Source organism: Pan troglodytes, chromosome 7 (assembly GCF_028858775.2).
Source record: "Pan troglodytes isolate AG18354 chromosome 7, NHGRI_mPanTro3-v2.0_pri, whole genome shotgun sequence".
Lineage (NCBI taxonomy): Eukaryota > Metazoa > Chordata > Mammalia > Primates > Hominidae > Pan > Pan troglodytes.
In genome coordinates this window covers 49,314,673-49,386,761 of record NC_072405.2, presented here as the reverse complement: position 1 = coordinate 49,386,761, position 72,089 = coordinate 49,314,673, and the positions used below count along the sequence as shown (strand labels likewise).

At 40.9% G+C, this 72,089-nt stretch overlaps 1 long non-coding RNA gene and 1 other non-coding gene across 3 annotated transcripts; one reads left to right on the top strand and one right to left on the bottom strand.

Annotated features, from left to right (window-relative positions):
- The first annotated feature begins 23,028 nt into the window (after positions 1-23,028).
- On the top strand, positions 23,029-70,275 carry LOC134810674 (uncharacterized). 2 transcript variants are annotated; one of them, XR_010159239.1, is made up of 3 exons: positions 23,029-23,070; positions 62,091-62,214; positions 68,000-70,275. It is a non-coding gene; the product is annotated as an uncharacterized LOC134810674 (long non-coding RNA). The 2 variants fall into 2 exon arrangements; XR_010159238.1 differs by lacking the exon at positions 23,029-23,070 and adding an exon at positions 58,512-58,718.
- On the bottom strand, positions 51,138-51,244 carry LOC112204221 (U6 spliceosomal RNA). Its single transcript, XR_002937800.1, has one exon. It is a non-coding gene; the product is annotated as a U6 spliceosomal RNA (small nuclear RNA).
- Positions 70,276-72,089: the final 1,814 nt, after the last annotated feature.

Below are 72,089 nucleotides of genomic sequence, written 5' to 3'. Positions count from 1 at the left end.
TCATGCCTGGCTAATTTTTATTTAGTTTTTGCAGAGATGGAATCTCGCTATGTTGCCCAGTCTGGTCTCCAACTCCTGGGCTTAAGGGATCCTCCCACCTTGACCTCCCAAAGTGCAAAGTGCTGGGATTACAGACATGAGCCACTGTTCCAGGCCTCTTTGCTTTTTTTTTTTTTTTTTTTTTTTTTTGAGACGGAGTCTCACTCTGTTGCCAAGGCTGGGGTACAGTGGTGTGATCTCGGCTCACTGCAATCTCCACCTCCCAGGTTCAAGTGATTATCTTGCTTCAGCATCCCAGGTAGCTGGGATTACAGGCATGTGCCACTGCGCCCAGCTGATTTTTGTATTTTTAGTAGAAACAGGGTTATACCATGTTGGTCAGGCTGGTCTCAAACTCCTGACCTCAGGTGATCCACCCACCTCAGCCTCCCAAAGGGCTAGGATTACAGGCGTGAGCCACCGTGCCTGGCTTCTCTTTGCTTTTTGATCAAAGTGATGTTAAAAAAATAAAAAGGATTGGCTTCTTGGGCAATACAAGGAGAATGCCCCTCTCTAACCTGGTCAACTTGCCTCTGAGTATCCTTGGTCAGTTTGTCTACATCTCTTTCTTTATGAAAGAAGATCTTCAAAGGAATGGTTTATTACGAATCTTTTATGGACTATTTAAACATTGTTGTAAAATATTTCTCCTCTTTGTTGATTCATGGATTTGCACAAATCATCACTTTCCAATGCTTGCATTCTGAGTTTCTTTGGTCTGGAAAGTTTGTCAGAAGAAAGAGCTCAGGTTTGAGCATTAGACTCTCGCCCCCAAACCATGACATTATGGGTAGGCTACTAGTTCTTAAGCACATCAACCTCAGTTTCCTCATCTAGAAACCAGGAAAATGCTCATCTGGTGGGGAATGTGGGGAAATGTGGAATCAAGAGCCTGTGGTGAGCCACAGGGATTTAATGCTGTTCCCCACCTTTTCTTTTCCTTACTTACTGTCTCAGCAAATGTAGTTCTTGATGACATTTTATCTTTTTAAATCCCACTGCTCTGCTTACGCAGGAAGCCAAATTAAATGAAGACTGTGTCTCTTGACCTGTTCATGTTGTCCTTCCAGTTGGTTCCAATGACTTCCAAATAAGGGAAACAATGATTACAATGTCACAAGTGTATTTTACAGCAAGTAAGATAAATGTTTTCAGAAAACAGAGATTGGTGGTGAAAATTCTTTTTTGTTCCTAGAATTAAAGCATATTCCACACATTGAGTTTTGTAAAACCTACACAGTGGTTAAGCTAACACAGGCTGTTGACAGTTGGCCAACCAGTTTTTCATGAGCTGAATTATGCTGGCAGAGTGACTCAGGTCCTCTGAGCCTCAGTTTCCTTATCTGTAAAATGAGGAAAAGCATCAACATTGTAAGGCTGCAGAGCAGAATAAGGCGATAAAATGCTTGGCAGGATGCCTAGCACATGGCAAAATGATTTGAAGCTGTCATCATTATTTCTGAAGAATACTGGACAGCAGTTGTCTTTCCATATTTCTTCAAGAAATCACTTGCATTATCGTAGGCAAAGTATTTTTTTAAATCACCCAAATGCAGTCCAAGTGGCCAGATCCCTAGACTTGAAGGCGAGAATCTGGGCTTGCCTTATGCTCACTAGCAACTTGACCTTGACTCCGACCCTGCTCAACCTCCTTTTCCTCACTTGGAATTTGGATATAATATTTTTCCTACACACTTTGCAGTTTTGTAACTCTCAAAGGAGAAATAATTGATTTAAAGCACTTTTCAGGTTGGGCACAGTGGCTCACGCCTGTAATCCCAGCATTCTGAGAGGCCGAGGCAGGTGGATCATCTGAGGTCAGGAGTTCCAGACCAGCCTGGCCAACACAGTGAAACCCCATCTCTACTAAAAATACAATAATTAGCTGGGGGTGGTGGCGCACGCCTGTAATCCCTGCTACTTGGGAGGCTGGGGCAGGAGCATGGCTTGAACCTGGGAGGTGGAAATTACAGTGAGCTGAGATCGCCCCATTGCACTCCAGCCTGGGCAACAAGAGTGAACTCAGTCTCAATAAATAAATAAATAATAAAGCACTTTGTAAATTATTAAGGACTGAATTAAATATTTAGAGAAAAATCTTCTCAGGGTCTGTTTTCCATTTGAAGAAGAACTTGGGCTTTGGGGCCAGATGGGCTGGAGTTTGATGCCTGTTCCTCCACTTGCTGGTTGTGTGTTTCTGGGCAAATATTTTAGGCTTTTTGTGTCTTAGTTTACTCGTATGTAAAATAAGAACAATTATAGCATTTCATGAGGTTGCAATGTGAATTAATGAGTTAATGTAGTGAGGACTAAACTCTGATTTTTTATCTGGCCCAAATTCCTATCTAAGTGGTCTGGGGAGTCATGCCCTACCAATCATAAATTTCTCATCCGATGGGTTTTATTTAGCCCTGTATACCATGACTCACTTTCCAACCTGACTCTGGCATAACATTATGAGACAAGGAAGAAAATCAAAATATTTTATCCCACAACATGTTTCTTTGCCATATTTTGAGATGGCCCTGCAAAGCTGTTCTTTGTGGGGGAAAATTTGCATCTGTAAAGAATCTCTATTAACAAAGCTAGATCTTTTTCTTCTGGACCCTCCCAATCCTAAAGAGATTAACTAAGATCTGAATAGGAAACATTTGTCATCTATTTTCTCCAAGGGCAGCCACTATAAGACTTCAAAGAACTTTGGTCTCCACAATCTTTATCTTAACCTGAACATTCCCTTTCTACCAACCTCAGGTCTTTAGACATATTCAACTAATTGTCAACCAGAAAATTTTAAATTCACCTGTAACCTGGAACACCCCACCCCGACCAACTTGGTTTGAGTTGTCCCACCTTTCTGGATCAAACCAATGTATTTCTTAAATGTATTTGATTGATGTCTCATGCCTCTCTAAAATGTGTAAGACCAAGCTGCGCCCCAACCACCTTGGGCACAGGTACTCAGGACCTCCTGAGGGCTGTGTCACAGGCCATGGTCACTCGTATTTGGCTCAGAATAAACCTCTTCAAATATTTTATAGAGTTCACTTGTTTTCATTGACAGTAGTAAAGTACTTAGAATAGTGACCGATGTATATAAGAGCTAAACAATGTTAGTTATTCTTGTTTTAAAATTTTCTTTTGCCTGTAATCCCAGCACTTGGGAGGCCAAGCTGGGTGGATCACTTGAGGCCAGGAGCTCAAGACTAGCCTGGCCAGCATGGTAAAACTTTGTCTCTACTAAAAATACAAAAATTAGCCAGGCACGGTGGTGCACACCTTAGTCCCAGCTACTAGGGGGCCTGAGGCATGAGAATGGCTTGAACCTGGGAGGCAGAGGTTGCAGTGAGCCAAGATTGTGCCACTGCACTCTTACCTGGACAACAGAGTGAGACCCTGTCTCAAAAAAAAAAAACTACTTTTTTTTTTCCCATCTATCTAACCAGTTGAATTTTTTAAAATTGTCTTTCTTTCTTTTGTTGGTTTTTGTTTTTGAGGAGATAGGGTCTTGCTTTGTTGCTCAGGCTGGTCTCGCACTGGGATTACAGCTGTGAACCATCTCCTGGCCCTCTATTTTTTTTTTTGTTTGTTTGTTTTTTTCTGAGACGGAGTCTTGCTCTGTTGCCCAGGCTGGAGTGCAGTGGCATGATCTTGGCTCACTGCAATTGCCGTCTCCCAGGTTCACGCCATTCTCCTGCCTCAGCCTCCCAAGTAGCTGGGACTACAGGTGCCCACCACCACACCCGGCTAATTTTTTGTATTTTAGTAGAGACGGGGTTTCACCATGTTAGCCAGGATGGTCTCACTCTCCTGACCTCGTGATCCGCCTGCCTCGGCCTCCCAAACTGCTGGGACTACAGGTGTGAGATACCGTGCCTGGCTGGGCCCTCTATTTTTAAATGGAGGAGTTGAGCTATCTTTTCTCTGTCTTGCCTCCTAGTTTATATGTTCTTTGATATTTACATATGCATTATTTTCTAGAGCAAGAAGTACTTTATTTTTTATTTTTTTTTATTTTTTGAGATGGAGTCTCACTTTGCTGCTTAGGCTAGAATGCAGTGGCACGATCTCGGCTCACTGCAACCTCTGCCTTCTGGATTCAAGTGATTCTCCTGCCTCAGCCTCCCAAGTAGCTAGATTACAGACATGCACCACCATCTCAGGCTAATGTTTGTATTTTTAGTAGAGACAGGGTTTCACCATGTTGGCCAGGCTGGACTGAAACTCCTGATCTCAGGTGATCTGCCCTCCTCGGCCTCCCAAAGTGCTGGGATTACAGGCATGAGCCACTGCGCCTGGCCGCAATAAGTATTTTAAATCCAGGAGTTTTTGCTGTAACAGTCTTCTACTGATAACATTAAAATTTAGATGTATAGATTTCTGGAAATTCCTGATTACTTGGTATTAAGATGAAGTCCCCAAATTCCCATCATCTGCCACTTGATACGATCTATTTAATTTTCCAAAAACCTAAGTATGACCACAGAGTAGCTCTGTGCCAACCTGAAAGAAAGAAGCTGAGGCAAAAAGGAATGTAAGTAGAGGGTTTATTGGGCCAAGCTTGAGGATTGCAACCAGGGATCACAGATTCCAGTTGCTCTGGATATGCACTCTGTTCAGCAGCAGTTACAAATGGATTGTTAAAGGGAAAGATGAAGCAGTTCCTGAGTTGTTTACCAATAATTTACATTAAAATAATGCAAGTTACTCATTGGCTATATATTGTTAAGCTCTAGAATGTGTGTTATAGAGTTCAGTATGGCATTATTAGGTTAATTTATAATAGCCTGATAATGCTATTGTGATAATATCAAGCAATTTCAGTAGATGAACACACAGCTTCAAAAAGGGGGAAGGTAGGATGTGATTGCTGTCTCATTTTAATGCCTCTCTGGGCCTGATAATTTAAAAGGATTCGAATGCCTTAGATAAAAGTTCTTTCCTTATGAACTTACGGTTATAAGATTAAAAGAAAAAAGTTCTTCCTAAACAATGTGCCCACCCATCTCAGGCATCACAATGAATTGGTAGGAGTGAAGTAGGTTAGATAGGGTGATCACAGCCTCCCTTAAAGGGGAACAAACTTGCCAAATAGATGGAGAGAACAAACTGCCCATCAGTGCACAACGCATCCTGGGCTCCTGGTTAGAAGATCCTGCAGCAGGGAGGTAAAGAAAAAGAAGTGAAAATCCCCAAACTTGTACAAACGCAGAAACCCATGATTAGTTTCTTTGGACTGACCGACACTCATTATAATAGTAAAAAACACATCCTTGGGTGGAGAATTAAAATGCTAATGAGACATGTGATGTATGGGCTAGCATATACAGCCACTGTGCATGTAAGCCTAAGAAACCACCCATGACATGCTTAATCACAACAGCCCTTCCTGTCCTTTTATGAATAATCATGTAAATCTCTCACAAACGCAAGTTCCTCAGAGCCAGCCAGTGCAGGCCCATGCTCGAGCAGCCTGCTGTGATCCAGCTATCAAACTGTACTTGCGCTTTGCAATAAACTTCTTTACCTATTTTCACTTCGGACTCACTCTCAAATTCTTCTATGTGGTGAAGTCAAGAACCTTAACTGGCCCACCAGCAACAGGAGCACTGTGAGAAATTGTGAAATTTGGGAGAAACTTGACATCTGTCAGATACATCGAGTTACCAGCTTGAGTACACGAATTCATTTTGGTGGTATCATATCATTGAAAGGTTGTGTTTTCTGTTGCTACAGTAAAAAAGGACTATGTGAAAAATCAATGGGAAACAGGAAATGAGGGTGAAGGTGTCCCATCTGATTCCAAGGTCTGAAAGCTGGGCAGTGTCAGCCACACAGCCCAGGAGTACATAGCTATGGTTAAGAATGAAATATTATCTTTCTTTCAACTTATGAGTATTATTTTTGCAAATTGTGATTAAGTTATTAGAACATAAAGATGTACTGAGTGGTTTGGGAACCAACTACTTAAATAACCAAATTGTTAGGTACTTCTTTTGGTCTAAGATGCTGTAAAAAAAAATTACTGAGATACTAAGGGTACTGAGAACTAGAATATTTGTAAACTTCTGGGGATAGAGCCTTAAGTTTCTGGATTTTCTTTTAAAAAAGCCCAAGTGTATGAAATTGGGCAGTGCCCACAGTTCAACAAAGCCACAGAGGCTAACACAGCCCTGGGAAATTTGTGTGGAGGTGAAGCTTTGCAAGCCCAGGTTTATCTTGTACACAAATCCTTCAATAGTCCAAAGAAAGGCATACATGAGGAGGAGGTGGGGAATTGCATTTTTCATAATTAACTAGAAGCTGCTTCTTCACTTTGAAGTATGTTCCCTTTTGGCTCCTTGAAAGTTTCTCTGCATTAACAATTTGTACAGATTTTAGTTACTGATGAATAACATTGTTTTGGTGAGTTCTGATTAGCACATGAATACCACACTAGTGCCTGAGGGAATGCAAAGCAGGCACATTTGCAATTGAATATGCACTTAACATTTGGGCTGGAGTTTGAAATCTTAATCAATTTCCATATCTACCCCATACTCTGTTGGGACACTTGCCCAGATCTGAGTCCCTTGGGATGTAAATATCTTGTGCTTAGAGTTTTATGGAAAGTTCATTGAAGGGCTGGGAATAGTGAGGAGCAAACTGCCAGATGAAATACAGTTATGCATCGCTTAATGGGGTACATCTTGAGAAATGCATCATTAAGCGATTTTATCATTTTGCCTAGATGGTATATAGCCTATTACTCACCTAGGCTATATGATATAACCTATTTCTTCAGGGCTACAAACCTGTATTGCATGTTACTGCATTGAACACTGTGGGCAACTGGAACACAGTCATAAGTATTTGTGTATCTAAACTTACCTACACTTAGAAAAGGTACAGTAAAATGTGGTATAAAAGATTTTTAGATCGGGTGCGGTGGCTCACGCCTGTAATCCAAGCACTTTGGGAGGCTGAGGTGGGCAAATCACATGAGGCCAGGAGTTTGAGACCAGCTTGGGCAACAGGGCGAAGCACTGTCTACTGAAAATACAAAAAATAGCCAGGTGTGGTGATGCACATCTGTAATCTTAGCTACTCAGGAGGCTGAGGCATCAGAATTGCTTGAACTCTGGAGGCAGAAGTTGCAGTGAGCCAAGATTGCACCCCTGCACTCCAGCCTGGGAAACAGAGCAAGACTCTGTCTCAAAAAAAAAAAGATTTTTAAAAAGGTACAGCTATGCAGGGCACTTACCGTGAATGAAGCTTGCAGGAATGGAAGTTGCTCTGAGTGAGTCAGTGAGTGAGGGTTGAGTGAATGTGAGGGCCTAGGATTTTACTGTACACTACTATAGATTTTATAAACACTGTACACTTAGGCTTCACTAAGTTTATAAAAGGTATCTTTCTTCAATAATAAATTAACCTTAGCTTACTGTAAGTTTTTAACAATAAACATTTTATTTTTTAAACATTATGACTTTTTTTGCAATAACACTTAGCATATAACACAAACACATTGTACCACTGTACACAAATATTTTCTTTCTTGATATCCTTATTCTGTAAGCTTTTTTCTATTTATGAATTTTTAAAAACTTTGAAAGATTTTTGGTAAAAACTAAGACAGACACACACATTAGCCTAGGCCTATGCGGGGTCAAGATCATCAAGACATCAGTAGATCGATCACTGCCTGAAATGTCAGGTGACACATGACTGCATATGAAGACATGAACACCTTTTTCATGTACAGCTGCACATTTCCTCTTGTCACCTGAAGAATGACAAGGTTCATACAGTTGGAAAAAAGAGCTTTATTTCTCTTAAAGGGTTGCAACCTGCAGGGTGGCCATTCTGACATGCTGGGAAGCGTAGCCTCCAGTCAGAAGCCAGAAACAGGCATTTCAAGGGAGGAGCAAAGGGAACAGGAATTCATGCTGAGCAGGTTGGCTGAACATACATATTCAATAAGATATGGGAGGAGTCATGAATATTTATGAAAGGAGAAACATGCATAAGCACAATGGAGCTTCACACATCTCCACAGGACTCATGTTCCAAAAATGGTGGTGTTAGCACGACCTCAGGGTGGAATTTTTGGCCCTCTGACATCAAAAGATGAAGCAGAGGACACAAAAACCCTCACTGTGCATTCCCTGTAGACTGGGCAGAACCACTTCATGGTTGGTGGTCTCTTTTCAAAAAGGAGTTCTGGTTGGTTGTTTTGTGGAAACTGCAAAAGGGAGGGGCAGTGTCAGCTGCCTGGTTGGTATCAGTGGTAGGGCAGATCATGAGGTCAGGAGTTTGAGACCAGCCTGGCCAACATGGTGAAACCCATCTCTACTAAAAATACAAAAATTAGCTGGATGTGGTGGCATGCACCTGTAATCCCAGCTACTTGGGAGGCTGAGGCAGGAGAATTGCTTGAACCCAGGAGGCGGAGGTTGCAGTGAGTTGAGATTGCACTACTGTACTCTAGCCTGGGCAACAGAGCAAGACTCCATCTGAAAAAAAAGAAAAAGAAAAAAGAAAAAGAAAGTTAGTGAGGGAGAAGGTGTAACTACTTGTGTCTGACCGACCTTCCATCCTGTCATGGCTGAGAACTCAGTTTTCAAGTTTCCTCTGGGATCCCCTAGGCCAAGAGGCGATTCATCCAGTCAGTTGGGGGGCTTAGAATTTTATTTTTAGTTTATCTTCTGCATTTCACTCCTTTCATTTTCTTTTTATCAAAGTAATATATGCATATCAAGAAATCAGATACTAGGGAAGAGTTTATGATGAAAAACATGTGAACTGTCCCTCCTCTGTCTTCTCAAACCCCATTCCCATTTCCTCAAAAAAATCTCTTAAATATGTTTTTGAGGTCTTCTACTGGTTATCTTTATAACTATAGACAATATGCTTATGATATACCTCCCTATTTCTTGACTAGTCTCTTTTAGACAATAATTATTGATGTTGGGAAAGAGACTTTTCCTCTATCCACTTAGGTCTGACTAGTCAAGACTCACAATAGACAGATTAACAGGAGAAGATGTATTATGCATGTGGGAGTACTCAGTAATGAGTAACTCACTGAATAGCCACAGATAAAAGTTTACATACTGGCTTAAGAAAAAAGAAGAAAGGGGCTAGGGCTTTAGTGAGAAAGCATGAAAGGTTCTATTGGTCTTTTTCATGCTAATGAGCAGCTGAATTCACACTTCCCCCAGTCTTCTCCCAAAAGGGTCAAACTTCTCCCAAACAGGAAACTCCTTTGGGGGTGGGTGGTGGTCAATGGCAGCTGTATTTTCTGGAGGCTCTCTTTAAGTTTAGATAATGTTTTTATCCATGGCTGCTGATTGTTCAAATGTTTTCAGTTTATAGTAATTTTTATGCCACATTGGCAGGCTGATAATCCCTTTATATATAACACTTGAAACTTCCTCAGAAATTTCACAAACAAGAAGCTGGGCTGATTACTGTAGACAGTAAGGCTTGGGCTAGAAGTTGTGAGATAATCAATTGTCAAAGAGAAAGAAGAACATAGAGGGAGAAAACAAAAGAAAAAGATGAATGAATGAAAAAAAAGATGAAATCTCTGAGTCCAGAAATTAAACATTGGGTTTGCAATATTTATAGACAGTGGAATGAGAATGGCAATGTCAATCCAGTGGATTTTCCAGTTTGTAATTTGAATGTCTTTGGTGATGACATCCCATATGTGATCCGCTGTGATGAGTCCTTTGAAGTTTTTATCAAGCCAACCAGCTTCAGCTTGCAGGACTTTTACAGATCCTTTGTGGAAAGGGGCAGCTACAAGACAAGCTAGGGTCCCAAATAAAGATCTGTGTAGTCAAATCCCAGTATTTAGTGATGCCAAGTCAAGAGGGTAGGAGAACATTTGGAAATGTTAATTTGGAGGGCGGTGACCAGAAATTGAAGGAAGATAGAAGAATGGAGAACTGGTGAGGTCTGACAAAGTATGCAAGGGGCATGGTGCAGTCCAATACACAGTTAGATAATAACACCTTAAAAATAACTAACAGGACTAGAATCTGATAACCCATAAGAATGTGTTACAGTTTTCTATGGCAGCATAAAATCTCTACACAGTCACCTCCTTCTCTGATCAGATAATTAAAGTAGTATTATTCTTGTTTACAAAATAAGTCTTATCTCATTGTGGCCTGATTATTTACCTACGTGCAGCAAGAATAGTAATTGACTACATAGGTCTATTAAAGTTTGTTTTGTAGCAACTGTTATAAGGAATCTCACATTAGATTTTAAAAGCCTATTGGGGCCATGAAGCCAAACCAAGAACTCAACATTAGACTTTACCTGCTGTACCTATAGATTTGGGTGAATTTCTCATTTCTCTTTTGCTTTTATTTGTTTGTTTGTCTGTTTTTTTGAGATGGAATCTCACTCTGTCACCTAGGCTGGAGTGTGATGGCTCGATCTCTGCTCACTACAACACCTGCCTCCCAGGTTCAAGCAATTCTCCTGCCTTCGCCTCCCGAGTAGCTGAGACTACAGGTGCACCCCACCACACGCAGCTAATTTTTGTATTTTTAGTAGAGACAGGGTTTCAACACGTTGACTGGGCTGGTTTCGAACCCCTGACCTCAGGTGATACAATCGCCTTGGCTTCCCTAAGTGCTGGGATAACAGGCATGAGCAATCACGCCCAGCCCCTCCATTTTCAAGATGCACAAAATATCTTAAGCTTCTTTATTTTTATTTTTCCTTTTTCTTTTCTTTTCTTCCTTTTTTTTTTGAGACAGAGTTTCACTCTTGTCACCCAGGCTGGAGCACAATGGCGTGATTTCGGCTCACTGCAACCTCCGCCTCCCTGGTTCAAGCGATTCTCCTGCCTCAGCCTCCTGAGTAGCTGGGATTACAGGTGCCCACCACCATGCCCTGCTAATTTTTATATTTTTAGTAGAGACGGGGTTTCGCCGTGTGGGCCAGGCTGGTCTTGAACTCCTGATCTCAGGTGATCCACCTGCCTTGGCCTCCCAAAGTACGGGGATTATAGGCGTGAGCCACTGTGCCTGGCCTATTTTTATTTTTTCATACACCAAAAACCATGGGGCGGTTTTTGGCCTGCCAGGAAGTGGCTTTCCTTACTCACTTGGAATGCTGGGAATGTGGCAAGCCACATACCATGCTGATATTTGCCAGAGAACTTTATGAATAGTGGCTCCATAAGTCAACCTTAGTTCCATAAAACTGGTCATACCTGATTCTATACACACTGTGAAATGGCTCAGATCTGGATAGGAAACATTTGTCATCTATTGCCTCTAAGGGCAGCCACTATAAGACTTCAAAGGAGCCTTGGTCTCCACAAACTTTTATCTTAACCTGAACATTTCCTTTCTATCAATCCCAGGTCTTTAGACAAATTCAACCAATGGTCAACCAGAAAATGTTTAAATTTACCTGTAGCCTGGAGGCCTCCCCCGACCTCTGCTTCGAGTTGTCCTTCCTTTCTGGACCAAACCAATGTATTTCTTAAATGTATTTGATTGATGTCTCATGCCTCCCTAAAATGTATGAAACCAAGCTGCATCCCAGCCACCTTGGGCACATGTTCTCAGGCCCTCCTGAAGGCTGTGTCATGGACCATGGTCACTCATATTTGGCTCAGAATAAATCTTTTCAAATATTTTACAGAGTTTGACCCTTTTTGTCAACAATTACATCATTATTTTCTACTATCAGCCAAAGCAGCATTAAGAATTATCATGGGTGGCAAAAAATTTAATATATTTCTTGGTATTTTATAACTTTCCTGAGATATTTATATTAATAATGATTTCTCATGCAAATATAACACAAAGAAGATTATCACTTCTATTTAACAAAGATTTTCATGTAATTTGACACATCAAAAAAACTAATGATTTTTGAACATTCCTCTTTTTAGAAGGTAAAAGAACAAATCCTTTGAGATTTTCCAGGAGGCCTCTGAGAAATCTAAGTCAGTTTGAATTACAGATTTCATTTAGGATTTGGTTTTGGGAAGGCAATATATCACAAGTTGTCAAAATGTCAAAAGGTTTAAACACTTGATCATAGGTCACCATGAAATAATATCTAACCAAAGTGACAATAAAATATTTTAAAGGTAACTATAGATGGTAACATGATTTAAAAACAAAAAAACAAAGCTTAGATTTTTATTTTTATTTTTTATCTTTTTGTCACAGATTCTCTGTTGCCGAGGCTGGAGTGAAGTATTGTGATTATGACTCACTGTAACCTCAAACTCCTGGCCTCAAGCAACCCTCCCACCTTGTCCTCCCAAAGTGCTGGGATTACAGATGTGAGCCACTGTACCCAGCCCCAAAGCCTAGCTTTTAAAAGGAAGAAAACTCACTTCTCTTAAATAATTGAGGAGATGATAAAGATAACACAACAAATTATTCTGATAAAACACAGAATCTGTTTCCTAGATGGATTATTTAAAAAGTAAAGAAAAACCTACTATGACCTTTTATTAGAAGCAGACCAATAATTCAAAAATATGCTGTCTTTTTTTTTTTTTTTTTTTTTTTTTGAGACATAGTTTCACTCTTGTTGCCCAGGCTGGGGTGCAGTGGCACGATCTTGGCTCACTGCAACCTCTGCCTCCCAGTTTCAAGTGATTCTCCTCCCTGAGCCTCCTGAGTAGCTGGGATTACAGGCGCCCACCACCATGCCTGGCTAATTTTTTGTATTTTTAGTAGAGACGGGGTTTCATCCCTTTGGCCAGGCTGGTCTCAAACTCCCGACCTCAGGTGATCCACCTGCTTCGGCCTCCCAAAGTGCTGGGATTACAGACATGAGCCACCATGCCTGGCCCATGTTGTCATTTTTTTTTTTTTTTTTTTTTTTTTTTGAGACGGAGTCTCGCTCTGTCCCCCAGGCTGGAGTGCAGTGGCGCCATCTTGGGTCACTGCAAGCTCCGCCTCCCGGGTTCAAGCCATTCTCCTGCCTCAGCCTCCCGAGTAGCTGGGACTACAGGCGCCCGCCACCACACCAGGCTAATTTTTTGTATATTTAGTAGAGAAGAGGTTTCACCGTGTTAGCCGGGATGGTCTTGATCTCCTGACCTCGTGATCCGCCCACCTCAGCCTCCCAAAGTGCTGGGATTACAGGCCTGAGCCACTGCGCCCAGCCCATGTTGTCACTTTTAAGAGAGAGAAAACCAAATTCTAATTTTGCATCAGTGCACTGTTGACATTAAGGCTCATTCTAATACCTTATAAGTAAATCCATTTCATCTTGACAAGTTTGACCACATGAGATAAGATTCTCTTTCTCTTTTCCATGGACATTTTACAGCTTGTTATATCCATTCAATTGTACACTTTTCTCTTTCTCATTCTAGAACAACATTTAAATAACCACTATACAACCGCGTTAGGAAAAAATACTCTTTTTCCCTTAACAAAAAAACCCATCTTACATCCTTTGTATCCTTTGCATAACATACAAAGTTGTTTTGTTTGTTTGTTTTGTCTTTTTGAGATGGAGTTTTGCTCTTGTTGCCCAGGCTGGAGTGCAATGGGGCGATCTTGGCTTACTGCAACCTCCGCCTCCTGGGTTCAAGCAATTCTCCTACCTTATCCTCCCAAGTAGCTAGGATTACAGCTGTGGGTCACCACGCCCAGCTAATTTTGTATTTTTAGTAGAGATGGGGTTTCACCACGTTGGCCAGGCTGGTCTCGAACTCCTGACCTCAGGTGATCTTCCCTCCTCATCCTCCCAAAGTGCTGGGATTACAGGTGTGAGCCACTGAGACGGAGTTTCACCATGGCCACTGAGCCTGGCCTCAAACTTGTTTCTCTTTACCCTTATTTCTAGTAGTTTCATTTACACATTATAATTTTTATCTATTTGTAACCTTTATTTTGCAGAGAAAACTAAGGAGTAGACAGTTATGAATTGTTTGTCATATGCTGGCATTTCGTAGCAGATTAGCACATTTTATGAATATATCATCTCATAATTTCTAGAGGTATATGCTTCTCTATAGTAAAAAGAAAATTTTCCAAGGTGGCGAAATATTAATGACATGTTTATAAAGAGACCCAGGCCAGGCATGGTGGCTCACACCTGTAATCCTGGCACTTTGGGAGGCCAAGGCAGGAGGATCACCTGAGGTCAGGAGTTCAAGGCCAGCCTGGCCAACATGGTGAAACCCCGTCTCTATGAAAAATACAAAAATTAGCCAGGCATGGTGGCATGTGCCTATAGTCCCAGCTACTTGGGAGGCTGAGGCAGCAGAATAGCTTGAACCCTGGAGGGCGGTGTGGAAGTGAGCCAAGATCACAACATTGCACTCCAGCCTGGGCAACAGAGTGAAACTGTCTCAAAAGAAAAAAAAAAAAGAGAGACCCAGACATTTTTAGTCTCTTTGTAAGAATAGGAAGCCAAAAGTATATACACTTAAATTATGTTTACTTACTAATAAATATTTCAGTAGTTTCTTACTTAGAAATTTTTCAATTATTATTATTATTATTATTTTTGTGGGGACGGTGTTTTGTTCTTGTTGCCCAGGCTGGAGTGCAGTGGTGCAGTTTGGATCACTGTGACCTCTGCCTCCCTGGTTCAAGTGACACTCCTGCCTCAGCCTCCCGAGTAGCTGGGATTACAGGCATGCACCACCATGCCCAGCTAATTTTGTATTTTTAGTAGAGATGGGGTTTCTCCATGTTGGTCAGGCTGGTCTCGAACTCCTGACCTCAGGTGATCTGCTTGCCTTGGCCTCCCAAAGTGCTGAGATTACAGGCATGAGCCATGGTGCATGGCCTGAAATTATTTAGATTTTTAATGAATATATACTACCTATCATAACAGTAAGGTTGCAAGTCACCAAAAAGATTTTGGAAACTATCTGTAGGCAGACATAAAACATGATTAAAATTGTTTAAATATAATTTGTTACAATAATGACTCCATTTGTTTAAATTCAAATCTATAAGTTTTATTATGTTAAACATCTACTATATATAATATTAGCATATTTGATTTGCAAATACAGGTAGAAGACAAATATATGACTGCATTATATTTAAGGCTGACAACCCTGAAGATATACCAGTTTTTAGTAAACCTAGAATATCAGGCTATTCTTCGTTGTCAAAATTACATGAACTTGAAAAGCATTTGAATTAGTTTCTATACTTCTGGGTGTTTTAGGAATATTTTATTTATATAAGTGCTTATTTTTCTGTAAGTGAATTAGAATAGAGCTACATCATGGGATTTATAAATCAATTTGCCAATAGCATCTGCAGATAGGAAAATATCACATATACGTAACATGCATATGCACACATATATACATACATAAAGATACAGACAAATGCAAATAGAGAGTGTATGGCTTTCATTCAAAAACTTTCAGCCATGAGGCTGGGCACAGTGGCTCATGCCTATAATTCCAGTGCTTTGGGAGGCCAAGGAGGGAAGACATCTGAGGCCAGGAGCTTGAGGCCAGCCTGGGCAATACAGTGAGATCCTGTTTCTACAAAAAATTTAAAAATTAGTCAGTTGTGGTGATGCACACCTGTAGGAGTCTGAGGTGGGAGGATCACTTGAACCCAGGAGTTTGAGGCAGTAGTGAGCTATGATTGTACCACTGCACTCCAGCCTGGGTGACAGAGCAAGACCTCGTCTCTAATAGAACAAGAAAAAAAGAAAAACTTTTCTTTAGGTCTGGCTGGTTGATGATCTATGAATTAACTGAGAAGAGACAGATTAAAAGGAGAAAAGTCTATTATGCATTGTGGGAGTATTCAGTAGTTAAGAACTCACTGAAAGGCCAGAGGTAGAGCTTTACATACCAACCTAGCAAAGAGGGGATGGTTTAGGGCTTCAGTGGGAGAAGAAGGAAGGTTCCATTGGTCTTTGTGATGCTGGCAGGCAGCTGAATTTGCACTTATCACTGCTGAGGGTCAGTCTTCTCCCAAACAGGAAATTCCTTTGGAGGGGGGTCAACGGCATCTGTATTTTCAGGAGGCTCTGCTTAAGTATGGATCATGTATCTTTTGGGGGCTGCTGAGGGCTTAGATGTTTTCAGTTTGAAGTAACTTTCATGCCACTTTGGTGGGCTGTTAATCTCACTGGGATACACCGGGGGGTTTACCCTCCACCTTTTTTTCTCCAGCCACTTTCTATTGTTCGATATTTGTGCTATTATTTTTAGTTCTTTTACTGATTAGCTTTACAACTTTGAGTAATGTACTTCTTATTTTAGCAACTTTAAATACCGTCTCTTTACTGCCCACTTTCTATAAGGTATCAGGATTTCTACCCTTTCCTTGACTCATTTTGCCTCCCAATGCTGTCGTTTGCGTGTATTTTTACCACCTTCAGGTTGTTCACATTGACTTTCTCTCTTGCTACCACAATTCAAGTTGATTCTAAAAGTTCAAAAGCAATAAGCAGCTCTTAAATTATTATGACTAGGTGAAGGCTACTAAATTTAGGGCAAGTGATGTGTCTCCATTGAATGACAAGTGGATCCTCGGGAAGGAGATATGTTCCTACCCACAGATTCCATTGTCATTCAAAAAAGAATGTTCCTAAAGCCATCCATGGTTTATTTTCCTTACACTTTACTGTTGCTTCATGTTATCTCCTAATTTATTTTGTCTCTTTTTTTGGACTTTGTTTGTATTTAGATTTTCCCCGTAAAGTTTCTAATTTTCTTTTCTTTCTTTCTTTTTTTTCTTCTTTTTTTTTTTGCTACTTCCTAAGTTTTCTCTAAGTTCATGATAATATATTTTATTTTATTGAATCCCCATCCTCACTTTCTTACCCTCCCTTCTTTTCTCCTGGAGACCTCCTAGAAGTTTGTAGTAAGGTGTGCATAGGATATAAACCTCCTGAGTCCTTGCACATCTCAAATCATCTTTATCATCTAATTGCAATTGGTCACTTATTTCTTGGATGATACAATTTTAGAATTGAAATGATTTCCATTAGACATTGGAAGGCGTTGTTCCCATAGTTTCTGGCCACCAACGTTGCTGAAGAGAAAGTCTGATCCTAGTCTGATTTGTGTTTCTCTGTACGTAATTTCTTTTTCCTCAGTAAAAGACCTTAGGATGTTCTTTTTGTCCTTGATGTTCTGTAATTTTAGGAGGATTGGGCTAGGTCTTGTTCATTTATTGAGTTTATCCTCAGTAGGTCTCTTCAATCTGAAGAATCTTCCCCTTCGTCTGGAGAAGACTATTTATTTATTTATTTAGAGACAGAGTCTCGCTCTGTCACCCATGCTGGAGTGCCGTGGCATGATCTCGGCTCACTGCAACCTCTGCCTCCTGGGTTCAAGCGATTCTCCTGCCTTAGCCTCCCGAGTAGCTGGGACTACAGGCGTGTGCCACCATGCCTGGCTAATTTTTTATATTTTTAGTAGAGATGGGGTTTCACCTTATTAGCCAGGATGGTCTCCATCTCCTGACCTTGTGATCCTCCCACCTTGGCCTCCCAAAGTGCTGGGATTACAAGCGTGAGCCACCTCACCAGGCCTATTTTTTTTCTTTGAGATGGAGTCTTGCTCTTTCACCCTGACTGGAGTGCAGTGGCATGGTCTCGGCTCACTGCAACCTCTGCCTCCTGGGTTCAAGTGATTCTCCTGCCTCAGCCTCCCAAGTAGCTGGGATTACAGGCACCTACCATTACGCCCGGCTAATTTTTTTGTATTTTTAGTAAAGACCGGGTTTTACCATGTTGGCCAGTCTGGTCTTGAACTTCTGACCTCAGGTGATCCACCTGCCTCGGCCTCCCAAAGTGCTGGGATTACAGGTGTGAGCCACTGCCCCTGGCCTTGTTTTATTTTTTGATGGTTTCTCAGACTCTGTCTGTACTCTCTTTCTGGGACATTTGTTACATGGCTCTCTTGGATCAATATCTATGTCCCAAGATTCTTATTAAAATTTCTTTTTTTTACTCTATGTTTTAAGAAGTTTATTTAACTTTGGTTTCTGGTACCTGATAGCGTGCTATCAAACATACTTTGAATCTCTAAAGTGTCTTATTATCATATTATTTTTTGGAGATGGGGTCTCACCATGTTGCCTAGGTTAGACTCAAATGCTTGAGTTCAAGCAATTCTTCTGCCTCAGCCTCCCAAGTAGCTGGGATTACAGAAGTGCACTGTATCTGGCTTAAAAAAAAATTATTTATTTATTTTTGTGTGTGGCATGTTCCTATTCTTTAGGGATGTAAAATACCTTTTTGAAGAGGGTACTTTAAAATTTTTCCCTTGCTTCCTAAATTATTTCTATTTCTTATGGTTCTTTTTGCCACCCCCTCTTTTAAAATTTTGTTCGGAATGAAGATATTTGATTCTGTTCATTTTCCTGGTGACCTCTGGTAGTCTGTTCACATTTAAGGTAAAAGGACTGTGTAGCCAGCTGGGTTTCCTTGAGAGCTGGGTAAGTAGCTGTTTTCTGGTGAGGACTCTCCCTTCAGTAAAGATTATGACCTGAAACTGTATGGGGCCAGCAGGGATCTTTAACTGGCAGGATTTGCATGAGCTGAGTGAAAGGGGCATGAACTGTCCAACGGGGGCCCCTCCTCCTCCATGCTTGAATGATGAAGGCCTTATTCTGGGTCACCAATATTCCAACAAAAAACCTCACTTTCCCCTCGAGTTTATCTGATTTATCTAGAGAAGATCTGGATAGCACAGTATTGGTGGTAAAATTTGGGTGATCAATATTTAAGAGACCCAACATGCAACGCAGTAGTACAAAACAAAACAAACAAACAAAAGCAAATCTTAGACAAAAACCCCAGTTTTTATATATATTTAATAAAAAATAGCAATGATATATTTGGATATTTTTACTTTTTCTGTTTCCTTCTCCAATAATCCTTCTTTAGGCCGATTGCAGCTTTTATTTATTTATTTATTTATTTGTTTGTTTGTTTGTTTATTTATATTTTTATTTGTTTGAGACAGAGTCTTGCTCTATCACCCAGGCTGGAGTGCAGTGGTGTGATTTCAGCACACTGCAATCTCTGCCCCCTGTGTTCAAGCAATTCTCCCTCCTCAGCCTCCCTAGTAGCTGTGATTACAGGCTCCCGCCACCACACCCAGCTAATTTTTGTATTTTTAGTAGAGACGGGGTTGCACCATGTTGGCCAGACTGGTCTTGATATCCTGACCTCAAGTGATCTACCCACCTCGGCCTCCCAAAGTGCTGGGATTACAGACGTGGGCCACCGCGCCCAGCCTGATAGCAGCTTTTGGAATAGCATTTTTTTTCTTTCATGTAGTAGTAAAACTGAACACAATCAAAGTAAAATTCACCCACTTGCGGCTCTTCTCTTATCAAGTCCACATTATATTGATTCCTGGTGTCAGGCCAATGTGATAACATCAGGCTAATTATCCTCTCAAAAAAGGCATTTGGCCATATGATGCTTAGGATTTTAATTACTAGAAATAGCAGGTTTTTAGACTTTTAATAATTAGTTTCCATCTCACCAAAACCACCCACTCACTTTGCATCTATAGGATAGTAAACCATCTGTTTGTCAACTGGATCTTTTATAAATTCATAATCTATGTTATCCATGTCTAAAATGTCCACCATTTTTACAGACCCTGAATCACATCTGATGTCATTATAAGTTAAATCTCTATTTCTCAAGGAAAATGGTTTTAAAGCACAGAAGTGATTTTGAACTTGTGAAATTAAAGCTGGATTCCAAATAAGTTGTAGTTTTAGTAAAGAAATGAAAAAGTCTTATTTAACTTGGCTGCTCTCTCCTGGTAACAAATTTTTGAGCACAGAAGTAGTCTTATTTCCAAAACAATGAGTTTTGTGTTTTGTTTTTTGCTATTTGACTTTTTATTGCAACCTACATGTAACTTCAAACATCAGGTACAGTCAGTTCATCCTTTTGACCTCTTCACAGACCGTAACACTATTTTGGAGAAAGAGCATATAAATCTGTTTTACTATAACCCTTTTCTCATTCTCATCTCCAACATATTTCCAAACAGAGAAGGACATTCTTCTTGTCCTATATTTAGAAACGGCAATTTTATGGCAAGCCATCCTTTAACATGTTTCCTATGGCCAGCAACAAGGTAATCATCCTACCAGGCAGTAAGACACCTCTATTTTTATAATGTTAAAAATCTCATTAAGTGCTTCTGTACATTTCAAAGAAACTGAAAAGTAATCAAAGACTTTCATTATGAAAACCTCAGTATCACAGGTAAGCAAATCATATCCTCCCTTTTTTTGGGCAGTGTTAATGTACACGGTATGGTGGACATTTAACAGGTAAGATATTTTCATTCTATTTCTTTCTTTCTTTCTTTCTTTTTTTTTTTTTTTGAGACAGAGTCTCACTCTGTTGACCAGGCTGGAGTGCAGTGGTGTGATCTCAGCTCACTGCAACCTCTGCCTCTCAGGTTTAGGCAATTCTCCGGCCTCAGCCTCCCAAGCAGCTGGGATTATAGGCATGTGCCACCACACCTGGCTAATTTTAATATTTTTAGTAGAGACGGGGTTTCTCCGTGTTGGTCAGGCTGGTCTTGAACTCCTGACCTCAGGTGATCCTCCCCCCTTGGCCTCCCAAAGTGCTGGGATTACATGCATGAGCCACTGTGCCCAGCTCATATTTTCATTTTCCTTCCTTCCTCCTTTCCTCCTTCCCTCCCTCCCTCCCTTCTCTCTTTCTCTTTCTTTCTTTCTTTCTTTCTTTCTTTCTTTCTTTCTTTCTTTCTTTCTTTCTTTCTCTTTCTTTCTTCTTTCTTTCTTTCTTTCTTTCTTTCTTTCTTTCTTTCTTTTTCTTTCTTTCTTTCTTTCTTTCTTTCTTTCTTTCTTTCTTTCTTTCTCTTTCCCTCCCTCCCTCCCTCCCTCCGTTCCTTCCTTCCTTCCTTCCCTCCTTCCTTCCTTCCTTCCTTCCCTCCTTCCTTCCTTCCTTTCCTTCTTCCTTTCTTGTCTCACTCTATTGCCCAGGCTGGAGTGCAATGGTGCGATCTAGCTCACCACAACCTCTGCCTCCCGGGTTCAAGCGACTCTCCAGCTGTAGCCTCCCGACTAGCTGGGACTACAGGCATGTGCTGCCACACCTGGCTAATTTTGTTTTTTTAGTAGAGACGGGGTTTCTCCATGTTGGTCAGGCTGGTCTCAAACTCCCAACTTCAGGTGATCCACCTGCCTCGGCCTCCTAAAGTGCTGGGATTACAGGCATGAGCCACCATGTCCTGCCAGATATTTTCATTTTCTTTGGTAACAAGTTTGTAGACTGAGTAGGATTTGCTAAAATTTAGATTTGTACAGTTTGCCAATTATGCAGATAGATGAGCAAAGTCTAGTTTTATTTGGGCAAGACTGTTGATCAAGATGATTTGACACTGCATTCTTAAATTCAAAGTACCTAAGAGTTAGGGGGAGTATTTTTTGTTGCTGCGATTCAGTGCTTCACTTGATATACCATAAAAAGCATAATCACTGGTCAGATTTATGGAATGAGTGCTATGGCAGTGGTGCCTAACCTTTTTGGCACTAGGTACCGGTTTTGTAGAAGGCAATTTTTCCAGGGACTGGGGGGTGGGGATAGTTTCAGGATGATTCAAGTGTATTACATTTATTGTGCACTTTATTTCTATTATTATTTTATTGTAATATATAATGAAAAAATTATACAACTCATCATAATGTAGAATCAGTAGGAACCCTGAGCTTGTTCTTCTGCAACTAGATGGTCCTATCCGGGGGTGATGGGAAACAGTGACAGATCATCAGGCATTAGATTCTCAAAGGAGCACGAAACCTAGATCCCTTGTGTACACAGTTCACAATAGGGTTTGTGCTCCTATGGGAATCCAATGCTGCTGCTGATCTGACAGGAGGCACAGCTCAGGCAGTGATGTGAGCAATAGGGAGCAGCTGTAAATACAGATGAAGCTTTGTTCGCTTGCTGTCACTCACTACCTGCTGTGCTGCCTGGTTCCTAACAGGCCATGGACTACCACACAATTTATCACAATTTTCTCTTTTGTTCACTCACAGGGCATTTTCGTTGCATTTTCTGAATCAGAAAATGTGACTTTATTACTTTACTCAATTTCATAGAGCAATCAGGGGAAGGATACGATAATGTGTGTTTGCGTGGAATACCCAAGGTAATTCAGCAGCCACTACTTCTAACTGAACATTGCTGTCTTTTTGGGAAACAAAAACTTTTGATTGGCCAGGCATGGTGGTTCACGCCTGTAATCCCAGCACTTTGGGAGGCTGAGTCAGGAGGATTGCTTGAGCCCAGGAGTTCGAGATCAGCCTGGGCAACATGGCAAGACCCTATCTCTACAAAAAAATAATTTAAAATACTTAGCCAGGTGTGATGGTGCATACCTGTGCTCCTAGCTACTCAGGAGGCTGAGGTGGGAGGGTTGCTTGTGTAAGGGAGGCTGAGGCTGCAGTGAGCTGTGTCCATGCCACTGCACTCCAGCCTGGGTGACAGAGGGAGATGCTTTCTCCAAAAAAATCCAAAAACAGAAAACAAGGAAAGTTGGTTGATTGAGAAGTACTTGCCTGTCTCATCCCAGACTTTTGAGATGTGGTGTCCATAGGTGCTTCCACATCCACTTTTCTACTGTGCCCAATCCCAGATTCTTTCTGGCATATTGTGCAGCATGCTTTGTGTTGATTATTTACCTTCCTAATCCAGTTACCTGTGTCCTTCCAACTGTCATTAACATAGCACAGTTGTTTTCCCTTTTTGTCTGATGATATCTGGGTCATGCTGGTGTTAGTGTTGTAGTCATTCTCATTTTGATGATCTGAACTCTTAGAAAACATGTTCACAGTATTCACAATGTAAAAAACTAAAATAGCAGTATTTTAATACAAAGCTCAACAGTTACTACACAGACAAAGAAAAAATTACAACACACTTAACTTGCACTCTGAAGTCACATCACTCAGAGTGAGCTAACAATGGATGATCCAGTACTGTGAACTACAGATTGCTGTTAGCAGCATCAGTGGTCAGGGGAGATGACAGTGATAGTGTCTTTGGAAGGTGAGTAATATGGGCCATATCTATTTGACACTAAAAGCAGTATCACTTGCAGCTCCTATTTTTTGGGCTTCTGTACTTTTCTCCCAATTTCTCCACTTATGATTTAAAAAAAAAAAAAAAGGGACCTTTTACATTCAGGAAAGATTTCTCAGGACATGGGAAATTCAGTGCTGAAACAAGACTGTCCTGGGTGAAGTTAGACAGTTACTTACCCTAGAAAGGTGCACTCCTGTGCTTTGTGGGGAAAGGAGTAGGAGCAGAGACACAATTGTCCCCCATACTGACACACAGATTATCCCAGGCTTTCAGGTCCATTTCTCAGTGTCACCCTTTGTTATCTTAGTGGACTCAGCCTTCAAAGCCTCCAAGGCTGTCAGACAGACTGCATATTTCTCTAAGCATGGCCTAGGCCAGTGGCTCTCAAATGTTTTGGTCTCTGGACACGTTACCTTCCTTTCTTTTATTTTTTTTTTTTTTGAGGCAGTTTCCCTCTTTCCCCAGGCTGGAGTGCAGTGGCGCAATCTTGGCTCACTGCAACCTCCATCTCCCGGGTTCAAGTGATTCTCCTGCCTCAGCCTCCTGAATAGCTGAGATTACAGGTGCGTGCCACCATGCCCGGATAATTTTTGTATTTTTAATAGAGACCGGGTTTTGTCATGTTGGCCAGGCTGGTCTCAAACTCCTGACCTCAGGTGATCCAACTGCCTTGGCCTCCCAAAGTGCTGGGATTACAGGTGTGAGCCACCATGCCTGGCAGCTTTACCTTCTTAAAAATGTTTGAGGACCCCAGTGAGATTTTATTTATCTGGGTTATATCTACCAATATTGACTACATCAGAAATTAAAACTAAGAAATTACAAAAAAGTTATGTATTCATTTAGTTTCAAGTAACAATAATAGAATCATTACATGCTGGTTGGGAAAAAAGTAGTTTTTTTTTTCCCCCTGAAAAATAACTCCAGTTTCCAAAACAAAGCAAAACAAAACAATTTAGTGAGAAGAGTGGCGCTGTTTTACATTTTGCAAATCTCTTTAACATCTAGGTTAATAAAAGGCTTCTGGGTTTTCATGTCTACTTCTGCAGTCACTCTTCAAAGATATGTTGTTTTGGTTGGAGTATAGAGAGAAAATTTGGCTTCACCCAGATACGTAGCTGGGAAAGAGTGGTGTATTTTAATAGCCTTTTTTGTTGTTAATTGTGGATATTCTTCTACACCAAAACATAAAGATTAAATTAATAAAATTATTAATTTTGCTGTTTCAACAAGTTAAAAACTGTTACAAGATTCTTAAGTGAAATTGATTTTTTTCCGGATTGTACATGGGAATGAATAACACAATGCCTACTAGTACAGTCTAGTGCCACTGTCTGGATTCATGGAAAGCACATGAAATTCACCCACCATTGCTTTTGTACCATTAGCGCAAATGTCAACAAAGTGAAAAAGGCTGATGATATATTAGTATTATTATGAAAATATAATAATGACTTATGAATCCTCCAAAAAGATCTAGTGGACCTCTGGGGTTCTAGCCCACACTTTGAGAACTGCTCAACTAGGCCAAATCTTTGCTAGCCTATTTTATCCATCACCTGACTCCCATCCACTTCCTTTCAGAGACTTTTTTTTTTTTTTGAGGTGGAGTTTTGCTCTTGCTGCCTAGGCTGGAGTGCAGCGGCATGATGTCGGCTCACCGCAACCTCTGTCTCCCGCGTTCAAGCGATTCTCCTGCCTCAGTCTCTCGAGTAGCTGGGACTACAGGCATGCGCCACCAGGACTGGCTAATTCTGTATTTTTAGTAGAGACGGGGTTTCTCCACGTAGGTCAGGCTGGTCTCAAATTCCCGACCTGAGGTGATTCGCCCTCCTCAGCCTCCCTAAGTGTTGGGATTATAGGCGTGAGCTACATGCCTGGCCTCAGAGACATTTTATATTCCCTTTTTGACATAGGTGTATTCTATTTTATAGTTCCTTTTTTTTAAAAAAAAAGTTTATATATATATATACATATTCTATTTATTTTTTCAGACAGGGTCTGGCTCTGTCACCCAGGCTTAAGTGCAGTGGTGCAATCTCAGCTCACTGCAATCTCCACCTCCTGGGCTTAATCCATCCTCCTACCTCAGCCTCCCAAGTAGGTAGGACTATAGGTGCATGCTACCACACCCAGCTAATTTTTGTATTTTTTATAGAGACAGGGTTTCACCATGTTGCTCAGGCTGGTCTCAAACTCCTGAACTCAAGCGATCTGCCTGCCTTGGCCTCCCAAAGTGCTGGGATTACAGGCATGAACCACCACACCTGGCCTCATTTTATACTTCCAATCTTTTGTTACAGCAGAGTCCCACTGCTTTTAGAGAAAGCATTAGTGTGTCCACCATATTGAAATATAAGCCCTCATCTCTTTTTAAAGTTTGCCTTAAGGTGAAAGACATCGTTTTGCAGCATATGCTTCATTCTTTTTTCTTTTCTTTTCTTTTCTTTCTCTTTCTTTCTTTTTTAACGGAGTCTCACTCTGTCGCCCAGGCTGAAGTACAGTGGTGTGATCTCAGCTCACTGCAACCTCCGCCTCCCAGGTTCAAGCGATTCTCCCGAGTGGCTGCGATTACAGGCACCCGCCACCATGACTGGATAATTTTTGTATTTTTAGTAGAGATGGGGTTTCACCATCTTGGCCAGACTGGTCTTGAACTCCTCATGATCCACCTGCCTTGGCTTCCCAAAGTGCTGGGATTGCAGGCGTGTGCCACTGCACCCAGCCTGCTTATTTCTTAAATAGAATGTTTTAAAAGTTTAACACTAGCAAATTATCTGTTCCTATTTACATGAATTCCATCCTTAGCCAGAATTGATTCTCACTGAAATTGAGAGATTGGCTAAATTGGCTTAGTACTAGGCAAGACTTCCTTAGAAACCCCTTTGATTGGTAAGCACATGCACCTATGGTGCAGTTTATCTTCCTTTGATCCTGCACAATAAAGGGTTGACACAGCAGGTCTGGGGTGTTCAAACCCTGCACTTAACAAAGAAAGGGCTGGCCCTTGACTGCTCCTGGGAGATCACCTCTAAGCCCTTGGAGTGTCATGCCTGATGAAAGTGTTTCTGTTTACCTGGGACCTTGAGCCACCCAGGTAGTTCATGCTGGCAATGTGATTTATGGTGGGGGACTTGGGTGACACAGTATCTAGTTGACATCTAGAGTGGCTGGAGATTGATAAACTAGGGTGAGCCATGTGGGTGCTCTATGCCCGTGTGACTGACTACCAATAAAAATCCTGGACATTGAGGCTCAAGTGAGCTTCTCAGGTTGGCATCACATCTCATTGCTGGGAGAATGACAGGTGCTGCCTGTATAACCCACGAGAAGAGGAGAGGACATCTAGAATGAGAAGAAGACAGTTGGTCTTTCTTCTCCCAGCCTCTGCCTGATGTGCTTTTTTTTTTTTTTAGAGACAGGGTCTCACTATGTTGCCCAAGCTTTTGAACTCCTGGGCTTAAGCAATCATCCAGCCTCAGCCTCCCAAAGTGGTGGGATTATAGGCGCGAGCCAGCTTGCTCGGCCTGACTAATGTGCTCTTTACCTCTGCTGATTGGTCTCTGTATCTTTTTGCTGTCATGAACTATAACCATGTGTATAATAGCTTTTCTGAATTCTGCAAATTTTTCTGAAGTGTCCCTGAACCTGAGGGTAGTCTTGGGGACCCCCATCACTGGTCCCTCTGCCCACTGTGCTCTACACCCCAATTATCTTAAAGAGAGATATTAGGTCCAGACGCTGTCTACCTTCAGGGAGTTTGTGGTTTAGTGAAGGAAGCCATTAATACTCCCCAATACAATGTGAGGCACACAATAAGACATACATCAGATAGACCTACAGGGTCAGGTGGCTTAGGAAAGAAAGCGAGTAATCTAGCTAGGTTATTTTTGGCCGGACGCAGTGGCTCACGCCTGTAATCCCAGCATTTTGGGAGGCTGAAGCAGGCAGATCACAAGGTCAGGAGATTGAGGCCATACTGGCCAACGTGGTGAAACCCCGTCTGTACTAAAAATGCAAAAATTAGCTGGGCATGGTGGCGTGTGCCTGTAGTCCCAGCTACTCGGAAGGCTGAGGCAGGAGAATCACTTGAAACCAGGAGGCGGAGGTTGAAATGAATTGAGATCGCGCGCCATTGCACTGCAGCCTGGTGACAGAGCTAGACTCCTCTAAAAAAAAAAAAAAAAAAAAAAAGCAAACTCATAGAAAAATACAATACACGTTGCAGCTGGAAATAGGATCAATCATCAGGAAAAGCCCGGATCAGAACAGTCCTATGTCTGTACTTCCCTCTGCACAACTTATTCTTTCTTTTTCTTTTGCTCTTGCCTAAATTATTTGCCATCTGGCTGATTCTCTGTCCAAACAGAAAAATACCTGATCTTTTTTACACATTGACAGAAACTCATTCACATCAATAAATTCTGCCTTCTAGGTATTTGCCCATAAAAGACTTCTATGTGTCACTGGGGTCTGGGAGTGCTCTGTCTCTGGTTAGAGCAACATCTGGCAATAGCAAGTTAGTATTTTTAGGGAGGTGGAGATAGATTTCTCCTGGCCACTGACTCATTGTTGCAGAAACTGGCTGGGAAAGTAAATCTGCTTTAGATGTACAGCAGAATGGAGTTAAAAGAAACAGTAGGGGACCAGGTCATTTCTTTTCCTTCTCCCTCCTCCTCCCTCCAGTTCTAACTCATCTCATTTTATTTCTTGAATCCAAAATTCTCACATGCCCAGGAATTTTCCTGTGCCAATGCTCTTCACCTTCATTTCCTCTTCTTGTGTGTGACCTTGACCTCTGGGCAGGCGACTCAGCCCTAGACTTGGAGTTTCTGATGTCAAGGCTCTAGAGTTCCTAGGGCACCTAGCTTGGAGGTAGCGAGCTGGAGGCATCTGATTAAAGCTCTCTCTCTCTGTCTCTCTCTGTGTGTATGGGGGTGTTGATGAAGGATACTGTAAAAAGATTTTCTGTGTTAAAAGTGGAGGCTCACATTGAACACCTCTGAGTTTCTAGCTCAACTTCAACATTCTAAGGATATTTGATTAAATGACAGCTGGGAAATATACGGAAGAGAGTTGACATTGATATCAGTTATAAATACTGCAGAACTAGCAAAAGAATAAAACTGTAAAGTTTGCTTTTCTGGGTAAGAATATTAACAGAGGTCATTTATGAGAATGACTGACCATTTAAGCTTATTTACCATGCAATATGGTAACAATTATGTATACTTGTCAACATGCCACTTTCAATAGGTTCTGTTTTACTCAGTCAATAAGTTCTACACATGTGCTTGCTTTTCATGATTTTATCCTTGAGATACAGTGGTTGTCTATTCATAGCTTACAGTAAATGAAAAGGAACATTGCCTGGGAAGACAATGCTACTTTGGTGCTGTTGTGATTGCATTTTAACTAGTCTGCAAATTCCACACAATCATTCATTCAGTGAATGCTTGCTATGTGCATGCCTGCTATGTGCTGTTCTCTTCTGCAGAGAAGTCAGGGGCGGGCAGGGACAGAGATGTGAGGAGGTGCTTACAGCCTTTGTCGGAGGGAAGTTCTCTCAGATAGTGAGGAAGTGGCTCTCTGGATCACTGCTCAAGGGCAGCTGATCAGTGCTGACATGGTATTAAAGCCAGCTTCAGCATCCCACAGAGCCATTGGCAGAAACTCCTGGCTCTCCTGGCCTCCCTCCTGACCCTGCTCTTGCAGGGCCCCAGTGTAGCTCTACTCTACCTTGGCTCATTCCCATTTCATCCCGCTCTTTCTTTCTATATTTGCAAAAAATGAAAGGAATTTTTTTTTTTTTTTAGATAGAATCTTGTTCTGTTGCCTGGGCTGGAGTAGAGTGACGCCATCATAGCTCACTGCAGCCTCCAACTCCTGGGATCTAGCTATCCTCCCTCCTCAGCCTCCCAAGTTGCTGGGACTATAGGCATGCACCACCATGCCTGGCTAAGTTTAAAAAAATTTTAAAAAATTTTTAAAAATCTCCTCATAGAGACGAGGTCTCACTATGTTGCCCTGGCTGGTCTTGAACACCTGGCTTCAAGTGATCCTCCCACTTTGGTCTCCCAAAGTGCAGGGATTATATGTGTGAGCCACCATGCCAAGATGGGAGGATTGCTTGAAGCCAGGAGATTGAGACCAGCCTGGGGAATGCAGCAAGACCTCATCTCTGTAAAAACCAAAAGTGGGCCAGGTGTGGTAGCTCACGCCTGTAATCCCAGCACTTTGGGAGGCCGAGGGGGCAGATCACCTGAAGTCAGGAGTTCGAGACTTGCCTGAACAACATGGTGAAACCTTGTCTCTACTAATATTACAAAAATTAGCTGGGCATGGTGCCTCATGTCTGTAATCCCAACTACTTGGGAGGCTGAGGCAGAAGAATCACTTGAACCCAGGAGGTGGAGGTTGCAGTGAGCGGAGATCGTGCCATTGCACTCCAGCCTGGGTGACAAGAGTGAAACTCCATCTCAAAAAAACAAAAACCAAAAAACTGAAACTAAAACAAAAAGAAGAAAAAAATATTGGCCATTTGGTAGAGACATTAAGGCAGACTTTATTCAAGAGGGACCACAGTGATGAGACCACTACAATGTGGTCTTGCAGTGAGGGATAGAGACAAGACTTGACTCCCATTCCAACAAGGACAATTGGGCCTTTACAACCAAGGGACAGGGAAGAGGTCAGTGGGTGGGAAATTAGTAAGAAGAAACCTCAAGGGTAAAGGGCATTTCTGGCTAAACTGACTTGATAGGATTATTGCCAAAGGAAGGTCAAGGTGATAAAATATTGAGGGTAGTGAGATATCTAGGGTGGGGGATTTTCACTAAACTGACTTAGCAGGATTCTTGCTCTAATTGGATTCTACAAGGACAGAGAGGGAAGCTCAAGGTCAGGCCTAGTCAAACAGAGCCTGACGAATGTTTTAGTAAAAGGAGAGCATCTTTTACCCCTTGGGCAAACTCTTCAGATGTGACCTTTTCTCATCACTTTGGGGCAGTGCCTGGACTCAGTCCTACTACTGGACCCAAATGTCATGTTAGTCCCCTTGGGGTGGCCCTGGATGCTGGTGTTTTGGCAGAAAAATTGTTTACCAAGTTTTAAAATTCTGACATTACTGGCTGGGTGCAGTGGCTCACTCTTGTAATCCCAGCACTTTGGGAGGTCGAGAAGGGCAGAGGCCGAGATGGGCGGATCACTTGAGGCCAGGAGTTTGAGACCAGCCTGGCCAACATGGTGAAACCCTGTCTCTACAAAAAAATACAAAAATTAGCTGGGCGGGATGGTGCATGCTTGTAATCCCAGCTACTCAGGAGACTGAGGCAGGAGAATCGCTTGAACCCGGGAGGCAGAGGTTGCAATGAGATGAGATCGTGCCGCTGCACCCCAGCCTGGGTGAAAGAGATAGAATTCTGACATTAACCATATTTTGACCTTGTCTTAAGAGAATACTCCTTTGGAATTATCACAGATTCTGCACCTTTCACAAAAATGAAGTTGGGTCAAATGTCCTACCTAAAATCTTTATTTATTTATTTATTTATTTATTTATTTATTTATTTTTGAGATGGAGTCTTACTCTATTGCCCAGGCTGGAGTGCATGGCATGATCTTTGCTCACTACAACCTCCGCCTCCCAGGTTCAAGCAGTTCTCCTCTCTCAGCCCCCCGAGTAGCTGGGGTTACAGATGCCCACCACCACGCCCAGCTAATTTTTTGTATTGTTAGTAGAGATGGGGTTTCACCATGTTGGCCAGGCGGATCTTGAACTTCTGACCTCAGGTGATCCACTACCCTCGGCTTCCCAAAGTGCTGGGATTACAGGCTGACGGTTTGACTTCCTCTTACTAATTTGGATGCCTTTTATTTCTTTCTCTTGTCTGATTGCTCTGGCTAGGACTTCCAGTACTATGTTGAATGGAAGTGTTGGAAGTGGGCATCCTTGTCTTGTTCCAGTTCTCAGGTGGTATGCTTTCAACTTTTCTCCATTCAGTGTAATGTTGGCTGTGGATTTGTCATAGATGGCTTTTATTATGTTAAGGTATATCCCTTCTACATCAATTTTGCTGAGGGTTTTAATCATAAAGGGATGCTGGATTTTGTCAAACACTTTTTCTGCATCTATGGAGATGATTATATTTTTGTTTTTAATTCTGTTTCTGTAGTGTATCACATTTATTGACTTGCCCATGTTAAACCATCCTGAATCTCTGGTATGAAATCCACATGATCATGGTGGATTACCTTTTTGATATGCTGCTAGATTTGGTTAGCTAGTATTTTGTTGAGGATTTTTGGATCTATGTTCATCAGGAATATTGGTCTGTAGTTTTCTTTTTTTGTTATGTTCTTCCCTGTTGTTGGTATTAAGATGATACTGGCTTCATAGAATGATTTAGAGAGGATCTCTTCTTTCTCCATCTTTTGGTGTAGTTTCAGTAGGATTGGTACCAATTCTTCTTTGAATGTCTGATAGAATTCAGCTGTGAATCCACCTGGTCCTGAACTTTATTTGTTGGTAATTTTTTTAAATGACCACTTCTATCTCACTGCTTGTTATTGGTCTGTTCAGACTTTCTATTTCTTCCTGGTTTAATCTAGGAGGGTTGTATATTTACAGGAATTTATCCATCTCCTCTAGGTTTTCTAGTTTGTGTGCATAAAGGTGTTCACAGTAGCCTTGAATGATACTTTGTGTTTCTGTGGCATGAATTGTAATATTTCCCATTTCATTTCTAATTGAGCTTACTTGGATCTTCTCTCTCCTTTTTTTGGTTTATCTCACTAATGGTCTATCAATTTTGTTTATCTTTTCAAAGAATCAGCTTTTTGTTTCATTTATCTTTTGTATTTTTTTGTTTCAATTTCATTTAATTTTGCTCTGATCTTTGTTATTTCTTTTCTTCTGCTGGGTTTGGGTTTGGTTTGTTCTTGTTTCTCTAGTTCTTTGAGATTCCTTAGATTGTCTGTTTGTGCTCTTCAGACTTTTTGATGTAGGCATTTAATGCTATGAACTTTCCTCTTAGCACTGCTTTTGCTATATCCCAGAGGTTTTGATAAGTTGTGTCACTATTATCGTTGAGTTCAAGTACTTTTTTAACTTCCATCTTGATTTTGTTGTTGACCCAAAGATCATTCAGAGCAGATTAGTTAATTTCCACGTATTTGCATGATTTTGAGGGTTGGAGTTGATTTCTAACTTTATTCCACTGTGGTCTGAAAGAGTACTTGATATAATTTTGATTTTCTTGAATTTATTGAGGCTTGTTTTGTGGCCTATCATGTGGTCTATCTTGGAAAATGTTCCATGTGCTGATGAATAGAATGTACATTCTGCAATTGTTGAGTAGCATGTTCTGTAAATATCTGTTAAGTCCATTTGTTCTAGGGTATAGTTTAAGTCCATTGTTTCTTTGTTGACCTTCTGTCTTGATGGCCTGTCTAGTGCTGTCAATGGAGTATTAAAGTTCCCCACTATTATTGTGGTGCCATCTATTTAATTTCTTACGTTAGTAGTAATTGTTTTTATAAATTTTGGAGCTCCAGTGTTAGGTGCATATATAGGATTGTGATATTTTCCTGTTGGACTAGTCTTTTTATCATTAGATAATGTCCCTTTTTGTTTTTTTTAACTGTTGCTGCTTTAAAGTCTGTTTTGTCTGATATAAAAATAGCCACTTCTGCTCACTTTTGGTGTCCATTTGCATGAAATATCTTTTTCCACCCCTTTACTTTAAGTTTATGTGAGTCCTTATGTGTTAGGTGAGTCTCTTGAAGACAGCAGATACTTGGTTGGTGAATTCTTATTCGTTCTGCAATTCTACATCTTTTAAGTGGAGGTGAAGGATTTAGGCTATTTACATTCAACGTTAGTATAGACTATGTGAGCCACTATTCTATTCATCATTCCAGTTGTTTCCTGAGTACCTATTTTTTAAAATTGTATTATTGTTTTATAGGTCCTGTGAGATTTATGCTTCAAGGAGGTTCTGTTTTCATGTATTTTGAGGTTTTGTCTCAAGATTTCCAACTCCTTATAGCAGTTCTCATAATGCTGGCTTAGGAGTGGCAAATTCTCTCAGCATTTGTTTGTCTGAAAAAAGCTTTATCTTTCCTTCATTTATGAAGCTTAGTTTCACTGGATACAAAATTCTTGGCTGATAATTGTTTTGTTTAAGAGGGCAAAAGATAGGACCCCAATCCCTTCTAGCTTGTAGGGTTTCTGCTGACAAATCTGCTGTTAATCTGATAGATTTTCCTTTGTAGGTTATCTAATGCTTTTGCTTCATAGCTCTTCAGATTCTTTCCTTTGTCTTCACTTTAGACAACCTGATGACTATGTGCCTAGGTCATGATATTTTTGCAATGAATTTCCTAGGTGTTTTTTGAGCTTCTTGTGTTCAGATGTCTAGATCACTCACAAGGCCAGGGAAGTTTTCCTTGATGATTCTCTCAAATAAGTTTTCCAAACATTTAGGTTTCTCTTCTTCCATGGAACAGAAATTATTCTTAGGTTTGGTCATTGAACATAATCCCAAACTTTTTGGAGGCTTTGTTAATTTCTTTAAATTCTTTTTTCTTTGTCTTTGTTGGATTGGGATAATTCTAAAGCTTTGTCTTTGAGCTGTAAAGTTCTTTCTTCTACTTGTTCAATCCTATTTTGCATTTCCCTAAGTGTGTCTTTCATTTCCAGAAGGTTTCATTGTTTTTTATTTATGATATCTACTTCTCTGGAAATGTTTTTGTGCATATCATGCATTATGTTTTTAATTTTTTAGGTTGGTTTGCACCTTTCTCTGGTACCTCCTTGAGTAGCTTAATAATCAACCTTCTGAATTCTTTTCCTGGCAATTCAGATATTTCTTCTTGGTTTAGATCCATTGCTGGTGAACTCATGTGATATTTTGGGGGTGTTAGGAGCCTTGTTTTGTTGTATTACTAGAATTGCTTTTCTGGTTCCTTCTCATTTGGGTAGGCTATGTCAGAGGGAAGATCTGGGAATCAAGGGCTGCAATTCAGATTCTTTTGTCCCAAGGGGTGCTCCCTTGATATGGTGCTTTCCCCCTTCCCCTATGGATGGGGCTTCCTGAGAGCCAGACTACAGTGATTGCTACTGCTCTTCTGAGCCTTGTCACCCAGCAGAGCTACCGGGCTCTGGGCTGATACTGGGTAGTGTCTGCAAATAGTCCTGTTATGTGATCTGTCTTCAGGTCTCTCAGCTGTGGATATAAGCACCTGCTCCAGTGAAGGTAGCAGGGGAGTGAAGGGGACTCTGAGAATCCTTGGTTGTAGGTTTGTTTAGTGCACTGGTTTTCTTGAATGCCGCTTATGCTAGCAGTGAAGTTGTCATGTGGACAGACTCTGTATCTCTGATTAGCCAGGATATTACAGGCAGTGAAATTAGCTGTTGTTTTCTCCTTCCTTGGAGCAGGGTTATTCTTTCATGAGTTCCTGTAGTGGCTTGAGTTGGTTGGCCTCCTGCCAGGAGGTGAAGCTTTCAAAACAGCATCAGCTGCTGTAGTATAGTGGGGCTATAAGCTTGCCCTACGGTCTCCTGGATAAGTATTTGGGTTTCTCAGGTGATGGGCAGAGCCATAGAGCTCCCATGTGTTTATGTCTTTTGTCTTCAGCTACCAGGGCAGGTAGAGAAATACCATCAGGTAGGGGCAGTGTTAGACGTGTCTGAGCTCAGACTCTCTTTGGGCAGGGCTTGCTGCAGTCACTGTGGGAGATAGGGGGGTTGGTTCTCAGGCTAATCAAGTGATGTTCCAAGGGGAATCATGGCTGCCTTTGCTTCTTCAAACAGGTTGCCAGGGAAGTGGAGGAAAGCTGGCAGTGACAGGCCTCACCCAGCTCCCATGCAGCCAGCAGGGCCAGTCTCACTTCCACCATGCTCCTTCAATAGCAACAGAGCTGAGTTTATATCCAGACCTCTGGTGCACAGGGCTGAGATCTTGCTTCAGGCTACAAGCCTCTCCACTGAGAAAGCAAGCAGGGCTTTCAGGCTTCACCCCTCCCTGTCTGCCATGGCTTCTGTGCTCATATCTGCAATTTCTGTTTATTGCTCCTTCCCAGATTCTGTCCAGGAAAAAATTCATGCTCAGTCAAAATTATTACGAGGTTCAGCTAGAACTCTTCTTCTTCCTGTGGCCCTTCTTCAATTCCATTGGCTGACCTCCCCAAAGACTCCTATGAGATAAGGCCAGAAATGCCTCCCTTGGGCTTCTCTGGGGACTGGGAGTGCCTACAGGGCTCTTTCTACTGCTTCTACTTTTATATTTCGCTTGGCTCTCGAAATTTGTTGCAGCTGTAGGTAAGGTTAAATCCTTCTTCCATGATTTGGATTTTTCAGGTTTCCCCAGTGTGGATGTGTGTTTGGAGGCAGACTTTCTCCCCTCACACTTTGGGCACTCACAGTGTTTTGGCTACCTCATGGAGTTTACAGAGGCAAGTCACTTCTTTCCTAGAATAATTTTTTTTCTGAAGACTTTCAACATGACTGCATAGTAGACTGAAACAAAGATTTGGAGAAATAAGAGCATGGTCCAGATAGCAATGTACTCATTTCCCACCTGTAGGAACCTGGGCCATTTACATAATAGCCTGGCACCTTGATGGCTTCACCTTGACAGGTATATTTGCTTCCTGGGGCTGCTGTAAGAGAGTACCAGAAACTGGGTGGCTCAGCAAAACAGCTATTTATTCTCTCACAGTTCTGGAGGCTGGGAGTCTGAAAGCAAGGTGACAGCAGGGCTGCACCTCCTCTGGAGCATCTGGGGAAGCTCCTTCTTGCCTTTTCTTGCTTCTGGGGCTGGCGGCCATCTGTGGTGTTCTGTGGCTTGAGCTGTGTCACTCTAGTTACGTGGTTGTCTTCTCTCTGTGAGTTTTCACATCACCTTCCCGCTGTGTCCCTGCCTCTGTGTCCAAATTTCCACTTTTTATAAGGACACCAGCCATGTTGGATGAAGGTCTGATCCAATGACCTCATTTTAACTGCGTTATCTCTGCAAAGGTCCTATTTCTGAATAAGGTCACCCTTGGAAGTATTGGGGATGAGGACTGCAATGTATCTTTTTGAGGGGCACCATTCAATCTATAACACATGGGAACAGTATTTACCTAATAAGGTGACCACCTAGAACAGAATGTGAAATCCATAAAAAAGAGCTATTATTATACTGACCACAGAAAGGGTGATTTAAAGGGATTGAATCTGCAGCACTCCTTCATTTGTTTACTTATTATGTCCCCAATGTCTTTTGAGAGCAGATGGCATGCAGCGCTAGGGACAGACCCTTTTTATTTATTCTCACCCAGGTTCTGTTCTGGCCCAGGTTGCCACCTGGTTCCTGGCCATGGCTCTCTCCCTCTTGTGCGATCTCATTCCCATCTCGGTGACCCAGGGGCTGTGCCAGGCCTCCAGCTGCAGACCTCAACTCTGCTACCAGAACCGATGTGGACTTGTTTTCCCAGCCCTATTCTTCCTGCTTATCTTCCTAAGCCACAATATTCAAGCCCAGATTTCTTCTACCTGCCATGGCCTTGCTCCTATATCTTGTTCTTATGAAGGGGTGATTTGCAAAACTCTTAATCAGAACCAGCCATGGGGGCTTTCTCCAAAATGAGAGAGTTTGAATCCTTTCCTTCTACCATTCTCATTTTGGCCTCATCTTCTGCTTCATGCCAGAACACCTGGCCACACTCATCCCTCTGCAGCATCTCAGACGATTTAGGGATTGGAGGGAGGAGGCTACAGGCAAATCTACCTGCTATAAATTCCTACTTTCTTTAGTTAGGCATCTTCCCCTTGAAGGTAGGGAAGCGGTTCATGCAGAAGCAGCAGCAACGTGTCTTGGGGTGGCTTTCTTGGAGCTGGGATTCTAACAGAACATGCAACTGCTGATGACAATTTTCCTGCAGGTAGGACCTTCCAGAATGGATAAAGCAGGTGGATTCTTGCTAAGCTGCTGCCTGCTGGGCTTCTATTATCTTACCAGAGGAGCTTCTATAAGCATCCATGCACTTTCCTCTAAGCACTGGTTCCCAAAGCTGGCTGCATGTTAGGATCACCTAGAGGTAGGAGGTTAAAATCCCCAGATACCCAGGATTCTAGGTGTATATATAATCAATAAATGCTTGGCAAAGGAGCAAATGCAGTTTAATCAAGAAGGGGTATCTTTTCAATACACGGGGCTGGAAAAATTGGACATCCCCATGCAAAAATCTAGACTCATATAGAGTCTATACCATTCAGAAAATTCCTATATATCTTATGCCTTTCACAAATATTAACAAAAATAAATCACAGTTCTAAATAAAAAGCTATAAAACTCCTAGGAGATAACATAGGAAAAAATCTAGGTGACGTTGGATTTGGTGATGACTTTTAAATACAACACCAAATACATGACTCATGAAATAAAGACATTGATAAGTTGGATATCAGTAAAATTAAAAACTTCTGTTCAGGGGAAAGATACTGTTCCAAGAAAGAAACGATAAGTCACAGCCTAGAAGAAAATATTTACAAAACATGTGTCTCTTAAAGGGCTTATATCCAAAATACACAAATACCTCTTAAAACTCAGCAATAAGAAAAATAACCCAACTAAAAAATAAGCAAAATATCTGAACAAACATCTCACCAAATAAGATATACAGATGGCAAATAAGCATATAAAAAGATGCTCAATGTCATATGTCATTAGGGATTTTAAAATTAAAACAGCAATGAGACACCACTACGTACCTATTAGAATGGATAAAATCCTAAACACTGACAACACTAAATGCTGTCAAGCATGTGGAGCAACAGGAGCTCTCCTTCATTGCTGGTGGGAATGCAAAATGGTGCAGCTGAGAAGTGAAGCCAGTGGGACTTCTGGGTCGGGCGAGGACTTGGAGAACTTTTAGGTCTTACGAGAGAATTGTAAAATGCACCAATCAGCACTCTGTAGCTAGCTAGAGGTTTGTAAAATACACCAATCAGTGCTCTGTAAAAACGCATCAATCAGTGTTCTGTAGCTAGCTAGAGGTTTGTAAAATGGACCAATCAGTGCTCTGTAAAATGGACCAATCAGCATCCTGTAAAATGGACCAATCAGCACACTGTAAAAAGGACCAATCAGCAGGACATGGGTGGGGAGAAATAAGGGAATAAAAGCTGGCCATCCCAGCCAGCAGTGGCAACCCGCTCAGGTCCCCTTCCACACTGTGGAAACTTTGTTCTTTTGCTCTTCACAATAAATCTTGTTGTTGCTGGGTCTTTGGGTCTGTGACATCTTTAAGAGCTGTAACACTCACCACGAAGGTCCACGGCTTCATTCTTGAAGTCAGTGAGACCACAAACCCACCAGAAGGAACAAACTCCGGACACACAGACACTTTGGAAGATAGGCTGGCAGTTTCTTACAAAACAAAGCATTCTCTTAATAATATGATTCAGCAATCATGCTCCATTGTATTTACCCAAATAAGTTGAGATTGCCAAAACTTGGAAGCAACCACGATGTTTCCTAGATGAATGGCTAAATAAATTTTCATACTTCCATACAATGGAATATTACTCAATGATAAAAATAAATAGGCTGTCAAGCCACAAAAAGACATGGAGGAATTTTAAGTGTGTATTTCTAAGTGAAAGAAACCTATCTGAAAAAGCTACATAGTATACTATTCTAACTATGTGACATTTGGAAAAGGAAAACTTCTGGAGACAGTAAAGAGATCAGTGCTTGGAGTTGGGGAAGAAAGGAAGGAAAGAAGAATAGGTGGAGCACAGGGGACTTTTAGGGCAGTGAAACTATTCTGTGTAACACTGTAATGGTGGATACATGTCATTAGTATATTTGTCAAAACCCATAGAATGCATAACACAAAGTGAACCCTAATGTAAACTATGGACTTTAGTTAATAATAACCTGTAAATATTGGCACATCAGTTGTAGCACATGTACCTCAGTAATGCAAGATATTAATAATAGGGGAAATGTTTTAAAAAACAAGCAGACTCAGGCTATATAGATAACATAGCAAAGCAAAGTGCAGAACAGTGCATTCCACACTTTCACTTTATATATAAATATATATTATTTCTTGTCTATTTTAAAATGATCTCTGTAAGTTGCCTCCTGGATAAGTGAGTGACTGAGATAGAATCTAGAAAAACTCAGCAGTAAGAAAACAACCAAAGGATCATGGGGGATGGGAGGCAGAAATAGGTTGCAGCTCCCACTCAGGCAGACAGAGCAGCATGTGGAGTCTCACATCATGAACTTTTGCTCCAGAAATCCTGCAGCAATAAACCAGGAACACCAAGAGAACCCACACACCCTCTGAAGGAAGAAGATTACTCCTGCAAGACCCAGGAGACACCCCAAATACTGTTAGTGCCCAAACTGTGGAATTGGGAAAGGGGGATTGTTCACCCCTGAACACATGCACTCACTGGGGAGCCTGAAGGTCTAGATCATGGAAGAAGATTCTGACCTTACCAGGAGCTGAGTCAGTTTAGAGAGCTGAGCAAAATACAGGGGTAGAGGAAGCAGCAGGAAAGGCCCTGTGGGCTCTCTGGGTCCCCTAGGAAGCTGTTTCTGCCTTGCCTCACAGGGGTACCTGGGGAGGGCTGCCAGAGGTACTGGGAAAAGGCCATGGGGAGAAGTAAACCACCAGCTGAACTATGTAACAATTCCAACCAAAGAGAAGTCTCCTGGCCAGAACTCAGGGGAGGCCGTGAATCTGGTGTGCAGACTTCACATGCAGGGAAGCATGAAAGCCCTACTTGCTTTCACAGCCAGGAGGCTGCTAGTCTGGGGCAAGTTCTCAGCCCTACTCACCCACTGCCTGGAAACAGACTCGGTGCTGTTGGAAGGGGCATGGTGGCAGTGAGACTGGCCTTTTGGGTTGCATGAGAGCTGGGTGAGGCCTGCAACTGCCGCTTTCCCCCACTTCCCTGACAATCTGCATGACCCAACAGAGGCAGTCATAATCCTCCTGGGAATATAACTCCATTGACCTGGGAAACACACCCATGGTCCCCACAGCAGCTGCAGCAAGACCCACCCAAGGAAAGCCTGAGCTTGGAAACGCCTAGCCCTGCCCTCACCTGATGGTCCTTCCCTACCCACCTTAGTAGCTGAAGAAGAAGGGCATATACTCTTGGGAGTTCTGAGGCCCCGCCCACTGCCTGATTCTCCTCAGTGAAGTGCACTATCTCCCAGCAGGAGGCCAACCAGCACAAAAATAGTGCATTAAACAATCAAAACTACGGACTCTCACAGAGTCCCTTTCACCCGCCGGCCACCTCTGCTGGAGCAGGTGCTGGTATCCATGGCTGAGAAATCCACAGATGGTTCACATCACAGGACTCTGTGCAGACAACCGCAGGTACCAGCCCAGAGCCTGTAGACCTGCTGGGTGGCTAGATCCAGAAGAGAGATAGCAATTACTACAGCTAGGCTTTCAGGAAGCCACATCCCTAGGAAAAGGGGGAGAGTACTATGTTGAGGGAACACCCCATGGGACAAAAGGATCTGAACAACAGCCTTGAGCCCTAAACCTTCCCTCTGATAGACCCTACCCAAATGAGAAGAAACCAGAAAACCAACTCTGGAAATACGACAAAATGAGGTTCTTTAACAACCCCCAAAAAATCACTCTAGCTCACCAGCAATGGATCCAAACCAAGAAGAAATCCCTGATTTACCTGAAAAAGAATTCAGAAGGTCAGTTATTAAGCTAAGCAAGGAGGCACCAGAGAGAGGCAAAGCCCAATTTAAGGAACTCAAAAAAATGATACAAGAAATGAGGGGAAGAAATCTTCAGTGAAATAGGTAGCAAAAATAAAAAACAATTAAAACTTCAGGAAACAATGAACATACTTATTGAAATGCAAAATGCTCTGGAAAGTCTCAGCAACAGAATTGAATAAGCAGAAGAAAAACTTCAGAGCTCAAAGACAAGGTCTTTGAATTAACCCAATCCAACAAAGACAAAGAAAAAAGAAAATGAAAATATGAACAAAGCCACTAAGAAGTAAGGAATTATGTTAAAAAATCAAACCTAAGAATAATCAATATACCAGAGGAAGAAGATAAATATAAAAGTTTGGAAAACATATTTGGGGGAAGAATTGAGAAAAACTTCACCAGCCTTACTAGAGACCTAGACATCCAAATACAAGAAGCTCAAAGAACACCTGGGAAATTAATCGCAAAAAGATCATTGCCTAGGCACATTGCCATCAGGTTATCTAAAGTTAAGACAAAGGAAATAATCTGAAGAGCTCTGAGGCAAAAGCACCAGGTAACCTACAAAGGAAAACCTATTAGATTAACAGCAGATTTGTCAGCAGAAACCTTAGAAGCTAGAAGGGATTGGGGCTCTATCTTCAGCTTCCTCAAACAAAACAATTATCAGCCAAGAATTTTGTATCCAGTGAAACTAAGCTTCATAAGTGAAGGAAAGATACAGTCTCTTTCAGACAAACAAATGCTGAGAGAATTTGTCACTACCAAGCCAGCATTATAAGAACTGCTAAAAGGAGCTCTAAATCTTGAAGCAAATCCTGGAAACACATCAAAACAGAACCTCCTTGAAGCACACATCTCACAGGACCTATGAAACAAAACTAGAATTAAAAAAAAAAACAACACTGAGGTATACAGGAAACAGCATGATGAATGGAATCATGTCTCACATCTCAGTACTAATATTGAATGTAAATAGCCTAAACGCTCCACTTAAAAGATGTAGAATTGCAGAATGGATAACACCTGCTGCCTTCAAGAGACTCACCTAACACATAAGGACTCACATAAACTTAAGGTAAAGGGGTGGAAAAACATATTTCATGCAAATGGATACCAAAAGTGAGCAGTAGTAGCTATTCTTATATCAGACAAAATAAACTTTAAAGCAACAGCAGTTAAAAAAGACAAAGAGGGACATTATATAATGATAAAATGCCTTGTTCAACAGGAAAATATCACAATCCCATAATATGCACCTAACACTGGAGCTCACAAATTTATAAAACAATTCCTACTAGACCTAAGAAATGAGATAGATAGCAACGTAATAGTAGTGGGGGACTTCAATACTCCACTGACAGCACTAGACAGGTCATCAAGACAGAAAGTCAACAAAGAAACAATAGATTTAAGGTATACCCTAGAGCAAATGGACCTAACAGATACTTACAGAACATTCTACCCAACAACTGCAGAATATACATTCTATTCATCAGTCCATGGAGCTTTCTCCAAGACAGACCGATGATAGGCCACCCAACAAGCCTCTGTAAATTTAAGAAAATTGAAATTATATTAAGCACTCTCTCAGACTACAGTGGAATAAAATTGAAAATCAACTCTAAAAGGAACCTTTGAAACCATGCAAATACATGGAAATTAAATAACCTGCTCCTGAATGATCACTGGGTCAACAACGAGATCAAGATGGGAATTAAAAAATTCTTTGAAATGAATGACAATAGTGACACAACCTATCAAAATCTCTGAGATACAGCAAAGGCAGCACTAAGAGGAAAGTTCATAGCATTAAATGCCTACATCAAAAAGTCTGAAAGAGCACAAACAGACAATCTAAGGTCATACCTCAAGGAACTAGAGAAACAAGAACAAACCAAACTCAAACCCAGCTGAAGAAAGATCAGAGCAGGACTAAATGAAACTGAAAGAAAAAAAGAATACAAAAGATAAATGAAAGAAAAAGCTGGTTCTTTGAGAAGATAAATAAAATTGATAGACCATTAGAAAGATTAACCAAGAAGAGAGAAGATCCAAATAAATTCAATCAGAAACGAAACAGGAGATATTACAACTACACCATAGAAATACAAAAGATCATTCAAGGCTACTACAAACACCTTTACACACATAAACTAGAAAACCTAGAGGAGATGGATAAATTCCTGGAAAGATACAATCCTCCTAGCTTAAATCAGGAAGAATTAGATACCCTGAACAGACCAATAACAAGCAGCAAGATTGAAATGGTAATCGAAAAATTACCAACAAAAAAGTTCAGGACCAGATAGATTCATAGCTGAATTATACCAGACATTCAAAGAAGAATTGATACCAGTCTTATTGACACTATTCCACAAGATAAAGAGGGAATTCTCTCTAAATTATTCTATAAAGCCGGTACCACCTTAATACCAACACCAGGGAAGGACGTAACAAAAAAGAAAACTACAGACCAATATCCCTGATGAACACAGATGCAAAAATCCTCAACAAAATAATAGCTAACTGAATCCAACAACATACCAAAAAGATAACCCACCATGATCAAGTGGGTTTCATACCAGGGATGGGTTAACATACGCAAGTCAATAAATGTGATACACCACATAAACAGAATTAAAAACAAAAATCATATGATCATCTCAATAGATGCAGAAAAAGCATTTGACAAAATCCAGCATTCCTTTATGATTAAAGCTCTCAGCAAAATCAGCATATGAGGGACATACCTCAATGTAATAAAAGACATCTATGACAAACCCACAGCCAACATTGAACTATATGGGGAAAAGTTGAAAGCATTTCTCCTGAGAACTGGAACAAGACAAGGATGCCCACTGTCACCAATTGTCTTCATCATAGTACTGGAAGTCCTAGCCAGAGCAATCAGACAAAAGAAAGAAATAAATGGCATCCAAATCGATAAAGAGGAAGTCAAACTCTTGCTGTTTGCTGATGATATGACTGTATCCCTAGAAAACCCTAAAGACTCATCCAAAAAGCTGCTAGAACTGATAAAAGAATTCAGCAAAGTTTCTGGACACAAAATTAATGTACGCAAATCAGCAGCTCTTCTATACACCAACAGCAATCAAGCTGAGAATCAAATCAAGAACTCAACTCCTTTTACAGTAGCTGAAAAATAAAATATAAAATACTTAGGAATATACCAAACCAAGGAGGTGAAAGAATTTTACAAGGTAAACTATAAAACACTGCTGAAAGAAATCATAGATGACACAGACTAATGGAAACACATCCCATACTCATGGATGGGTAGAATCAATATTGTGAAAATGACCATACTGCCAAAAGCAATCTACAAAGTCACTGCAATTCCCGTCACAATACTACCATCATTCTTCACAGAACTAGAAAAAGCAATCTTAAAATTCATATGGAACCAGAAAAGAGCCCACATAGCCAAAGCAAGACTAAGCAAAAAGGACAAATCTGGAGGCATCACATTACCTAATTTCAAACTATACTATAAGGCCACAGTCACCAAAATAGCATGGTATTGGTATAAAAATAGGCACATAGACCAATGGAACAGAGTAGAGAACCCAGAAATAAACCCAAATACTTACAGTCAACTGATCTTTGCCAAAGCAAACAAAAACATAAAGTGGGGGAAAGACCCTATTCAACAAATGGTGGTAGGATAATTGGCAAGCCACATGTAGAAAAATGAAACTGGATCCTCATCACTCATCTTATACAAAAATTAACTCAAGATGGATCAAAGACTTAAATCTAAGATCTGAAAATCTAAAAATTCTGGAAGACAACATCGGAAAAACCCTTCTGGACATTGGCTTAGGCAAGGATTTCATGGCCAAGAACCCAAAAAGCAAATGCAATAAAAACAAAGATAAATAGCTGGGACTTAAACTAAAGAGCTTTTTCATGGCAAAAGGAACAGTCAGCAGAATAAACAGACAACCCACAGAGTGGGAGAAAATCTTCACAATCTATACATCTGATAAAGGATGAATATCCAGAATCTACAATAAACTCAAATTAGCAAGAAGAAGACAAACAATCCATCAAAAAGTGGGCTAAGGACATGAATGGACAATTCTCAAAAGAAGATATACAAGTGGTCAACAAACATATGAAAAAAATGCTCAACATCACTAACTATCGGGGAAATGCAAATCAAAACCACAGTGATTACCACCTTACTCCTGCAAGAATGGCCATAATCAAAAAAAAAAAAATAGATGTTGGCATGGATGTGGTGAACCAGGAACACTTCTACACTGCTGGTGGGAATGTAAACTAGTACAACCACTATGGAAAACAGTATGGAGATTTCTTTAAAAACTAAAAGTAGAACTACCATTTCATCCAGCAATCCCACTAGTGGGTATCTACCCAGAGGAAAAGACGTCAGTATATGAAAAAGATACTTGCATACGCATGTTTATAGCAGCACAATTCGCAGTTGCAAAAATGTGGAACCAACCCAAATGCCCATCAATCAATGAGTGGATAAAGAAGCTGTGGTATATATAGACTATGGAATACTACTCAGCCATAAAATAGAATGAATTAATGGCATTCACAGCAACCTGGATGAGACTGGAGACTATTATTCTAAGTGAAGTAACTCAGGAATGGAAAACTGAACATCGAATGTTCTCACTCATAAGTGGGAGCTAAGCTAGGAGGATGCAAAGGCATAAGAATGACACAATGGAGTTTAGGGACTCAGAGGAAAAGGGTGGGAAGGGTTGGGGAATAAAAACTACGAATTGGGTGATGGGTACATTAAAATCTCACAAATCACCGCTAAAGAACTTATGTAACCAAACACCACCTGTTCCCCAATAACCTATGGAAATAAAAAATTTTTTAAAGAAGGAAAACAAACAACCCAACTAAAAATATGAGCAAAAGTGGAAGGACATGGTGGCTCATGCCTTAATCCCAGCACTTTGGAAGGCAGAAGTAGGAGGATCACTTCACCTCAGGAATATAAGACCAGTCTGGGGCAACATAGGGAGACCTTGTCTCTGTTAGAAAAAAAAAAAAGGGCAAAATATCTGAACAGATATTTCATGAAAGAAGATATACATTTGGCAATTATGCACATGATAAAATCCTCAACATCATATATCATTTATTGCATTGTATTGTCCTTGTGTACATTTCTAATTGTATGCTATATGCATGTATTCCCTATTCAAAAATAAATAAGATTTAAAAAACAAAAGAAAAATAAGCCAACCTGGGTACCCAAGCTGTACTCCAGATCAGTGAAATCAATATTTTTGGGGGTGGGGTCCAGGTATCAATAGTTTCTAAGCTTCTCCAGCTATTCCAGCAGGAACCACTATTGTAGAGAAATGTTTGCAAACATTGAGCTCCCTTGGTTCTTTCATCCAATGGAGAAAGCACGATAAGTGCTCGGGTGCCTCTGCATCTCAGCTCACCCTCTTGTTTCCAGTTGACTGGACTCCCATTTCCCCAGGGATACCAACCATTACCCTTTGCCAATTTAATACACATTTACCAGATTAGTTCCCAAAAGCAATCACAAATCCATTTCCTTGCAGCTAGCAATACTAATTATAGAGAATTCCAAATCCTTCTGACTGCAATTGCTCAAAGTTCAGCACTTGAGTTTTTCTCCACTCTATCTTTATTTTCAGTTTTTCTCACCCCCTGCATGGCTAGGACCACAAGTCCAACCCTGAAGTGTTGATGTGGGAACAGGACAGCCTGGTTGTGAAGAGCATCCCCCAGATGGCCTTGGGTTTGCATTCTGGCTGCTGTTTACCAGCTCGCCTTTGAGAAGCTGTGTTGTTTTACTGTGACTATGTTGTCAGCACACTTTCTGTGCAGGTCTGTTAAATTCAGCAAGAATTTGAGGATGGTATGGGCAATAATAGCATTTATCATAATCTTAGATAATGTATGTGAGAGCTCACCAAAAATTGTGTTTTTTAATAAGAACAATTTAAGCTATAGCCCTGTGGGCAGGGCCCAGCTGCTGCAGGTAAAAAGACAAGAAAAACTCTATCCCAAGGCTGGGCACAGTGGGCTCACACCTGTAATCCCAGCACTTTGAGAGGCAGAGGCAGGAGGATCACTTGAACTGTGGAGTTTGAGACCAGCCTGGGCAATAAAGCAAGACCCTGACCTGGTGCAGTGGCTCACATCTGTAATCCCAGCACTCTGGGAGGCTGAGGTGGGTGGATTACTTGAGGTCAGGAGTTTGAGACCAGCCTGACCAACATGGTGAAACCCTGTCTCTACAAAAATAATACAAAAATTAGCCGGGTAAGGTGGTGCGCACCTGTAACCTCAGCTACTCCGGAGGCCGAGGTGGGAGAATCACATGAACCTGGGAGGCGGAGGTTGCAGTGAGCCAAGATCTTGCCACTGCACTCCAGCCTGGGCAACAGAGCAGGACTCTGTCTCAAACAAAACAAAACAAAACAAAACAAAACAAAACAAAACAAAACAAAACAAGACCCCCATCTTCATTTAAAAAAAAAAAGGAAGAAATAAGATTTTTTGTGCATGCTGGCATGCTGTGTACATCCTGTCTAGATTATTGTGTCTGAAAATGCTTGTGCTATTTAACTTAATTTAATTTGTCATTCTCGGGAAAAAGGGTTTACTAAATTTAGAGGGCAAAATGAGGTCCTAATCTATTCAAATAGCACACAGTCATTGCTGTGGCACCCTGGCCCTTTGGAATGCAGTGATGAACTCAATTGAAGAATTGCTTGCTGAGTCTCTGCTGGGCACCAGGCACTATCTGTGCTTGGTAACTCGATAAAGACAAGAAGGAGGCAATTGGGCTCTGCCTTCAAGGAACTGATGGCTGGGCAGAGGATGCTGGCAGCAAATAACTGCATGTTCTCACTTGGTCCCCTTGCCTCTACTGATGTGAAACTGCATCTCCTCAGAGCCTGGAACGCTGGCACAATGGCGCAGAGAGGTACATGCTGTCATCGAAGGCCACAAAGCACATTAGTGGCTCTGCTAATAGCAGATTCTAGTGTTCTTACAGTATTGCCACCTCTTGGCTAAAGAAAGAACAGCTGAGAAAGTCTACAAACTGTACAAACCATCCTCATTTGAGAAGTAGAAAGATAGATTGGTTTCTATCGATTGCATATCTATAGTAAAAAAAATTCACAGTCAAATTCTGCTTTTTGTTTTTTAGACTCCCATGAGGTAAACACTGTTGTCAGAGGAAACAGTGGAAATGAGGAGGCTGCCCTTGTCTTAGAGAACCCATCAGGAAATGCTTTCCTGAATAGAAAGTATCCTTATCCATTGTTCAGCATTTAATTTCCCCTTTGTTTCCTGTTTAATAACAATAGCAAACCTTAATTTCAGTCCAGCATAAAGAGACTATTGTGAATTTTGGATCAGTCAGGTTTGCACTAATGAGTTTTGACTAAAGGTAGTTTGAAACCTGGGTTTATCTTGCTGGCAACAACTGAATTTCTTGACTTCCCCTTTGAGGGAAAAGCAAGGGAGGTTGGCAGCTTCTGCAGAGGTGGCATCTGACTTTGCTGATGCCAGAGGGTCTGTAAGTGGATTACAAGATACGCGTTACTTTTGTTAGTAAAACTCTACTAAAGCATTGCTTCAGGAGAAATGCTTAGTGGAAGAAGATATTTATGCAGGTTTTGGAACAATGGTTTTTTTTTTTTTTTTTTTTTTTTTGAGATGAAGTCTCACTCTGTCACCCAGGCTGGAGTGCAGCAGCATGATCTTGGCTCACTGCAATCTCCGCCTCCCAGGTTCAAGCAATTCTCCTGCCTCAGCCTCCCCAGTAGCTGGGATTACAGGTGTCTGCCACCACACCTGGCTAATTTTTGTGTTTTTAGTAGAAACACGGTTTCACCTTGTTGGCCAGGCTGGTCTTGAACTCCTGGCCTCAAATGATTCACCCACCTTGGCTTCCCAAAGTGCTGGGATTACAGGAGTGAGCCACTGTGCCCAGCGAATTTTCCAAATTTTTATCACATTTTACCCCTATACAGGAATGGGAAATAGATAAAAATCTCATGCCAGGGAAGAATATAGGAGGCACATATATTGGTTTGCCTGGGACTGAGTTAGTTTGTGCCCTTTGCCTTAGCAGCCAGTTTGATTTAAACATGTCTTAGATTCTTCATTTTAAAATGAGATATTGGCCAGGCATGGTGGCTGACACCTGTAATCTCAGCACTTTGGGAGGCTGAGGTGAGTGGATCACCTGAGCCCAAGAGTTTGAGACCAGCCTGAGCAAGATAGCAAGACCCCATCTCTATTAAAAATGCAAAATCCCGTTAGCCAGATGTGGTGGCACATGACTGTAGTCCCAGCTACTCTGGAGGCTGAGAGGGGAGGATTGCTTGAGTCCGGAAAGTTGAGGCTGCAGTGAACTGTGATTGTGCCACTACACTTGAGCTTGGGTAACAGAGTAAGATCCTGTCTGAAAACAAACAAACAAACAAAACTAATAAAATGAAGTGTTATTATTATTTTTTAATATGTATGCATGTTTATTAACAGTTTGGTCAATGTAATATCTCAGAGAAATTTTAAGTCAGGCAAAAGATAGGTGAGTGGCCTTGTTTAAAATGTTATAAAGTCCTAGAGTGTCTATTTAGGGGTTGATTGGAACATTTTGGAAGAGACTGCCCTTTGCTGTCCTGCAGGCTCCTGCAGTAAGAGGAGAACAGAACCTCTGACAATGGCATTTGGAGGGTTTTGTTTTTCTTTTTTTCTTTTTAAATTATACTTTAAGTTCTGGGGTACATGTGCAGAACGTGCAGGTGTGTTACATAGGTATACACGTGCCATGGTGGTTTGCTGCACCCATCAACCTGTTATCTACATTAGGTATTTCTCCTAACGCTATCCTTCCCCTAGCCCCCCTGCCCTGTGACAGGCCCTGGTGTGTGATGTTCCCCTCCCTGTGTCCATGTGTTCTCATTGTTCAATTCCCACTTATGAGTGAGAACATGCGATGCTTGGTTTTCTGTTCCTGCATTATTTTGTTGAGAATGATGGCTTCTAGCATCATCCATGTTCCTGCAAAGGACATGAACTCATCCTTTTTATGACTGCATAGTATTCCATGGTGTATATGTGCCACATTTTCTTTATCCAGTCTATCATTGATGGGCATTTGGGTTGGTTCCAAGGCTTTGCTATTGTGAATGGTGCCACAATAAACATGCATGTGCATGTGTCTTTATAGTAGAGTGATATATAGTCCTTTGGGTATATACCCAGTGAGGGGATTGCTGGGTCAAATAGTATTTCTAGTTCTAGATCCCTGAGGAATCACCACACTGTCTTCCACAATGGTTGAACTAATTTACACTCCCACCAACAGTGTAAAAGCGTTCCTATTTATCTACATTCTCTCCAGCATTTGTTGTTTCCTGACTTTTTAATGATAGCCACTCTAACTGGCCTGAGATGGTATCTCATTGTGGTTTTGATTTGCATTTCTCTAATGACCAGTGATGATGAGCTTTTTTCATATGTTTGTTGGCCACATAAATGTCTTCTTTTGAGAAGTGCCTGTTCATATCCTTTGCCCACTTTTTGATGGGGTTGTTTGTTTTTCTTGTAAATTTCTTTAAGTTCTTTGTTGATTCTGGATATTAGCCCCTTGTCAGATGAATAGATTGCAAAAATTTTCTCCCATTCTGTAGGTTGCCGGTTCACTCTGATGATAGCTTCTTTTGCTGTGCAGAAGCTCTTTAGTTTAATCAGATTCAATTTGTTAATTTTGGCTTTTGTTGCCATTGCTTTTGGTGTTTTAGTCATGAAGTCTTGGCCCATGCCTATGTCTAGAATGGTATTACCTAGGTTTTCTTCTAGGGTTTTTATAGTTTTAGGTCTTATGTTTAAGTATTTAATCCATCTTGAGTTAATTTTTGTATAAGGTGTAAGGAAGAGGTCCAGTTTCAGCTTTCTGCATATGGCTAGCCAGTTTTCCCAACACCATTTATTCAATAGGGAATCCTTTCCCCATTGCTTCTTTTTGCCAGGTTTGTCAAAGATCAGATGGTTGTAGACGTGTGGTGTTATTTCTAAGGCCTCTGTTCTGTTCCATTGGTCTATAAATCTGTTTTGGTACCAGTACCATGCTCTTTTGGCTACTGTAGCCTTGTAGTACAGTTCGAAGTCAGGTAGCAGGATGCCTCCAGCTTTGTTCTTTTTGATTAGGATTGTCTTGGCTATGCAGGCTCATTTTTGGTTACATATGAAATTTAAAGTAAAAATATGGAACACTTCATGAATTTGCACATCATCCTCATGCAGGGCCCATGATAATCTTCTCTGTATCATTCCAATTTTAGTGTATGTGCTGCTGAAGCAAGCACTGAGCTGTTATTATTAACAGTTCCACTAAAATGCACCTGGAGGCCTTCATTTATTGTATGGTGTAATATATTGCTATTTACTTATTTTTATTTATTTATTTATTTTATTTTATTTTTGAGACAGTCTCACTCTGTCACCCAGGCTGGAGTGCAGTGGCATGATCTTGGCTCACTGAAACTTCTGTCTCCCAAGTTTAAGCAATTCTCCTGCCTCAACCTCCTGAGTAGCTGGGACCAGATGCCTGCACCACCACACCTGGCTAATTTTTGTACTTTTAATAGAGACGGGGTTTTGCCATGTTGGCCAGGCTGGTCTCAAACTCCTGACCTCAAGCGAACCACCCGCCTTAGCCTCCCAAAGTGTTGGGATTACAGGCATGAACCACTGCACCCTGCTACTTAAATTTTTTGAAATGCATTTTTATCTTGCCCTAAACCAGAGGTGTCCAGTCTTTTGGTTTTTCTGGGCCACATTGGAAGAAGAAGAATTGTCTTGGGCCACACATAAAATACGCCAACACTAACAATAGCTGATGAGAAAAAAAAAAAAAAAGAAAGAAAAAGAAAAAGAAAAGAATCCTCTCAAAATCTCATAATATTTTAAGAAAGTTTACAAATTTGTTTGAGCTGCATTCAAAGTCTTGGGTGTGGGTTAGACAAGCTTGCCCTAAACCTATTTGCAAAAATGAGCTAAGACAAGCACATATTTAATAAAATAAAGTATTAAATTTAATAAAAATAAAGTACTAAATTTCTGTTTTGTAAGAACATTGATGATAGACATATAATATGTACAAAATGATAATGTTTGTTAACATTTGCTGTGCACTATGAGGACCACAGAGGTATCAGTACCAGCTGTCTCAAATCTGATAAAGGAAGAGCCACATCTATTTCAAAAGTTACTATGGTGGTTATTTTAAGAAGATTGTAGGCAGTGGCAGAAAGTATGTTTTAAGATTACTCTGAGAAGTATGACTTTTCATTTATACCTATGTATTTATTTATATCATCTATATCTTCTAAATTAATTTCACTCATTTTCAATTCCAAGTTTTCCTGGGTACAAACAAAAAATAAAATCATAGCTACTGATGTGTGTCATTAGCAGAAAAACTCATCATGCAGTTAGGTGATGCCAGCTTTATAAAGTGTAATCAGATGCTCCAAGTAGAAAAATCAGTTGATTGCAATAATAGATTTTTTTTTTTTTGGCCAATTCATCAAAGTAAAGCTTCTGGAAGTTTCCTCAAATTCAACATCTGAACATTGTTGTGAATACTATTGTAAATGTAGTTATAAAGTTCCACATTGAAGATAAAATTATAGTTTTTACAGTGATAATAAAAACAAAATCTGGCAGAACACCGTATTTTGGTAAAACTAATGTTCTTACTCAAAAAAAAAATGATGTGGAGCAGAAATATACTTGGAATTGGTACACTGAAAATTCATACTTGTGTCCAAACATGCTCTGATACTCTACCAATCAAAACAGAAGCCATGGTTGCCACAATCTATGAAGGTTTTCAGATATACACAGAATAAACTATGAAATTCTCTTAATGAAGTTGTTGTTGAATTAAATAACAAGTTTGGCATGGCGTTTGGGGCTCTCTTTCTTGCTACTTATCACTGGTCGGATTTTAGAAATTTCTGGGCCTTTGTGAACCAAGCTCTGTGTTGATTTTGACATTTTTTGGAAACGAGTCCTTTAGTTTTTATTTACATTTTATTCAAATTGTGTTGAAAATCTTTATAAAAGTATTCAATAAACAGAACACCAACAATCTTTAGATTTTGAAACTTTTAGCCAATTGTAGTGTTGCCATTAATGAAAACAAAGTTTGCGAGCAGGAAACCATTGAAGTTTATCCTCATAAAAGTAGGGGAGAATTGAATAAATTAAACAATGCAAATGCAAATGGTGAACAGGAGTTAATTTTGACATTCTGTGATTTCACTTTGGTTCAACTGAAAAATATATGTTTAGTACTAAAATGAAATGAAATGAAGACCTACAACATTGCATCAATCTAAGTATAGCTGAATGTTCAAAAGGATCCGGCAATTTTTCTAATGCCTTGTCTTATTAAAGTATTTGTCAAAGAGAGCTATTATGACTGGAGGCAACAAAAAATGCTATCTGTGAAAAGATTTGGGCTAAAATATTTATACTTTTTTTCTTTTTTTGAGACAGAGTCTCACTCTATTCTCCAGGTTAGAGTGCAGTGGTGTGATCTTGGCTCACTGAAACCTCCACCTCCAAGGTTCAAGCAATTCTCGTGCCTTAGTCTCCCGAGTAGCTGGAATTACAGGTGTCCACCACCATGTCCAGCTAGTTTTTGTGTTTTTAGTAGAGACGGGGTTTCGCCATGTTGGCCAGGCTGGTCTTGAACTCCTGGCCTCAAGTGATCTGCCTGCCTGGGCCTCCCCAAATGCTGGGATTACAGGCGTGAGCCACTGCAGCCACTGCACCCCACCGGTTTGCACATTTTAATGTGAAAAAAATTAAATTTGAGACTATTCTCCACATAGCAGAATTCGCTTCTACAGACTATGTTTTCTAAAATAAAATTATTGTGGTTTACAGAAAAGGGTCAATTGAATGTGTCAACAATTTCATATTGTTAACCATAAAATGCAGCTTTGAAGATAATTGTAGGCAATTTTGTGAAAGAATTAAAAATAAGATCATTTTGAAAGAAATGATTAAAAAAATCAATGTTGTGGTGTTTGAGACAAATGCATCTTACAAACTGATCTAAATATGTGAATTCCTTCATAATTATATGGGATGCATAGTATATTATAATATATTAGGTTATTATATTAGGATATATAATATAATATATATTGTTATGTAGTTTATATTATATTATATGTTATATAATAAATATTTTATATATTATATATAATACAAGATAGAAATTCTGCTATCATTATTCTCCAATGTTTGGATAATCAATATCAATAATTTGTTTTGGTTTTAGTGTATAAATTTTCATTATTTAAACTTTTAAAGAAGTATTTCTAATTTTGCAATAGTTTTAAAAAATGTTTAATTTTTGCAATGGAGGTTTTTTCCTTTTGAAATTACTTTTATGAATTATTTTATCTTCAAATAGAACTACTTTATTGGTCTACCAATATACTACAATCAATGTCAGTCAATAAATATATATTCAAAAATATATCATTTTGGATGGGCGAAGTGGCTCATGCCTGTAATCCCAGCACTTTGGGAGCCTGAGGCAGGCCCATCACTTGAGGTCAGGAGTTTGAGACAAGCCTGACCAACATGGTGAAACCCTGTCTTTACTAAAAATACAAAAATTAGCTGGATGTGGTGGCACAGGCCTGTAATCCCAGCTACTCAGGAGGCTCAGGCAGGAGAATCACTCGAACCTGGGAAGCGGAGGCTGCAGTGAGCCGAGATCATGCCACTGCACTCCAGCCTGGCTAACAAAGCTAGACTCCGTCTTAAAACAAAAAAACAAAAAACCAAAAAAAAAAAAAAAGCAAAGAAGAACCCCACATCATTTTAACTATTTTTAACAGTCACTTTTACTTGGATAATAAGTAGCCACCCTAACTATAAAGTCTTCATAGGCCAGGCCATTCAGGGAAAACTGACTTTGGAAAATGCAATTCTCATTAGAAAGCAAACTTTTCTGGAAAGAGGAAAGGTCTAGGAAATGGTGATTTCTTCATTTGTTCCTGCAAGCATTCATTCAGGACATGCTTACCACTTGCCTTCAGCGGTTCTAGGTGCTAGAGACAGAGGTGATGTGGGGCTTGCATCATAAAATGAAGTATAGGACCAGACTCCTTATGAAATCGATGTTTCAGTTGAAAATTCAAGAGGCATTGCAAAAAGCAGGCGTTGCTGGAGCACAGAGTGAGAGAGGGAGTGGGGAAGGGTGAGGCAGGGGAGGCAGGCAGAGAAGGCTGAGGATACATGAGGCCACAGGAAGGATTTGGACTCAGCCCAAAGGATGTGGGAAGCTATTAATGGGATTTAAACAGAAAGATGACTTGATTTTTTAAAAGAAGATTGCAGGCTGAGCATGGTGGCTGACACCTGTAATCCCAGCACTTTGGGAGGCTGAGGCAAGCAGATCACCTGAGGTCAGGAGTTTGAGACCAACCTGGCTAACATGGTGAAACCCCGTCTCTACTAAAAATACAAAAATTAGCTGGTGGTGGGTACCTGTAATCCCAGCTACTTGGGAGGCTGAGGCAGAAGAATCACTTGAACCTGGGAGGCAGAGGTTGCAGTGAGCCGAGACTGCACCATTGAACTCCAGCCTGGGCGACAAGAGCAAGACTCCATTTCAAATAAATAAATAAATAAATAAATAAATAAATAAATAAATAAATATTGCTTTTCAGGATGAAGAATAAATAGAGAGGACAATATGAACACGGGAAGGTTAATGAACAGGCGATGACAGTCATCCAGGTGAGGGAGGGTGGTCTGACTTGATTTGTGGGCAGTGGAGGTAAGGTGAATGGGTTTGAGAGGTGCAGGAGGTAGAAGGGAGAAGATTCCAGATGGATCAGATGTCGTGGGCTGAGAGCAGGAAGGAGCGAGGCGTCAGGGATGACTCTCAATGTTATCCTTAGTGATGACAGTGCTGTTCGTTGAGACCGTGACCGCCTAGGAAGAGCAGACGTCAGGGCACAGACATCGAGCTTGCTCTGGCTGTGCTGGTTTGGGTCACGTTTGCAGGCTGCTCAGATGCACAAGTCTGCGAGCACTGCACCTGCCGTCTAGAGCTCAGGAGAACAGTCTGAGGGAGAGACACAGACAGGAGATGTGGGCCCAGAGCTATGAGAGAATGGAGTAATGAAGGGCTGGGAATTACAGACTGGACCATGGCAAGACTTGGGGGTGGTTAGGTTTGGGAGAGGCAGCGCAGCCCATGATGAGCATAGAGAATAAAAGACTGAATGGACTTCTATGTGTGGACTTGAATGAAAGCAGAGACGTGGGGTCTGGCAGTTGGGGTTGGAGGCCTGGGACTCCCTGAGGGATGTCAGACACTCAGGCTTCTTAGAATTCAGCGGTTCCTGGAAGGGGCTGTGATGTGAGGAGGGGTTTCACCGCTGAGGTGTGTAGCAGTGGTTGGCAGGCAGAGGCAATCAGGTATGGGTTTGTAGTTTGGAGTGGGGTGCGAGTGACTAGGGTGACACTGGGGGTGGGGGTGACAGCGTGGAACAGTGGGGGCAGAGGGAATCTGGCTGCTCCAGTCTTAACGTGGGGACACAGCGGCACTGGGGTTTGGCTCATCCCAATTCACAGATGTTGTCGTCTATCTGGTCTCTTTCTGCTGCGATTTGCTACACTTTCTCCTGACACTAGTCTCAGTGACATGGTTTCCAGATGGAAAGAGAGGAAGGAGGTCCCTGGACTTTTCAAACGTTCCAGGAAATGGAGATGACAGTAGCACCGTATCAGGACTAATGGTGGGCTGGGCTGGTGATGCCTGCTGTTGAACTCTTTAGAGACAAGCACAGTTCTTCAGCTGGCTACTCCGTATATTATCCGCTACACGCATAGAATGAATCACTGACACACCTCGGTTTTATGCGCTGGTACTATTGTAGTACTAGGGACCACGTCTTGAATATTTTAAAACCGATTCTGCCTTCACTGGTGGTCAGGATGCATGGAGAGGTGATGGCAAGCACTCAAGTCTCAGCGCTGTGACCGTCAAGCCACATTTGGTCCTTTATACACCTTTATGCAGGGATAGCTTAGTCACTTAGGCAAGGGGTCAGAGGTTTCTTTTCCTAAGCAAGGGGTCAGAGATTTCCCTTCCTTCCTTCCTTCCTTCCCTCCCTCCCTCCCTCCCACCATCCTTCCTTCCTTCCTTCCTTCCTTCCCTCCCTCCCACCATCCTTCCTTCCTTCCTTCCTTCCCTCCCTCCCTCCCACCATCCTTCCTTCCTTCCTTCCTTCCCTCCCTCCCTCCCTCCCACCATCCTTCCTTCCTTCCTTTCTTTTCTTTCTTTCTTTTCGTTCCTTTCCTTTCTTTCTTTTTCTTTCTCTCCTTTCTTTCTTTCTCTCTTTCTTTCCTTTCTTTCTTTTCTTTCTTCTTTCTTTTTCTCTTTCTCTCTCTCTCTTTCTTTCTTTTTTCCCTCCCTCCCTCCCTCTTTCCCGCCTTCCTTCCTTCTTTCCTTCCTTCCTTCTTTCCTTCCCTCCCTCCTTCCCTCCTTCTCTCCTTCCTTCCTTCCTTCCTTCCTTGCTTCCTTCCTTCCTTCCTTCCTTTCTGTCTTGCTTTCTTGCCTTTTTTTTTTTTTGAGACAAGGTCTTACTCTGTCACCCATGCTGGGATGGAATGATGCAATCACAGCTCATGGCAGCCTCGCCCTCCCAGGCTCGAGCGATCCTCCTGCCTCAGCCTCCTGAGTAGCTGGGACCACAGTTGCATGCCACCATGACTGGCTATTTTTTTTATTTTTATTTTTAGCAGAGACTGGGTTTTGCCATGTTGGCAAGGCTGGTCTTGAACTCCTGACCTAAGGGAATCTGTCCACCTCTGCCTCCCAAAGTGCTGGAATTACAGGCATGAGCCACCATGCCCAGCCAAGATTTCTTTATGAGGATTGTCTTTATAATAAGAGGCCTTTTTTTCTCCCCCAAGAACTATTGTTTTACCTTTTCTCTGGCCAGGAGTATCTTGGAATGTAGAGATTTGGGCTGCAGTAACTTGAGATGTGTGTGTCTGGGGCTTTGGACAAGAATATCTCATAATGTGGACTGGGACTTTGTTCTTGCTGCACAGTAGAACAATGCTCCTGGCAGAGGATGGGTGAATGTCAACAAGTCCCCACTTAAGGTGCATGTAAAATTGTCCCTCTGTGCCCTGAAATACTGCATTTCCCAAAATGAGCTTGTAGAAGCTTGAATGTAATGATTCATTCAAGACTTTTAAGAGTGTTCTGTGGTGACTTTTAGAGTAGTTCAAGAGGAATGTTCCTCCTGTTGATCAGAAGGAACAGAGCTTATGATTTTCATATTAGAGCCAGATATGACCTGGGGCCTGTACATTATGGCAGGTTTAAGGTAGAAAAGGAAACGTGACATTTTTTGAAATAGCTTGCCACTTGCATTAAGTTAGATATATTTCTGGCATTGGGAAAGATGGTGATTGTTGGTTCGACTTGGCTGGGGAGACAATGGTCAACTTCATCTCCTAATAGAAATGACTTTTGAGTTGTGAGCAGAGAACATACCAAACAACACCCTTAATTTCCAGATAAGACAATAAAGGCTGCGAAGAGTAAAGTGCCCTTCCCAAGGTCACACAGAATGGACAGAAATCAGAACTCAACCTTTTGGCACCAAGACCAGGGCCGTGTCCACTTTATCATCCTGTATCTCCGTATGCCTGTTCTTTTCTTTAGTTCCAAGAATAAAATTGATATCCAAGGAGAGTTCACCCTTGATTCAGATTTGCCTGCATGTAAGTACCTCCTTCCCCATCCCCCAGACGGGAAGCAGTGCTCAGATGGAAGAAGGTGACACTCTACGGTGCTTTGATGGTGTCTCTCTCTGGGCCCCCTTGCTCTCCTGACTCTCCTGGTCGTTCTTGTATGGATTCATGTGTTGCTTTCTGATCTCACTCACAAGTTCCTGATTTTCTTCATACTTGTCATATTTTCTGTTCCTTTGGGTGGTTTCATACTTTCCATGACCTTGTCACCTACTGCCTTAGTTCATTTTGCATGGCTGTAAAGAAATACTGAGACTGGGTGATTTACAAAGAAAAGAGGCAGCCTGGATAATATAGTGAAACCTTGTCTCCACAAAAATAAACTTAAAAATAGCCAGGCATGATGGTGCACACCTGTAATCCCAGCTACTTGGGAGGCTGAGGCAGGAGGATCACTTGAACCTGGGAGGCAGAGGTTGCAGTGAGCTGTGATCCCACCACTACACTCCAACACTCCAGCCTTGGCAATAGAGTGAGACTGTGTCTCAAAAATAGATAATTTTTTTAAAAAATTTACTTTAAATTCTAGGGTACATGTGCATAACGTGCAGGTTCGTTACATATGTATACATGTGCCATGTTGGTGTGCTGCACCCGTTAACTCATCATATACATTAGGTATATCTCCTAATGTTATCCCTCCCCACTCCCCCCACCCCCGGCAGGCCCTGATGTGTGATGTTCCCCTTCCTGTGTCCATGTGTTCTTATTGTCACTCATCTGACAAAGGGCTAATATCCAGAATCTACAAAGAACTCAAACAAATTTACAAGAAAAAAACAACCCCATCTAAAAGTGGGCTGAGGACATGAACAGACACTTCTCAAAAGAAGACATTTATGCAGCCAATAGACACATGAAAAAATGCTCATCATCACTGGCCATCAGAGAAATGCAAATCAAAACCACAATGAGATACCATCTCACACCAGTTAGAATGGCAATCATTAAAAAGTCAGGAAATAGCAGGTGCTGGAGAGGATGTGGAGAAATAGAAATACTTTTACAATGTTGGTGGGACTGTAAACTGGTTCAACCATTGTGGAAGACAGTGTGGCGATTCCTCAAGGATCTAGAACTAGAAATACCATTTGACCCAGACATCCCATTACTGGGTATATACCCAAAGGATGTAAATCATGCTGCTATAAAGACACATGCACACGTATGCTTATTGCAGCACTATTCACAATAGCAAAGACTTGGAACCAACCCAAATGTCCATCAAAAATAGATACATTTTAAAAAATAATAAAAGACGTTGATTTGCGTTATGGTTCTGCAGGCTGTGCAAGAAGTGTGGCATCAGCATCTGCTTCTGGTGAGGCTTCAAAAAGCTTCTAATCTTGGTGGAAGGAGAAGGGGGAGTAGGCATGTCACAGGGTAGGAAAGGGAGCAAGAGAGATGGGAGCAGCAGGAGGAGGTGCCAGGTTTCTCCCAACAGTCAGTTCTCATGGGGACTCACAGAACAAGAACCCACTCATTATCTTGAGGACCCCACCAAGCCATTCATGAGGGATCCGCACCCATGACCGGAACAGCCACCACTAGGCCCCACCTCCAACACTGGGGATCACATTTCAACATGAGATTTGGAGGAGACAAACACTCAAACTTTATCATCTACTTATACCCTAATGATGCCCAAACTAATATCTCCAATTAAAGCTTGTTTCCTTGGCTTCAGAAGCCTGTGGAGCATCCCAGTCTGTCTCCTCAGTATGTGGTGGACAGAGCTGCGTCTACATCACTTCCCTTTATATAATCCTTTACTGGCTCTTTAACACCTGCAGGAGCATGTAACTGGGCACACAAGGGCCTCCATGACTGGGCATCAGCCTAATTTTCTAGCATTACCACTTTACAGTCCTTGCCTCTCACTATGTCCCATAATAACACCTGATAGCCATCATCTCCTTCCATCACTGTGTGCCACACCTGGTATACCTTGAAGTTCTGAACTCTTTCTGCACTGATATGTTGAGATATAGATGTCACTACTATCCATGACTTTTTTTTTTCTTTAAGAGGGAATTTTGCTCTGTCACCCAGGCTGGAGTGCAGTGGTACGATCTCAGCTCATGGCAACCTCTGCCTCCTGGGTTCAAGCAATTCTCCTGCCTCAGCCTCCCGAGTAGCTGGATTATAGGTGCCCACCACCATGCCTGGCTAATTTTTGTATTTTTATTAGAGACGGGGTTTCACCATATTGGCTAGGCTGGTCTCAAACTCCTGACCTCAAGTGATCCGACTGCTTTGGCCTCCCAAAGTGCTGGGATTATAGGAGTGAGCCACTATGCCCAGCCCATGACTTTTTTTTAAGAAAAAATATTGTCATAGGAAAAAGTTTCCTTTGTTTGGGATTCCCCATGTGTGTTCCTACAGAGTACCTTGGTATCTTGGAATCTTGGTATGGAACAATTTGGAGTTTGAGAAAGCCCCCAGTCACCTTGTTTGTCACGCCCTCCCTCAGGAGGGGATTTTTCTCTGTCACTGAAAATAGCTGCTGAGGGCGGATATGACCCCCACCCTTTCCCCATGTGGAACAGAGGCATCCATTGTCCCCGGTGGATTTCTGTCTTGTAGACAAAATCATCTCTCTCTGTCGCCACTGAGACACAGCTCGTTTTGAAGCCTGAAGGTTTCCCTTGCTTAATTGATGAGGAACTAATAAAGCATGCCCTGTTCCTTGGAGTACAGCCCTATTAATGGCAGGATTCTGATATTACTTTTGCACACGTATTAAATTGCAGCCCAGAAGCCAGATCTTCTACTCTTTGCAAACTTAATGGAAAGCAAGGGAGGCAGGTGGCAGTAACAGGTAAATGATGAACAAGAGTCATTGTGTGCCTGGAGTTATTACATTTTTTTCTGGGGCAGTCTCAGAAAAATGCTCCTGGGCCTTATCTAAGAATAATAGATTTTGAATCAGAGGGGACCTTAAAGGTTATCAGAATTTAGAGGTAATCTGCCGCCCAGGGTAAAAATCCCATCTGTAGGGACTGCGATAAATGGTTATATCCAGCCTTAAAAAAAAAAAAGTTTCCAGTGACTGGGAGCTCAAGGCAGCTTGAGGCAGCCAATCATTGTCAGCAAATAGAAAGCTTATCTTAGCAAGTAGCCACTTCATAGTTGACTCAAAATATAATCTGTTTCTAGAATAAACTTCTGGATGGGACACAAAATAAATTCTCACTATACTCATTTCTTGTAGCTATACACAGATAGAGCTAGATAATTCAATTGGAAAGACTGTAGAAATGGAGGGGCCCTGAATCAAGTGCTCAGATGCCCTGGATTTATTTGGCGAGTACCAACTGCAAACATTTGTTCCATTGTCAGACTAAATGCCACAGCCATGATTTCCAGTCACTGCAGCAGGAGGCCATCCAGAAGGGCGATGTAATTCCCATTACAGTTGATGGAAACAGCAGATTGAAAAAAAGAAGCACAATGACAAAAAAAGGTAAACCCCTAAAGTGAGTTTCTTTTATAAGTCACTACAGCACTTATACTTGATTCATTTATAATTACAGGACGTATTTATTCATTAGTTCTTGATGTGTGGATGAATACTCAGATCGCTTATGAAGACTGAGATTTTCCCAAGCATCTGGGTTCTGTATATTGGAAATAAATCACTGTTTGATTCTTTGGTTTGAAAATTGGGCTATTTGTCCCTGGGGATGTTTATTTGTTGTAAATAACCAATACATAAAAATGTAAATCTTATACAATTTTTGCATTATAAAATATTCTTTTTTAACCATTTACAACTTTTCAGCCATTAAAAGTGGACAAAAGAAAACTATTCTTAGTTCAAAGGGCATATAAAAAGAGGCAGCTGCAATCAAATTAGAACTCGGGATTAAAAAACTCACTCAAAACTGCACAACTATGTGGAAACTGAACAACCTGCTCCTGAATGAATACTGGGTAAATAACAAAATTAAGGCAGAAATAAGTAAGTTCTTTGAAACCAATGAGAACAAAGACACAACATACCAGAATCTCTGGGACACAGCTAAAGCAGTGTTTAGAGGGAAATTTATAAAACTAAATGCCCACAGGAGAAAGTGGGAAAGATCTGAAATTGACACCCTAACATCACAATTAAAAGAACTAGAGAAGCAAGAGCAAACAAATTCAAAAGCTGACAGAAGACAAGAAATAACTAAGATCAGAGTGGAACTAAAGGGGATAGAGACACAAAAAATCCTTCAAAAAAAACAATGAATCCATCAGCTGGCTTTTTGAAAAGATTAACAAAATAGATAGACTGCTAGCCAGACTAATAAAGAAGAAAAGAGAGAAGAATCAAATAGACACAATAAAAAATGATACAGGGGATATCACCACTGATCCCACAGAAATACAAACTACCATCAGAGAATACCATAAACACCTCTATGCAAATAAACCAGAAAAATCTAGAAGACATTGATAAATTCCTGGAAACATACACCTTCCCACTACTAAACCAGGAAGAAGACAAATCCCTGAATAGGCCAATAACAAGTTCTGAAATTGAGGCAGTGATTAATAGCCTACCAAACAAAAAAAGCCCAGGACCAGAAGGATTCACAGATGAATTCTGCCAGAAGTACAAACAAGAGATGGTACCATTCCTTCTGAAACTATTCCAAACAATAGAAGAAGAGGGACTCCTCCCTGACTCATTTCATGAGGCCAGCATCATCCTGATACCAAAACCTGGCAGAAACACAACAAAAAAAGAAAATTTCAGGCCAATATACCTGATGAACATTGATGCAAAAATCCTCAATAAAATACTGGCAAACTGAATCCAGAAGCACATCAAAAAGCTTATCTACCACAATCAAGTCAGCTTCATCCCTGGGATGCAAGGCTGGTTCAACATATGCAAATCAATAAATGTAATCCGTCACATAAACAGAACCAATGACAAAAAACACATGATTATCTCAATAGCTGGAGAACAGGCCTTTGATAAAATTCAACACGTCTTCATGCTAAAAGCTCTCAATAAACTAGATATTGATGGAACGTATCTCAAAATAAGAGCTATATATGACAAACCCACAGCCAGTATCATACTGAATGCACAAAGGCTGGAAGCATTTCCTTTGAAAATCAGCACAAGACAAGAATGCCCTCTCTCACCACTCCTATTCAACATAGTATTGTAAGTTCTGGCCAGGGCAATCAGACAAAAGAAAGAATTCAAATAGGGTATTCAAATAGAAGAGAGGAAGTCAAATTGTCTTTGTTTGCAGATGACATGATTGTATATTTAGAAAACCCCATCGTCTCAGTCCAAATTCTCCTTAAGCTGATAAGCAACTTCAGCAAAGTCTCAGAATACAAAATCAATGTGCAAAAATCACAAGCATTCCTATACAGCAATAATAGACAAACACTCAAATCACGAGTGAACTCCCTTTCACAACTGCTATAAAGAGAATAAAATACTTAGGGATAAAACTGACAAAGGATGTGAAGGACCTCTTCAAGGAGAACTACAAACCACTGCTCAAGGAAATAAGAGAGGACGCAAACAAATGGAAAAACATTCCATGCTCATGAATAGGAAGAATCAATATTGTGAAAATGGACATACTACTCAAAGTAATTTATAGATTCAATGCTATCCCAATCAAGCTACCAGTGACTTTCTTCACAGAATTAGAAAAAACAACTTTAAATTTCATATGGAACCAAAAAAGAGCCCATATAGCCAAGACAATCCTAAGCAAAAAGAGTGAAGCTGGAGGCATCATGCTACCTGATTTCAAACTATACTACAAGTCTACAGTTAGCCAAAAGAGCATGGTATTGGTAGCAAAACAGATTTATAGACCAATGGAACAGAACAGAGGCCTTAGAAATAATGCCACACATCTACAACCATCTGATCTTTGACAAACCTGGCAAAAAGAAGCAATGGGGAAAGGATTCCCTATTGAATAAATGGTGTTGGGAAAACTGGCTAGCCATATGCAGAAAGCTGAAACTGGACCTCTTCCTTACACCTTATACAAAAATTAACTCAAGATGGATTAAATACTTAAACATAAGACCTAAAACCATAAAAACCCTAGAAGAAAACCTAGGCAATACCATTCAAGACATAGGCATGGGCAAAGACTTCATGACTAAAACACCAAAAGCAATGGCAACAAAAGCCAAAATTCACAAATGGGATCTAATTAAACTAAAGAGCTTCTGCACAGCAAAAGAAACTATCATCAGAATGAACAGGCAACCTACAGAATGGGAGAAAATTTTTGCAATCTATTCATCTGACAAAGGGCTATTATCCAGAATCTACAAAGAACTTAAACAAATTTACAAGAAAAACAAACAATCCCATCAAAAAGTGGGCAAAGGATATGAACAGACACTTCTCAAAAGAAGACGTTTATGTGGCCAACAAACATATAAAAAAAGCTCATCATCACTGGTCATTAGAGAAATGCAAATCAAAACTACAATGAGATACCATCTCATTAATGGTGATCATTAAAAAGTCAGGAAAAAACAAATTATGGAGAGGATGTGGAGAAATAGGAACACTTTTGCACTGTTGGGAGTATAAATTAGTTCAACCATTGTGGAAGACAGTGTGGCGATTCCTCAATGATCTAGAATCAGAAATACCATTTGACCCAGCAATCCCATTATTGGGTATATACCCAAAGGACTGTAAATCATTCTACTATAAAGACACATGCACATGCATGTTTATTGTGGCACTATTCACAATAGCAAAGACTTGCAACCAACCCAAATGCCCATCAATGATAGTCTGGATAAAGAAAATGTGGTACATATACACCATGGAATACTATGCAGCCATAAATAGGTTGAGTTCATGTCCTTTGCAGGGACATGGATGAAGCTGGAAATCATCATTCTCAGCAAACTAACACGGGAAGAGAAAACGAAACACCGCATGTCCTCACTCATAAGTGGGAAGTGAACAATGAGAACACATGGACACAGGCAGGGGAACACCGTACACCAGGGCCTGTTGGGGGGTGGGGGGCTATGGGAGGGATAGCATTAGGAGAAATACCTAATATAGATGATGGGCTGGTGGGTGCAGCAAACCACTATGCCACATGTATACTATTTAACAAACCTGCACATTCTGCACATGTATCCCAGAACTTAAAGTACAATAAATCCAAAAATCAATACAAAACAAACAAATAAACAAACAAAAAAACCAGGCAGCTGGCTGGATTTCACTTACAGGCCAATTGGCCAACTAAGGCAATTTAGCTCACTGTCTTCTCCCATCCAAACCTCTAGTGACTTCCTTTTCTTACTCAATGTGCTTTTGATGTCCTCATGGAGTGACCTGCCAGGCAAGGAAGGATATTCAGTGGAATTAGTCTTTGGCTTCATACCCATTCAAGGAAGTCCCTTGGTTCAGCTTCAAGGTCAGGATGGGTCAATGTCTAATCAGTCTCAGATCAGGAGAGTAGAGGGTCCTCTCAGAGTGAAACTGGAAGAATATGAAACCTCAAGTACACATGAGATGGTGATGGTCATAAACTTCAACTGCTTCTCTGCCGCAGATCTAAAACATCCTCTTTTGCCTTCCTCTGTGGATGTCTCTGAGAAATGCTTTCCCCCAAATTACTTCTTGTGATTAAAAGGAGAATTTTTTAAGTGAATGGTGGGAAGAGAAGAAAAGGAACAGAAAACATCTTTGGAGACATTTAGGCATTTTCACAAGAGGTTTTTCAGAGACACATCACTTAGTCTTTTACACTTGCTGTTTGCATATTCTACCAAGAAAGTTTTTCTGGCTTGAAAACTTGAGCAAGTGATCTGGAAGCTTAGATATCTTATATTCTGTGGCTGCCAGTGGTGCGTGTAAAAGATCTGAGGACAGTCAGGAAGTTGCCTGATGGATTGGAAATGAAGCCAGGTTCTTCCTATGGAACCTCGCTTTTCTTTAGGAGAAGAAATTGCCCTGACTTCATCAACAAGCTGCTCTCGTTTGGTATGGCCAATTCTAGGCAAGTATGTGCTCAGATGGGGTTTTTGAGTAAAAGAACTGAAACAGAAAATAAAACTCACTCATAGCTTATGATACATCAAAGTTTGGCTTCTGCCTTGATATTCTTCCAAAAATCTGTTGTTTGGCTTTGACTGGGACCTTTGGAAAGTCGAAGAGCTCCATGCTGACTGCAGTGTCATTTCTGCCGTCTCTGAACTTGTGTGCAATCAATGACTGTGAGATCACACAGATCAACAACACACTGAATGTTATTCATATTAACGTGGCATATGACTTCAATTTATTATTAATGTGTGAACATTCACTTTCACAAAAAGCACTATAGATGTAACCTGGAGTACAAAATCTCTTTATGTCCTTTATATGTTGACATTGTATTCTATCAGTCAAATGCTGCAATAATTAATCACTTATGAAAAGCTGTTCATTTGATATGAAAATTATCAAGTACTTTCAAACTTTTAAATAAACAAAGAAATATGTTGATCATTATACAAATTTAAGGGATAGTACGTTAGATGGATAACTATGAAGGATGCTTACATATTTTTTGAGGCAACCAATGCTTATAAGCATTTAAGTAATAATACAACATAGAATCATAGCTATGATATTATATGATATTCCAATCTTTATATAATTGATTGGTGTCATTCACGACATTTAAGGACCTTGAAAAACTCTATCTAATATTTTTCACTTAATTTCATGGGGGCCACGAATTCTTTTAAGACAAAGTACCATTTGGGATTCTTTCACATTTTGTGAAGGAGAAGCCAGACAGATTGCCATCTTTGTAAACCCAAAGTTTCATGAAATGGAAACTCTAAAGTCATATACTATGATTATTATGATTAATTATCTTTGACCCAAACATAATACAAATTGTGAAAAGTATTTAGAAAAGATTAAAATGTGACAGCAAAATAAGATACTCCCAAATATCCAGCTTCTTCTTTCACCAGCCTTGATTGAAAGTGAACACCAATTTACAAACTATTATTGTTTCTGCAGCATAATATTAAACTTTTAAGATTTACTACTAAAACTTCTCATAATAAGAATGTAATAATTAATTTTTTGAACACTGTTCCAGGCCAACTCTATATCTCATAAGTTCATTCTATGAGAGCCCTATTTTGACACTAGTCAAATGTTAATTTTAACACTTGGTCGTTGGTATTGGACTGAAACATTTTGGGCTTCATTTATGGTCTTTAGTAATCTCTTCTAGATTCCAGGGGCTGGAAGTCTGAAAACTACATTTCTAAGACATCTACTGGCAAGAGATGAAAATGTGAAAGACAGAGAGAAATCACTGTGAGATTCTGCTGTCCCAGTTAACAGGAGCAGGAAGCTCATGGACTCTTGACTCTTGAAGCCAGCAATGGCAATGGCAGCAAAGGCCACCACAGACAACTGTGAGCTGCTGCAGCTGTCATGAGGCAACAGGGGCAGGTGATCACAGGCTGCAGTGGCATCTGCAATGAGTCCCACAGTGTCAGTAAGGACACTGTCTATGGCGAGGGTTGACAGGAGGACTGAATTTAGTGGTTCATATAGGAAATGAATAAAAAATAAGTTTGCAAAAATAGGGTGGGTTAGGCTTCAGATAACCTGCAAACCAGTCCAAAGAGTTGCTGTTTTATGTCTATCAGGAAAATATTTGTTGTTAGTTCTAGCTGGTTTTATTTAGCTAGATCCAGAACTGTTTTAAGATCAGAAAGGGATATTTATTTTTCATCTTCATATTCTTTGTTCATAGATAGAGACAAGAAAAAATGCTGTAACAACAGGGACATTCCTAGAAAAAACAGTCTATTAGGAGTTTCCGGTAGAGAACTTGTAGGTACAAATCTCTATTAATAATAATTTCTTACATTTCTATAGCATTTTGTGAAAGCTTTTAGCACCCATTATTTAATTTGTGCTTGCAATAAACCTGTGAGGTAGGTTTAATTATTATCTTGATTTTAAAAATAAAGAAATGAATGCTCATTCTGCTAGACAACATGCCCAAACATATACAATTAGCAGTAGAGCATGGAGTCAGTCTTGTGTCATTTGACTCCTGGTTTCTATTCTCTCTCTTACACAGCATTTCTCTACCTTTAAAAAAGAAAGGTCTCCAATGGAACAGAGTACAGAGCTCAGAAATAGGGCCACATATCTATAACCATCTGATCTTAGATAAAGCTGACACAAAGAAGCAATGGAGAAAGAACTCCCTACTCAATAAATGGTGCTGGAATAATTGGCTAGCCATTATGCAGAAGATTGAAACTGGACCCCTTCCTTACGCCATACAAAAAAATAAACTCAAGAAGATTAAAGACTTAAATGTAAAACCCCAAACTACAAAAACTCAGAAGACAACCTAAGCAACACCATTCTGGACATAGGAACTGGCAAAGATTTCATGAGGGGGATGCCAAAAGCATTTGCAACAAAAGCAAAAATTGACAAATGGAATCTAATTAAACTTAAGAGCTTCTTCATAGCAAAAGAAACTATCAACAAAGTACCAGACAACCTAGAGAATGGGAGAAAATTTTTGCAAACTATGTGTCTGACAAAGCTCTAATATCCAGCATCTATAAGGAACTTTAACAAATTTACAGGAAACAAACAACCCCATTAAAAAGTGGGCAAAAGACATGAGCAGACACTTTCCAAAAGAATATGTACATGCAGCCAATAAGCGTATGAAAAAATGCTCAACATCGCGGCCACCACCCCATCTGGGAAGTGAGGAGCGTCTCTGCCTGGCCGCCCATCATCTGGGATGTGAGAAGCCCCTCTGCCCGGCCGCCCAGTCTGGGAAGTGAGAAGCGCCTCTTCCCGGCCGCCATCCCGCCTAGGAAGTGAGGAGCGTCTCTGCCCGGCCGCCCATTGTCTGAGATGTGGGAAGTGCCTCTGCCCCGCCACCCTGTCTGGGATGTTAGGAGCGCCTCTGCCTGGCTGCGACCCCATCTGGGAGGTGAGGAGCCCCTCTGCCTGGCAGCCACCCCATCTGGGAGGTGTACCCAACAGCTCATTGAGAACGGGCCATGATGACGATGGCGGTTTTGTAGAATAGAAAAGGGGGAAATGTGGGGAAAAGATAGAGAAATCAGATTGTTGCTGTGTCTGTGTAGAGGGAAGTAGATGTAGGAGACTCCATTTTGTTCTGTACTAAGAAAAATTCTTCTGCCTTGGGATGCTGTTAATCTATAACCTTACCCCCAGCCCCGTGCTCTCTGAAACATGTGCTGTGTCCACTCAGGGTTAAATGGATTAAGGGCGGTGCAAGATGTGCTTTGTTAAACAGATGCTTGAAGGCAGCATGCTCATTAAGAATCATCACCACTCCCTAATCTCAAGTACCCAGGGACACAAACACTGCGGAAGGCCACAGGGTCCTCTGCCTAGGAAAACCAGAGACCCTTGTTCACTTGTTTATCTGCTGACCTTCCCTCCACTATTGTCCTATGACCCTGCCAAATCCCCCTCTCCGAGAAACACCCAAGAATGATCAATAAATACTAAAAAAATAAATAAATAAATAAATAAATAAATAAATAAATAAAATATTTTAGAAAAAAAATGCTCAACATCACTGATCATTACAGAAATGCAAATCAAAACCACAGTGAGATACCATCTCACACCAGTCAGAATGGCTATTACTAAAAAGTCAGAAAATAACAGATGCTGGTGAGGAACACTTATACACTGCTGGCGAGAGTGTAACTTAGTTCAACCATTGTGGAAGACAGTGTGGTGATTCTTCAAAGATCTAAAAACAGAACTACCATTTGACCCAGCAATCCTATTACTAGGTATATATCCAAAGGAATATAAATCATTCTGTTATAAAGACACATGCATATGTCTGTTCATTGCAGCACTATTCGTAATAGCAAAGACATGAAATGAACCTTAATGCCCATTGGTAGCAGACTGGATAAAGAAAATGTGGTACACATACATCATGGAATACTATGCAGCCATAAAAAAGAATGAGATCATATTCTTTGCAGGAGCATGGACAGAGCTGATGACCATTATCCTTAGCATACCAATGCAGGAACAGAAATCAAATACCACATGTTCTCACGTATAAGTGGGAGCTAAATGATGAGAGCACACAGAAACAAAGAGAGGAACAGCAGACTTGAAGGTGGGCCTACTTGAAGGTGGTTGGGTGGGAAGAGGGAGAGGAGCAGAAAAAATAACTAGAGTACTATGCTTAGTACCTAGGTAATGAAATAATCTGTACAACAAATCCCCATGACATTAGTTTACCTGGATAACAAACCTGCACACGTACCCCTGAACTTAAAAGTTAAAAAAAGGCCTCATTTCTCCTTTTGAGAAACATGTACAGTTCCTTCTCTTCTTTAATGTTTTATATAGATTACTTTCTATGCCAAGACTGTTGTGCTACTAAGATTTCACAGATTCATAAATATACAGAAGTTCTTCAACTCATGATGGGATTACGTCTCAATATACCCATTGTAAATTGAAAATGTCATAGGTCAAACATGCATTTGACTCAACTAATCTTCTGAGTGTCATATCTTAGCCCAGATGACCTTACATGTTCTCAGAACACTTGCATTAGACTACAGGTGGGCAAAATCTTCTAACACAAAGCCCATTTTATAATAAATATTGTTGCAGGTGTGATTGACTGGGCCCAGCCTTGCAGTCAGTAAAAGAATTTACCAACAGTCATGGGTAAAGAAAGGCAGATTTATAAGAGAAAGTATAAGGATATGTTGCCAGAGTGCAATGGATAGCACAGCAGAGAAGGGGCTGTCTGCATAGAGGCAGAGGCTGGAGGGAAGGTTTATAGGGTCATGCTGGAGAGGCTACAAGCAGATAAGGCTATGGTGCTAGGGCTACATGAAGAGCAAGGTATTTGGGAACAGGATGTTGTGCTAAGGAGTTGTTTGTGGTTAGCTGTCTCTCAGAACAATTGCTCCCCTCTACCCTGGGGTTCCCTCCTTGCTACCTTATCTTATCAGGATTCCACAAATGGCTCATGTGATTGAATGAATACAGTACACTGTAAGGCATAGTATTAGTGGTTCATCTTTGTGATAGCATGGCTGGCTGAGAGCTCCAGCTTGCTGCTGCTACCCAGTGTCATGAGGGTATCTTACAGCATATTGCTAGCCCAGGAAAAGATCAAAATTCAAAATTCAAAGTATAGCAGGGTGTGGTGGCTCATGCCTGTAATTCCAGCACTTTGGGATGCCATTGGGGGGCACATTGCTTGAGCTCGGGAGTGGGAGACGAGCCTGGACAACATGGCAAAACCCCATCTTTATAAA